Source organism: Temnothorax nylanderi, unplaced genomic scaffold (assembly GCF_030848795.1).
Source record: "Temnothorax nylanderi isolate EJ_2023f unplaced genomic scaffold, tnyl_v1.0 TNYL_tig0025_pilon, whole genome shotgun sequence".
Lineage (NCBI taxonomy): Eukaryota > Metazoa > Arthropoda > Insecta > Hymenoptera > Formicidae > Temnothorax > Temnothorax nylanderi.
This window is the reverse complement of record NW_027249087.1, coordinates 1,474,922-1,535,171: the sequence shown is the minus strand read 5'-3', so window position 1 is coordinate 1,535,171 and position 60,250 is coordinate 1,474,922. Positions and strand designations below refer to the sequence as shown.

Below are 60,250 nucleotides of genomic sequence, written 5' to 3'. Positions count from 1 at the left end.
TCTCCAACTGTATTATTAAAAATGTTTAGCAAAATATTGTAATAAATCTAGCTGAGAATATTGAGGAACTCACATCCATTTCGTCCTCGATTGATGTCTGTAGAGATGATGATAAAATTTTACATATTGATATAAAATTTTTACAAAATGTGACTCGCACAATAAAATTTTGTCATAAATATGATGTAATTTCAATTGGTTGCGTTAATATAATAATAAACTGACTACTTCGCCACGTTTACTAATATTTGTATATATAGTGTGTTTATTAAAATAGTTTCAAAAATCTTTCATGTTCTCTTCATAAACGTATCAAAGAATTTAATTAGTCAAGATCGTCATACAATATATTTAGTAATAAAATATTTCATGTTTGTAAGTCCTTTATATAAATAAAATATAGATAATTATTTTGTACAAATAATTCTCTCTATTTGATTATAAATCATTCTTTTTTTATCAATCAGTGGTATCAATGGTATCCTTGCGTGCGGTTGATTCTTCCATTGAGCTATTATCTTGTAATTGATCTTGTGCAGGTTCAATAATGCCCTTATCTGCTGGTGACACGGCAGAAAATTTGTCTTTCAAAGGCAGAATACCCTGCGGTATTTCTTCAAGGACACTTCTTTTGTACGGCACGAAAGGAGTTCGCATGTCGATCTGAAGCTGAGCAACCTCTGATGATGATTCTTGTTGAGGAGTCACTTCTTGCTGCTGATTATATCTAACAAGTGCGCATAGTTTGTGAAACGCCGAGGATGTCATTCTTGCCGTCAGGATTGTTAAAAGCTGTACAGGACCAGGTGTTCAAAATTAACTGACCATGGGGCACTTAGCCCTGGTCTTGGTTACATATTGCTTAATAAAATATTTATTAATTGTTATAATAAAATCTTTAGACTCTTTTAGAGCCACTTAAAATAGAAATAAAGATATAAAAAAAAAGATATAACTAAAAAAAATTATATAATTGGTGAAATTCTAACTATATACTCACAATGATTAAATTTGCGGCCTGTCGTAATAAAAATACGGCTGTGGGATATACTAGGATAATCATCATTTCCATCAAACGCGAAACGGCAGCAACGGAAAATAGGATACCAGATAACATCAATAGAATTATAAGTTGGAAAAGTCCAATCAGTATCTGTGATAAAAATATCTCCTAAGTCGTCAGATTTAAAACAAGATTAGCTGCTTAAATTCTACGATCACAAAATTTGTAATTTTTTAATAAATATAAAAATCTGAAAATTACGCATATGTGTAAAACTGTTAAATATAAAATTATAAATTGCAGAAAATAATTCTTACACAAAAGATCCACATTGCCGATACCTCTTTGTTTCACAAACAATTCGGATTCGCAGTTATGTCAATCATAAAATTTTCGTAATTCAATCGATTAAGATTGGCGATCAATTCATCGCATTTAACGAACTGCATTTCTTATCTTTACTCCAATCGATGAATGAGTTTAAAACTCTTTGAGAAACTTTTGTAATTCGACATGACGTAAAAAAAGTAATTTATGTAAGTTCCATCAAAACCGTCCAACTTCACATTGTATACTCAAAAAAATCAGACAACAGACAAATCATTAAAAATAATCGAAAATTAAGTAATTAAACCTTAGAAGAAAGATTTAAATCTGTTGTTATGTAAAAGAGTAGTTATATTTGAATAATAAATTACAAATTTTCGATAAAAAATATACATAGAATATTATCTTTGATATACATAAACTATTTATGGTAAAATTTTTTTTATAGTATTCTACATCTTATTAAAAAGTAAGAGAAAACAGAAACTTTTAGATTTTATGATTATTCTTCTTTCCAAACTTTCCGTAATTGAAGCTCCTGAAATAGATCATATAAGTCATATTATAAAAAATATGTTAAAAGATAATTTAATTATGTATTTCTATAAAAAAAGACCAATGTAACTCACATTAGCAATTTCATTATTATAAGTCTCTTGGCAACTATTGATAAAAATTACAGTTTCTTCCTCTATCTTCTTAACATCTGCTTGTAATTTGTTCCTTTTCAAGCATTTTTCATTGGAACAATCTCGATCTTTATCTAATTTAGTTTTCCGTACCTTTCTTTCACTAAAGATTATTAAATTTTAATTTAATATTGTTTTATTAAAGTATTAAATTGAAAATTAAATTGTGTGACAATAAACAATTCTAAAACTATTTTAATTAAAGAAAATTTTAATCTTTATGCAATATTATCTTAATAATTGGAAGTTTTAATCGATCCCCGTAGGGTTACAATTCTCATCCATCACTACCCTTCTCCTCTCACTTAACCCTTTGGACCAACGGCTTAACGTTTCTTCCCGAAAGGAAGAGACTCTTCCTTTCCAAAGCTTCTTCTGGCGCTCTACCACTGCCTGCTAGTAGGCGGCAGTGTGGTCTAGTGGTAGAGCGCCAGACTCGTAATCTGAGAAACCAGGTTCGAGTCCATTTGAGCACGTAAACATGGAATTTATTTTCCGAAAGCTGCGCCCTCCGTGCAAGAAAGACTCTTGTACGGAGCAAACTGGGCTCCGTCTTTCGGAAAGAGACGTTAAGCCGTTGGTCCAAAGGGTTAAGTGAGAGGAGAAGTGTAGTGATGGATGAGAATTGTAACCCTAAGGGGATTGATTAAAACTTCCATTTACCTTAATAATTGGTTGTACAGATTGCACAATGGACGCATGTCTTCTTCATGGTATGTTTGTAAGTTGTTCTTTTCAGTGTCCACTTGATCTTTGTGCATTGCTAATTTAGTTTTTGATTTGTTCCATATATCGTTCAATGAATCAGTTTCTTTTTTAACCTCATCTAACTTCGCTTTTTTGCTCCTATATAAAAAAAATATTAGAAAAATATAATACATATTTTATTAGAAACTAATTAGAAATATATATAATCTAGATATAAATGAATAAATACTGTTGTTCTTTATATGAATCTGCCAATATACAAAAATCGCCAGTCATTTTTTTGACAAAGTTTAATTTTTCTCCGACTTGTTTTATTAACTGTTTCTTGTCCTGAATAGCGTTCTGCACTTCACTACGTTCTTTTACTTTTAACTTGTGTTGTTCCTCAATCTCATTTAAACGGGATCGATACTCCTCTGGCGAATTTACAACTTCTGACTGTATTTCAGTTATCATCTTGGACAGCTAAAAATGATATAGTGCGCGTTAAAAATTTATTGATTATTGTACGGAAGTAAAAGTGTTACAATTGCTTTGAAAAATCAAGATTTAAATAAGAATATTTACTTTCTTTGCTGTTGTCTTAACGGAGCCATAAAGTTCTTTAGCTTTTTGATTTTCCTTTTCTATATCATTTTTCATTGCTTCGAGTCCCAGTTCCTTCTTATTAAATTGTTCCGCTCTTGACTGTACACGTTGTATCTCAGCTTCTAGCTAAAATAATAAAGTTCGATTTTATATATTATTGCATACGTAAGAAAAAAATCAATTAAGAACTAACATATAATTTTATAACTACTTTTTCTATCATGGATAACTGCTTCGCTTTGTGCATAAGCTTATTATTAACAGCTTCTGAAACTTGAGCCTTTCTTTCTTTCAGTTCTTTTAGCAGTTTAGACATAGTCTGTATTTGATCCATTCTGTCATTAAATTTAGACTTTGTATGCAGTGTATACAATACAAAGTTAGACAGATATTGTGCCTGCTTTCTAAATCGCTTTTGTCCTACAAAATTCATTTGTAATATCAACAAAATTGTACTATTATAGCACAGTTGTTGCTCTCATAAAAGGTTTTAAACTGAAATATTTGTACCTGGACTAGTAATGTCGGTGAGACAAAAATCATGTATAAATATCTTATCAAATATCCGTGCCACAACTGCGTGTAAATTTATCAGATTTATTACATCAGAATCTTCGTAATATGTCATAGCGTGAAGTTGTTCTGAAAGTGGCTGCAAAATTTCGTTACAAATAAGAAAAATACATGGAAACAAAAATCGATTACTCCATCTTATTACTCCAAGGTATTATTTATATCTGTATATGGATATATATATATATATATATATACGTATATAGTAATGACTAGTAAATACGTAAGAGATTTAAGGTCTTACCTTATCAATCAAACTCATATTGATACAGAACTGTGATAAGAATGTGGTTAATAAATTCACTATGTAATCCTCCGTTGGATTTTTGAGATCTTCAATAGTCGATGGCAATGAGACATCTTGTAAATTACGGTGAATTTTGTTGATGGACGGCTGCTCCATGATGATCGAACGTTGCCTGCAAGTAAATCGAGTTTGAAGGAGAAAAAAGGATTAATACAACAAAGTATATAACATTGAAAATAAATGTCAACATAACACGTCCGTTTTCTTCATCGATTTCAATAGATTATTTGTGTGCGATTTACTTAAAGAGAAATTACCTTTGGCCTCTCAAACTTCGAAATACTTAAAAAAATGAATGGTAACAGCTTCTTAAGTTATCTGCGCCCTGAAAATACACGAAATCCTCGTCACTCCTCGATCACGACGTCTCGCTAGTCTCGCTTCCGTAACGTCTAACGTCACTAACGTGATACTTGTTTGAATTCCCGACATCGGCGACATCCTGCGGATCTAGTGTCTTAAGAGAAGGCGAATCGCGTGTCGTTATTGGCCGCGTTCAGCAGACACAACTGCTGAGTTCGTCTTATCAACACTCTACGTTGATTGGTTGGTTCTAAAAAGTAAGAGCCAATCACGTTCGACTGCTACCTACTGAGAGGCTTGGTCTGCTGAACGCGCCCATTCATTTCTCACTTTTGCTAGGACCATTTGGAGACCCAACGTTTCACAAACCTGATGTCACTAGACTGCACCAGACGGCAGACTGTGCCGCATGGCCGTCGTGACGTCACCATAGTTTGCGTTAAATAGCCGTGCCACGACTGCCACGTATTTTTGCCATTTGAGTGTCCCGCAAAGCCGCACGATCGACAATTAGTTTAATGTCTTTTACCTGCTCGTCCCGAGTGACCTAAGAAGCTCACAGCAGGCATGGGGTCGTCTCACAGCGTGGAGATACCGGGAGGCGGGACAGAAGGTTACCACGTATTGAGGGTAAGGTGACCTGTCAAGAGAGTAACACCCTGTATCGTCCGCTTTTAGAAAATCGCCCGCGCACAAACATTGCGGAGAATAATAATGAAACGCATGGAAATTATACCTGAGCGGTCACTTGTGTGTTTATAAAAATTCAAGCCGTCCCGCGTGACCCGATTTGTTCGCAATTTTAACATATTGACTACCACAAGTGTCATTTGTAGCTTGTCATCTTTGATTTTATTATCTTACACTGGCAGAAGATATATTAGATTCATTAAGTTATCTCTCGATGACTTTTCATGAAACATTTAAATGTAATTTAAAATTAAAGTGAAACTGTAAGATATAACATTTGTCCCATTTGCGTTAGGGGTCTTTTATTTATTTTCTCTCGCCCAGTCTGATATCATATAAATGTTTCAGAATGAAGCCCATTTGGAGTTAAGTAATGTGATTTTAAATTATATTTTATTTGTGCTTCTGTTGTCAAAAAATCGACATATTTTAGAGTAAAGAATGTAAATTATGACTTGTATATTTTATATTCTATTTTAGTTACCGTGGTTACAGACAACTATCTTATTGTTACATTTAATATAATTTGCTGATTGTCGATGTAAGAACTTGTACTAGAAATTAAAAAAAAAACACTTTTGTGCTCAACATATTAAAAGTTTGATATATACTGATACAAATGCAATACTAATTGATGTTCTGTATCTTTTTTGACAGGTTCAAGAAGGTTCTCCTGGGCAGCAAGCAGGACTCGAAGCATTCTTTGATTTTATAGTGGCAATTGGGAATACTCGTCTGGTATGTTCACTTGCAATTCTTGCTCTGATGAAGGATACATATTTTATACAGTTAAATTAATACATGCATTAATACAGCACAGTCGTGCTGTATTTGTATTTTAAAATGCTACATATTTTAGGACCAAGATAACGATACTTTGAAGGAACTTCTAAAGGTTGGTGTAAATAAGGAACTAACAATCACAGTATACAGTAGTAAAACACAGTCTGTAAGACGAACAAAAATTGTTCCGAGTATGACATGGGGTGGACAGGGTTTATTGGGTGTCAGTATACGTTTCTGTTCGTTTGAAGGCGCTAACGAAAACGTTTGGCATGTACTTGTAAGTATAAAGTTTATATATAAATCTTGGATTATTTTATATAATATGATGTTACACTGAAAAAATGCTGAAATTTTAAATTAACAGGAAGTACATCCATCGTCTCCTGCTGAATTGGCCGGTTTACGGCCGTTTACCGATTATATTATTGGAGCAGACTCCATTCTTCATGAAAGCGAAGATTTATTTACCTTAATAGAGGCACACGAATCACGACCTCTGAAATTGTATGTATATAATACTAAGGATGATACTTGCAGAGAAGTGACTATTACACCCAATAATACTTGGGGCGGAGAAGGAAGGTACATAGCTTTTCACATAGTATCTCACAATGTTGGACCTAATAATCGCTAGATGCCCTTTTGGCATACAGATATTAAATTATTCTGTATTTACTTTTAATAGCTTAGGATGTGGAATCGGATATGGGTACTTACATAGAATACCTGTCAGAAGCGTACCGGAGCAGAAACCTGATTTCGTAATCCTTAATTCATATGTGGTAAAAAAATGCATTATATAACGTTTTAGCGTTGATATTTGAATAATCCCAAGAAAAAATGTATAATTAACAGTATTTTAATAGATATTAGCTTTACACAAACTCTTTGAAAACTGCTATACTTTATTACTATTATTATTACCATGAATATTTCCATTTCAGGACACTCCCAAGACTGCAATGCAAACTCAACCGGTAACAGTAACGACTGCTACCGTTACCGTGGCGGAAATCAACCCGATTGTCAGTACACAATCCGGAGTATCTGTTCCGCCGAGTTATACCACCGCGATGAAAAACTTAAAAAACGAACAGGAAACTATACCAGCTCAAAGTATACCTGGACCAAGCACGCAAACCCAACCAGCAAATCAAGTCAATTTCACTGGTGCCGTTGGTGGCTATACACCGGTCAGTTCAGTCCCTCATATGTTTCCGAATCAACCCACCACCAGTTTCACACCCAGTAAGTACCAACCAGATTTGCGTATTTCCTTAATATGTAAATAGTTTATTATTCGCATTGCTCAATTATAAATTTAAACTATATTTTTAGAAATTACGAAAGAATTTTAGATGATTTTACAAAACAAAAAAATTAAAACATTTTATAACAAACTGCTGAATATTTCTTGTACTTCTGCTGAAAATTTTATTAAACGTTATCCAAAGTTATAATAATTTTGCACATAAGATGCTTTGTTCGAACAAAATACTTTTGGGAGATTCAGGTTTTATTTTATAGGTCACTATTCCAAAGTTTTTATTTTTATGGAATTTTCAGCAGAAGAAAGAAAGTGACTGATTTCATAACTTATATCCTCTTGACATTTAATTATTTAGATCATCGTCGATTCATTTATTTAATTGTTTAGGCACTTATCCAATAACTCCAAACATTCCTGGTATGCCAACCATTATGGCGTTACCACCGAACGTTACCAATTCTTATGAAGTTTCAATCGCACCGCCTGGATCAATTAATGCCCCAGGACAACAGAGAGAGCAGAATCCTGTCCATGGTACGACCACAATCAATGTCCCAGTATTGCAGAGAGAGCAGAATCCTATTCCTAGTGCAAACATGACTGCTGGATTTAATATGCCTCAGTCTCACGTTGTAACGACACCTATCTCACTGCCAGGAATGCCACCTATCACAGTCACCGCCTCTCTTCAAGACACTTCTTTCTATCCATCTATTCTTCAACAGCAAAATCAATTGCCACCTGGCATCAACACTACCACCGTTGCTCCGACGATGACGTTGCCGACGTCCACGCAGTAAGGAATTCACGTTTTTAGAAATTAAATAAATAGAAGAGTATATAATTTTCACTTTAATAAAGTATACTTTTAAGCGTGCCGGTTAAGTAAAATTAAATCTTTTGTCCATTCTAAACTGTTGGGACAGAGAGAATGAGCCAGTAAGACTAAGGATGATATTCGTAATTGTTCCTTGGTGAAAATTTCTTATACAATATATATATATATATGTATATATATATATATATATGTACGTGTATATATACATATATTTAAATGTATATGTACATGTATATAACTTGTTCACCAAAGAAAGATTATAAATGCCTTCCTAAGCCTTATTTCTTTTAATAAATATCAAGATTGTGATGCGCATAATAAATTTTTTAATGTGTACTGATATGTATTAAAGAGAATAATAATGTAATGTAATATTGTACATAAATAAATAATCGCAAGAACCTAATTATATTATATTGCATCATTAAAAAATTGTCATACTTATTAATTTTCCGTATATTACCTATAAATTTTAATTACATACAATTAACAACTAGTACATATGTTGATTAGTGACAATATATATACTTTTGTATCTAAAGCATCTCGTTTTAACTGAGGCTGTAAAGATTGCAAAATTGTGAGTTTGATCTCCAAGTCGAGAAAAGATTTCAATCCACGCAAAAGCAGTGTTTATTACATGTTATCCCCAATTAACATTATAACAAGTACTAAGGTATAGATAGGCAGTAACAACACTCGAAGTTCAAACAACGTTCTCAGCGTTGTCGAAAGACAAGATTCTTTATCGTGCGTTCTCATGTTAAGACCTTTTAAATGATAATCTCTGTATCACCTAGCTCTTCGTCGGTTGGCAATATTATCTTGGACGGATCGATCACATTGCGATCGATGAGAGGAAGTCCGTGTTCCTCTCTGTAACGAAGCTGCAGGTACGCCTCTCGCTGTGCCCAGTCCTTGTTTCTGACATCAGGTAGATAGGCCATGACGGTGATCCCAAGCACCATGACTATGGTTACAGTGATGAACATGGTCTGGTGCAGGGCATGACGATCCTCCACTTCGTCGTCCTGGCTGAAGCCGTAACTTATCCACTTTCTCTTGACAGGCTTCGCCTCCTCCTTGGCGCTGTCGTAATAGCTCGGTGTCGTTGCTATCCTGCGACATATCGTCGTCTCCTTGGGCGACATCAGAGCTAACCCCCGGCGTAGACCCTGCACGCAATTCATGCGGAATAACGCTGCCATCGTCAGTAATGAGTAAAGTACGCTCGTGTTCTCCGGCTGTGCGACAGCTGTCACGAATAATACGTGCGAGTCCCAATGCCGGTGACGTTATGTGAACTGCTGCGAGTGTGCTGAGCTTTCAGAGAGATCAGAGAAATTAGATAATATTTCTTCAAATATATCCGTACTCTCTGTATATGTAAAGTCTACATATGTGTATGTATGTACGTTTAGCTGTATATTGAAAAAGTTAGGCTAGGTTCCCACTAGCCAATGGGCGCGTTCAGCAGACCAAGGGTCCGTTCCGTTTCACGCATATGCGCGCATTTTCTATAGTAAACGTTACGTATGCTGTAGATAAATGCGCGCAAATGCGTGAAACGGAACGGACCCCAAGCCGCTCAGTAGCAGTCGAACGTGATTGGCTCTTACTTTTAGAACCAACCAATCAACGCAGAGTGTTAATAAGACGAACTCAACAGTTGCGCAACAGTTGTGTCTGCTGAACGCGCCCAATTACAGTATACACGATGGATCATCCAATTGGCTGATGGCAGGCGCCCCGTGAGTGCCGATTGGCTATCGAATAGAGATATTTTGTGGAATTTAAGAACGCGCGTAAAAACACGATTGGATAATTTTCATAATTTTTTTTTACAATCTTTTATAAAAACTCATATTCGTCGTATGTAATTTATAATTATGCGCGCAATTCTGTTGTTCATAAGTTTTTCCATAGAAGAATCTATACTCTATTAGCGAGTTCGATTAAACTCCAATTAATTCAGTGATTAATTTGCCCGTAATTAAGTATATTATTTTGTTAATTATTGATAGAATTGTTAGTTTTTTTGTTGTTTATTATATAGGAAAAAAAGATTAGATGAGGTGCAATTATATTATAATAAGTACAAAATTATAATACAGATATTATTTGATAAATTAACTGATTAAGTTAATTATTTGGAATTTTCGTCGAAATTATTCTCCGAAATAAAAATTATTCTTCTACATCGTCGCGCATCAGATCAATCAGATGTAATCCGCTTAAGAAAATTGTTCGTCGAGTCCGGCCATCTAATACGACGCGGCGGATTCATGGCCGATCGAGCGGTTGTACGGTGGCTCCCACATCAACGAGCGAGGGGAATTGAGGGGATTTGTTGAGCAGCGTCGTCGGGGCCGCTGTTTCTCGTCGAGAGTGCGTCATTTATGCGTTACCGAGACGGTCGGCGGAAACGAGGCGTTTAATCGGACCCAAGGACGCAGCGCAGCGCAGCGCAGTCGAGTGAGTAGCCTCCGACTCCGACATCGTCGTCGCTGCCCGCAGGCCGCCCTCGCCGCCGCCGTCGAGATTGGTCCGCGCGCGAATTTGCGCTGATAACCATAAACCGGAGCGTATTAAATCGATCGGCGAATTCGTGGGGGACCTCGGCGTCGGCGGTGATCGGCCGCGAATACCGCGAGTGAGCACCGATTTGCGGGTAGTCGACGGGACGACGGTCCGCGATCCGCGGATCCGACGACCCGATCGTATTTCTCCGCCAATCGGCGTTAGATCTAGATCGCGTCGCGCGGAATTAATATGGAGGCAATGTGTGTAGGTGTGTGTGTGGAGGTTGCGTATGTATGCGTATGCGTATGTGTGTGTATGTTTGACGCTTTGACTGATGAGAAAACGCAAAACGTTCGACCTAGTGTGTGCCATGACGTTCTATATTTAGCCTGTAATAAGAAATAATGAGATCTATATTGAAGAATCACACACATATATATATATATATATATATATATATATATATACGTATATGCGAATAGATATTCTATAATTTAGTAATAACGAAAGCTATATATTGCGATGGAGTATATGTGAGAAGACATTGATATAATGTGTAAATGTATAGCTTGTATGTTGTGCAATCTAATAGATAACTGTGTAAATTAAATATGCACTATTAGTTCTCTTAACCCTTGGTTTAGTTGTATCATTTATATTAAATTAGTTACATTATATATGACAGGTATGAGACGCAAGAGTGAAAGGAACAAAGCGAAGGGATCTCCAGAGAAGAAAGTTGAGAAACCGACGAGGAAGTCGACGCGCAGGCGTGGCAGGAGATCGCCTTCCACTTCGTCCGAGCAAGACACTTTTGTCGAGGATGTGACCAAAAGTGCCGTTCAGCTCAAGGAGATCGAGAAGGAAACAAACGTGCAGACACGTCTGCAGAGCAAGGAAGTAGAGCAAACGCCACAGGGGCGTGAGGAGAAGGTCTCCTCTAGCGAGATAGACATAAAGGTGGACTCACCCGAAGACCAAGAGGACAACGGCGGCTCGGTATGGAAAGTGGCGAGAGCGGATGCGTCGCCCGGCGAGATACAGAAGTTGAAACTATGTAGGCAGCGCAACACGTCAGAACCATCATCAGACACACCACCGTCGAGTAGGAAAGGTGTCAAGTCAAGTAGCAAGTGGCAAGGAAGTGGTGAGGGCGTTGCAGAGGAGGCTGACTCGGCGGATGAGCAACTGGTTTCTTGTACAAGAATGCTCAGTAATGCTGAACAGCCGAACGATCCCTCCTCTTCATACCCAGGTCAGGACTCCAACGAAGAGGTAAGTGATAGCAAGGAGATCCTGCCTGAAACCACTTCAGCCAACTTGTTGTCTGACGATAAACCAAACATAGATCAGCATGGTGAATCAAATGAGGCAAATTGCGCTGCCCAAATCGTTGATATTGAACCTGGCAAGCGGGGTAGCACGACACCCGTGCCGACTCCTAGCGCGAACGGTGAGGAAACCGCCGTCGCTGTCATCGTTAAGGAAGATAAACCTGTGGAAGCCGAAGCTGTGGAAGCCGAACCTGTGGCAGCCGAACCTGTGGAAGCCGAACCCGTGGAAGCTGAACCCGTGGAAGCCGAACCCATGGAAGACAAACCCGTGGAAGACAAACCCATGGAAGACAAACCCGTGGAAGACAAACCCATGGAAGACAAACCCGTGGAAGACAAACCCGTGGAAGACAAACCCGTGGAAGACAAACCCATGGAAGACAAACCCATGAAAGATAAACCTGTGGAAGACATCAGTGAAAAGTCAACAGAGATCTCTGTTAAAGAGACTAACGTGGAAAATGTTCGTAGAGATACAAGTAGCGAAGATGAGGAGGAGGAGGAGGAGGAGGATAAAGCGAAAACGCATCGTCCGGTGGACTCGTCATCTGATTCAAACGACGAATCGCGCACTAAAAGAAGCAGAACAAGTAGTGACCGAACGTCGCCACGTACAATTCGCAGAAAACATAGAAATAAATACAGAGATTCGTCGAATTCAGAGACACCTGATTCTGAAGATGAACCTAAGAGAAAGATCTCTGAAGCTTATGTGGAGGAGGAAGAGGAGGAGGAGGAAAAACCAAGTACAGAATACTCGCAAGAGAATGATAAAGAACAATCGGTGTCGCCGGAAAGAACAAACTCTCATTCAAATAACGTAGAAAAGATAGAGATCGAGCATAGTGAAACTGTTGAAGATAAATCGGAAGAAAATATAATAACTGAAAAATTGGAACAGTCTACACCGGCTAGCACTCAGGTGGTCGCTCATAAACCCGTTAAAGTCAACTTGAAGAGATCATTGTAAGCATAAATATTCTTGTATAATGAGTATCCTTTTTTTGACAGGGGAATTTTATTTGTAAAAGTTGTAAAGTATAATAGATATAAAATATATATTATTGAAGGTTTTTAATGTATCATTATATTTGTGGAATAATTCAGTTACTTTAGATTTTATAGCGTAAATGAATCAAAATATCAGTATTTTATCAAATTGAGTTACAATTTAATTACACTAATTTCTATCTATTTTCAGCTCAACAAGAATATTATCTGAAAAGAACGAGGTGAAAAGAGACGATGCTGATGCAAGCCTCGACAATGAATCCAATAGTCAAAATAAGGTATAATAATTTATAGTATTCTGCTAGAGTTAGAAGGATATTTATATTCTTCCATTTAGCATTATATTCTCGAATATATAATGTGCATTTCAGGAAAATGGCAGTGAACAAGAGCCAAAATGTGTGCCGAGGAGACGTCGATGGGGGACTGCGCTTTCCACGGATACCGCGCCCTCGTTTTCTATCTCGACTGATTCGCTCAAGGTTTTATTTCAATTATACATATATTACTTTCGATTCTTTAACATAAAAATTTACTAACAATAATGTCATAGGCGTTGGTGCCAGGTGCGAAGCCATTATCCATTAATGAAGTTCGTCTCTCTAAGGACGATGACGAGGACAGAGATCGGCATAGAAGTAACGATAAACGGCACAATTCGAGCGACATTACAAATGATAAGGCAACGGATGAAAACTTGAAAAATGGCGCTACCAAAAAGGGCAATGGAAAAATAGATAATCACATTGGTAGGTGTATTTAAAATTAGTTAAATAAAATCTGTAAATTTTTCTATAATTGTTAAATATAACATAATTTCTATTTAATATACAATGTTTCTGTTATTTTTAGCGGCGAGGCGAAAGATATCGATCGTGAAGGAGATGCCGCATATAAAATCACCAAGTCCACCAGCGTCTAAACCTACCAATATTCTTTTGATCAAGAATCTAGTTCGCCCTTTCACACTAAATCAGATCAAGGAACTTCTTTCGCGTACTGGCACCATCGTGGAGAACGGTTTCTGGATGGATCGAATTAAATCTAAATGCATTGTCGAAGTACGAATTATAAATCTAGAGAGAATATTATACGGTCGATCTTAAGCCAAACCTTTCACGATTATATTAATATTGCAGTATTCCAATGAGGATCAGGCCTTTGAGACAAGGCAGGCACTTCACGGGATCTCTTGGCCTATGTCCAATCCAAAGAAGCTTCATGTGGAATATGCTACAAAGGAGGATATGGAGACCGCTCGGGAATCGTCCAAGGAACAACCGGTTGCTCGTAAAACCGAGCCGCTCTCGTCGGATTCGTGGCAGCAGGATTGGAGTCGCGACGAGAAAACTAATATGACTAAGGTAAGGATTTGCAGTTTTGACTAGATCATTGGAGTGCTTTCGAACAATTTAATGGAACACATCTACGTATTAGGTGACCGTGGTGAGAGAATGGGATTTAGGCAAGGAGGACGGCCAGCAACACATCAGGGAGAAGGAGCGTGAGAAGAAGGACCATGATAAGAAGCGGCGAGTGAGGAGTCGCAGCCCAACATTGGACGCACATCTATCGGCACCGGCCCGCAAATTCAAGAAGAAGGAGGACGACCCACCTCCAGCCAAGCTTCTGGACGATCTCTTTAGAAAGACGAAGGCGACACCCTGCATATACTGGTTGCCGCTTACAAATGAACAGGTGAATTCAGTGAGCTATATATGTTAGTATTTCATCGTTTTGAAATATTTAGAAGAATATTTATATAGAAAGAGATTTTGTGTTAAAAATACACTAAGATAAAAAGATATTTTGTTTACAACTTTATCTATCTTTTCATTTTGTTGATTTATCATATATATATATATATATATATATATATATATATATATTATATTGTCTATTTAATTGTTTAGCAGTCAAAAAAAAAATATATATATATACCTATATATATATATTGACTGCTAAACAATTAAATAGACAATAAAAGTTTCATATGGAAACATTGTAGATAGTCGTGAAGGAGGAGATGCGACGGCAACATATGGCGGAACATGCGCGCAGATTAGAAGAGATGAGACGTGCTGACAGAAACAGGGACGGCCGACGTCGACGTAGTCCGAGAAAATAGAGATCAGCGTATATCATCAGCAACATTAAATGTACCTCTCTTTCCCTATCCTGATTTATCCTAAATTTAATTTTGCTTACCTCCAATCAATTTTTTAATTCGGAATTTTATTTCTTGTTGTTGTATGTTTATCAGAGATACATCTTTCTTCTTTTTTTAAACTCGTTCAAGAACATATAAATATTTGAAAATTAATAGTTCCAATATTTGTTCATATTCTGATCCGTTTTTTTTTTCACATTTCCTTTAGTATTATCTCTTTAATCTCTGTATCTCTCTTTCTGTATCTCTACTTTCTGTCAGTTTAATTTCAGATACCATTCAATGCATGATTATCAGATATCCTTCCGATTCCTTCTTTCCTTCCCTCGTGTATCAGAATTAAACCGTACTTCTTACAGGTCAACATTTATCTATCCCACAGAGAGCCAATAACTGTAGATCAGACGCAGTATAGTGGTACTGTGTATTTGCGTCGACTGTTCATGGCAAATAATACCAATTCACTTTCTGTCATGTTCGAAACCACACGTGAGAGACTCGGACGCTCGCAGCATCTATACGGAATGATTTTACAACGTGGGAATCTCTATGAAGAAAATAGACGAGACGCATCATTGAATGTGGAATAGACTTGGCATTCATGAGAACAACGTTCGTTCCTTCGCTCTTTTCTTGTTTTCTTTTTTTTTTTACGAATCGAACTCTGATAAGTACATTCGAATGGAGAAATGAAGTTATACGAGTTATATGCAGTCTGGATGGAAAACACTGTCGCCCGAAACGCAGAAGAGCATTGTTGAAGACATTATTGATGGATGAAAGATGAACTTTGTCTGCGGTAAATCTTCGTGGTCTGCTTTGGTTGCCTCGTGCTCAACAATTGCCAACCATTTGACTTTTTGACGGCGGCTACGTCCTGGAAGCGTCACGTCAGTGTTTAACCGTAATATAGACTAGCGCAGGACGAAGACATGTCTGTAAATATAACCGATATTTCGTGGTGTGACATGTAAAATTATTAATAAATCCCAAAAATGATGAAAACACGCTTTCTGTTAGCGTATACAGAGGTACATTTACCGCTTACTTTTTTTTTACAATATACCTATTAGAGAATTTGTTATTCACTTACGACGAAAAATTGAGAGCATGGATAAGTAAATACATTTATGCTTAAAATAAACAATTGCCTATGTTATTGTCGTTATCTAATTTGCTGTACAATCGTAGAACTGTGTTTAATAAATTAGCAACAAAATATCGAAAAGCGCGAAACAGAACACGATCGTTAAAATTTATTGCAAATATGCATATAAACTTATTTGATAATTTTATTCGTATCAATAACATTATCAACGCTAACTTTATAGGTACTTTAGTTTACAAAATCCGAGTACAGAATGTGTGCACATTGACTGTTAGACATATTACGATTATGCTGTTATTTATTTGGTAGACAGTGAAAAAGAAGAGACGTAAAATTTAATAGTCAAGTTAGTTTTCAATTTGTACATTTTTTATTACTTATATATTTAATTTATAATTTGAAACACGACACGTGCGTTTTCTCAATCAGGATCGAATTGTACTTCTATGTCATTATTCACGCGCACGCACGTTTAATACTTCTTGTTTTATTAAAAATTTCTCGCAATAAAAACGATTGAGTAAACAATGAATAATTTGACCAGAATTGATTTCATGTGACACATTGAAGATTTAATCTGAAACGCTAAATCTGAGACGTATCATGGCTGCACACCGCATAACGTTTTTGCGACGTAAGTCAAGCATTTGAGAGCAAAGGAAAAATAAAACAAGATGCTTATACACAGATTTTAGCAGACATCTAAAACATACATCATTAATATGTATGATTATGATGTATGTTAGACGCTTATTCGAGAAAATACTTAAAGAATGTCAGACAGTCGATAACGATATCGACATTCGCTTTCCAAAAATTGTAAACCTTACGCGTTAATAAAATAAACTATTATTTATGACGATACTTGTAACGATGTATTTCAACAATAATGACGCGAAGAAGTGCGCTATTATTTGCGTATTGTTATCGTTACGGACTTCTCTTCCTTTTTTTTTTTAACGCGGGTTTACATAATATCGACTATCGCTCATTCTCGTTGCGACCAATTTCACTCATCATACCACATTCATTTATCATACAAGCATTGTTCTCATCATCAGTTTTATTTAATCAACCTTCACAACACTATAAATCTTGCGCACGAACCAAAAACAGGCAAAGAAACCAATGGAACCTGAAAGAAAATGATAGTTTTATTTTTTTAAACATCAATGGTAGCAGTATTTTAAAAAAATTTCGAGCGAAACATATAACAAATACTCACCTGTCAGAAGGAAGAATAAGTAAACCATAATAAACGTATATCCGAAGTACAGGAACGTAGAGGTGGCACCTTCAATGTCTAACTTAGTCACGAAGAAATGTACACAATAAATTAACAAGTAGACAGCAGTAAAGCCGGATGTAAGAAAGCTGCGCCACCACCAGTGATAATCCTGTAAAGAAATTGATTAATATCACAATGTTTCACGAAAGAGATATACAAGTATGATTTCTCCTACAAAGCATGTATTTACCTCAGCGCAAAGATGGAAATAACAGAGTAGAATTGTCGTTTCAGAACACGTGATGACAAGTATAAGAAAAACCAAGAAGAGAAATCCGAACATGTAGTACACTTGGCTTGACCTGGTAAAAATGACTCGTAAGAACATTTATTAATAAAAATATTAATATGCAACACTTACCAAAGGGAATTAAGTATGAAGAATAATTGTATAAATATGCATCCGAATGGCAGGACACCACCCATGATGACCCCGGGTATTGGTTGCGTGTAGAAATTCTGCTCTGGTATTTGTCGAGGAATCTGATTCGTTCGTACCGGATGCTCCAAAGCCTGCGGCATTATTTACCGATTATTTACAGACATATTATAATAAACTAATATTAATTTACAATTACCCTTTTCTTGAAGCCAAAGTAAGCGCCGATAAATGTTAACGGTACGGACACTCCGAACCACAGTGCTAGAAGCGCGATTAGAGTGCTGAAAGGTACTGCGGCCGAGCTTCCATTCGCCCAAAATATTAGGTTCATTATGAAGAATAAACTAAATACGATTCTGTAAAGTAATATACAATTTATATAATAAATCTTTATATAATAAATTTACATCAAATACAAATGGCATTCGTTAAAATTAATTTACTTTCAATGCAGCAGAATCGATAGACTAGATCTTAGGAAATAACACAAGTCTTACCCGGGGCTAAGCATAGACGTGAGTAACACGTTGGATTTCCATTTTTCTCCACCAAAACTCTTATATATTCGAGCAGCCGCGAATCCCGCAGTAGTTCCGAGACAAACGTACAATACCATTGCACAAGTCATTAATGCGCCTCTATTTGCAGGCGAAAGGAAACCCAGACAAGCGAACGCTGTAGCATTGATTACAATATTTAGAATTTACCGTTTGAAATAAAAGGAAAAACAATTAATAAATTTATTAACGTTTAAGTTCACAATTAATCTTGAATAAATTAATCTCATATTTAATCTAATAAATCTGATGAGTGCAGTTTACCTAGTGTAACTAACGTCATGAAGAATACTTGAACACCGGATCCTAGTAGAACCGAAAGCAACATTCCTTTACGCGGAGGGCGAAACACGTCGCCGTGTACCAATTTCCATCCAAACTCCTCTTGTGCGTCTTCTCCTGATTCTATCTGGAAGTAGGCCTGCGTTATCGCAACACAGACAAACGGATATCACAATCTTGTAAAAGTGAAGAAAACATTTGGTTACCTTCACCTTTTCATGATATATGTTATTTTGTAAAAGCTTGATTTTTCAAAGCATTTTTAAAAATACAGGGTTAGTACTCCAGTTAGTTTTTCATAAAATTTCCAAGACACATTAACCTTTAGAGGGCGGGAAAATTTTGGTTCAAATCGACTTTTTATTTGACCCAAAATTTATATATAAATTTCAACGGATTACTCATTCTAAGTTCTCAACCTGACAGGTGGTCGATATTTCGACCACCCCCGCCCTCTAAAGGTTAATTAATGGCAATATATTCATCAATATATCTTCTTAGAACTTTATTAAATTTTATCAAAAAGTTTTCAATAAAAATAAAGGACTTCTTGGCTTCGCCGTAGCCGGATGAAAAAGATATAAACAGCAATTTTTAGAGTAACTTTTAATATTGCATTCAGTTGCTAAATATCGCGAAATTATCACGCGATGTTTTCAAGAGTCTGTTCAATTATTTATTTGCTTGTAAGAAAATAGATATAGAAAGATGTGCATACTAAAAAAAAAAAAATTACGTGCAGTTGTTAATATATAACACGACTGAGTATATAAGTACCTGGTTATATCGCGCGATATCTTTGTGCAGAGTTCGAAGCATTATCATAGCTACCATGCCAGAGAGGAACAAAACTATTATCAGCGAATTAAGAATACTGAACCACTGAATATTCGAATGTGGCATCGATTCCAAGATGTAATCCCATCTCGACGACCATTTAATCGTATTATTTATCTGGAATAATAAGTAAAATAATAAATTTTAACATGATAACAAACAATAAACGATTAAATTTTATCAACTAAAATATCCGTGTTATTGTATATTTGCGAAGACTTACCACATATTTAATAGAATACGTATATGTCACTTGGAACGTCTGATCTCTTGCGACCTCACTGGATGGTATCTCTAATGGTATTTGACTTTCACAATCAACTGTACTAGTATGCTTAATACTGTGAGGCACTACTTTCACAGCTATTAAAAACACAATTTGTACAATTAATGCAATTTATTTACGAAATAATAATTTAATGTTAATTATGATTTATTTGTAAATTTAAACACTGACAAAGGCCAATTTGGATCCACAAATACTCACATATGATACGACCACCGTTATCCTTAAAGGACGATCCCCATTCCTCCGTAGCACCACTGTGATAAGTTATAGTAAGATTCACGTGATTGAACAGATAGTAAGTTTTCGGTTTATTGTACGGACCCTAGCAGCACACATAAAGAAATTTCCATCAGATAAATTAAAATGTATAATTTTATAATTTTAAAATATAATTCAATAATTCATTCTCACATGTATAGTACAAGTATCTTGCTGAGATCTGGATTCTTTTGAATAACAACCCATAGGGAAGCCAGTGCTACAATATTGTCGCTCATCCTCTAGCTGATAACACCACGTTACCGGCATATTATCTGATAAAAGCAGCATACATTAACAGAATCATTAGCAAGTCAATTACAAAATTATTTTAAGAATAATGACATGTCGTATAGTTGCAAAACTTTAACTTTTAAAATAATGTATTTTTAAACTTTTAAAATAATAAAATAAAATAATGAATTCGTATAATTTTCTTCATAAATTAGTTCACCAATTATAATAGAAACAACAAAATAAATACGAACTAACTGTTATTGTTAGAACACAAATATATTTTTGCACTTTAAAACATAAAAGCTTGATATAACTTCAGAATTTATTTCTAAATTATATTAAACTCTTGTGTATAACTTACAACTCTTATAAACTCTTTAACGTATCAAAATATATTTGCACTGACAGTACATTTGTCTTATATTTGCTTATCACAAATTATTATTTATTCAAATCTTTAGATTACTGAGTGATTCATCTCTTTCTTCAATCTTTAGATATAAAATTATATAAATTGGAGTTACAGTATCCTATTGAGATATACCAATAAAATAATATATCAGACAATTATTGTAACAGAAAATATTTAACAAGAAATTACAATACATTCACTAATATTTTCAATCAATTGGTTGATGCATTTGATACTCTACCAACTATCCAATGATGTTGATAATTGACTGCTATTCCTTTTCTCAATAACTGTAACTTCTTCTCCGAATTTTCATCACCTCCCGTGTACACTTTTCTGCAAACGGTGGCACACTTGACATCTTTCAAGAATTCCAACTAAAAATGAAATAAAATGTATTTTAACTTTTTTTTTAAATTTAGGATTCAAGTTTGAGATTCTCTTAAAAAAGAATGTTAGTCTTGGGTCTTTGCATCTACCTTGTACGGAGACGGTCGTATGCGTTCCCCAAATACGACCTGTCCCAAGTTTTCAACTGGGGACTGTCCATCCTCTGCCGTGCAGAAGTCGAAACTAGATTGTAAAAATAGAATATTAAAAAATTATTACAAAAGTTATACATATAAGTGTTGTACATTACTTTAATGTAATATACAATACACTAATAAATGTAATAGAGAAATTGAACACATAATATTACTTACTGACTATATTCGTAAGGTATGACATATTTCTCTGTGTTTAAACGGTTCACGTACAGTTTAATTTCAGACTAAAACAGAATCACACGGTTTTATTATCGATACAACCAACACTGCAATACTAAGAATTAAAACGTTATCATATCAAGCTATGTAATCTTGCTTGATAATACACATTGCAGTGTACATACATATATACATAATAGTTACACACTTATATATAATTATTAGCAAAATTTATATAAAAATAACATTGTACAGTGCATGTATCAAGAAAGGTCCATACAGCTGAAGAAACGACAAACTTGCCAAGTGATATTGTGTCACATGTACATATATACATATATATACATATATATATATATATATATATATATATGTAGTGGCAAATTTGTACACGGAGTCAACCGGATAAGGTACTATCCGAGATAAGACAGAGATTATGTACAATTTAATTCGCAAGAAAGATACAAAGGACGTGGGACGTACAAGCGAGTACAACAATTTACGACGTATATGTATCGACACGTCCCGCCGTTCATAACGAACCGATCGACCGCGATCCCTAGCGCTATTGTACCTTGCAGGTTGGCGTGATCTCGCCGGCCTTGCAATAATTCACGGGTGCCAGGCCGGGCAGGTAGAAGGCCACGACGCCGTGGAACGCGCACAGCGTGTAGAAGATCGCCGTCGTCGTTCTCATCGCCGTCGCCGTCGCAGTCAACCAGGGGGTCGTCCTAGAAGCGTCTGTCTCTGTCGTACCGCTCGCGTCTCCCGTCTCCTGTCTCCTCCGTGATACGTACTCTCGTACACTCTACATGAAAGCGCTCGATCGCATCATACGCCGCGCACGCCTCCACGGAGTGGCACGGGGTCTCTCTCGCTCTCTTGCTGCGTGGGATTGCGCGAAACGTCGTCGTCGCGAGTCGCGGACTGTCGCGAGCCAAACGCGTATTATCACATCCACATCTCGAGCTCGAGCGCTGCCATGACACGTCATGAAGTGCGCGACGACCACGAGTCTCCCGGGGGTGACTAATCGCCCGTCTCGCTCGTCCCGCCCCGCGTGCCAACACTGCCAACACTGCGCCACCCAGCCGAGCGAGGCCAAACAAACCGCTTGGCGCTTACTCCGTTTTTAAATTTCGCGCCCGATTCGCGAAAGGACACGCGAAGACTTTTCAGATTTGGCGATCCGCATTTCTCTAGAAATCGGCTGGACAAAAAACCGAACTCGCCAATCAGAGAGTATTTTGGTCAGCAGAAAGATGACCCTCGAATCTTCTCTCAACTGTGCAATATCGAACAAGGGAAGCACATCCATTGTTCTCTCATGCTCTCATTACGTTATTATCATCCGCTCGCGAATGTAACGAATGATGACATAACGCGTCGATAACGTAAAAATAATAATAGATAAACTGTACATGGTTCCGTTGGGGACATAAACAGATGCACCCAAAAGGGATCGCAACTTAATCACCAATCAGGTGTTGACCATGCAGCCATTACTACAGCTCATTGGTCACGGTTACGGTCTCCAAAGGGACAAACCAGTCACAATAGAATACCTTTGAATCCGACTAATCACATTCGATTGCTCGATGAGTGGCTGTAGCATTGGATGCACCATAAAATGTATTCTCTCTCTCTCTTACCTTAGGTAAGAGGTTCAATTCAAACCTCTATCTTATCATGAGACTCGATAATACGTGAATTGAACGTGGACACCCAGCTGGGGCTGGGGACGGCTTGGAACAGCTGTAGTTTCTCGAGATAAGATATACGTCTGTGCATGCGTTTGTAGATACTCCGAAAGAGAGAAAGGACAGTGGGAGATGGACAGTGCAATTATGTAAATAATTTGCTCGCGCTGAACCTCGATCCTTCGATCATGCCCGGGTATACCTCAACGATGCACCATGCCGCGGTAGTACGGTGACATTGACAGCGTCGTTGCGGCTCGATGCGAATGTCGTTGTAATCTGTGATGATGCGCGCAAATGTAAATAAAAGCTGCGACGTCGGTAGATAGACGTTGCTCACGTCGCGCGTACTCGTGATTAATACGGCGCGGAACGGCAACGGACCCGCTCGCGTCGTCGAGCCCGGCGATGCTCATGATCGGCGTTCCCTTAACGGCTGTATCCCCTCGCGTTTAATTGTACCATGATGGGAATATTGTACGAGAAGAGGCCGCTCAAGAGGCCGAGGCTGGGTCCCCCGGACGTCTACCCCCAGGAGCTCAAGCAAAAGGAGGACGAGCTCTCGCTTACGAATGTGAAGCATGGCTTTATGGCCACCACGACCCAGCTGACGGACGAGTCTGGAACGGGCAGAAACTACAATGTCACCGCTGCCAAGGTCGGCGCGTACTTCAACGCGATCCTCGCCAAGAAGGAGGAGCTCGCGACGATGCCCGACACCGGTAGGAAGAGACAGCAGATCAATCCCAAGGATAACTTCTGGCCGGTAACAGCTAGGACGAAGAACGGCATTGAGGCTTGGTTCAAGGATCTCTCGGGCAGCAAACCGCTGGTCGCTCTTGCGAAGAAGGCTCCAAATTTTAATAAAAAAGAAGAGATCTTTATGATGCTCTGCGAGTATCAGGTACCAATGCTGAGGGCAGCTTGGTTCATCAAACTCAGTTCGGCGTACACAGTTGCAGTCTCAGAAGCCAAGATAAAGAAGCGTCAGTTGCCTGATCCAACCACAGGTAATAACCACAATTCTATTTTGTGTTTGAAAGTTTTATCTTAATGAAATTGAGAAAATAATAGAGAATAACGTCAAGATTATTTTATTTAATCTATTAAAGTGTATTGTATTTTTACTAAACTATTTCACATTACATTATTTTTTATCATAATTAAAATTTATATCTTTTACTTTGAAGGATATTAAAAATATTAAATAATAAAAATATGATTGTTTTTTTTCTGGCAGAATGGACAGGTACCCTCATAAAATTTTTGAAAGATCAGTTGTCTAAACTGCAAGAGTACTATCACATGGGCAATCATGTTGCTAATACTAGTAACAATAATAGCACAACAAACAGTTCCTGCACCAGTAATGGGACTACTGCAACAAATAGCAGCAGCAGCAGCAGCACCAGTAACAGCACCAACAACAACAGCAACAATAACAGTGTTACTAATAACAACAATGCGAGCAATAATGCGAGCAACAGCTCTGTCAATAATCAACCACCCACACCTACTTCAAGCAGTCAGTCTACGACAAGCAGTACAATGAATGAGGAGCATAAATTAGCGCTTAAACAATGGCATTACTGTATACAATTGGCTAAATATATGTTTGAAGAAGGCTTGCTGGATAGACAAGAATTGCTACAGTGGATTCTAGAATTGTTGGATAAGATTAGGTCTTCTCCTTCAGAAGATGGCATATTGAAGCTCCTATTGCCATTAGCTCTGCAATATTTAGAGGAGTTTATACAATCTGAATTACTGGCCAGACGACTAGCATATTTATGCTGTCGTAAATTGGCACATATGTGCAATAATGTTGAGAGCAACAACAATCCGCAGAGTCCGTCCATTACTAAGAACGAAGTTAATGGTAGCAAGGATACTACTGTTGTCACCCAAGGACAATTAAATCTCTTGGCAGCTGCTTTCAATGATTATTTGACCTGTGCACACCACAGAGATGTAATTTACAGTTTATCCACTATAATACAGGTAAACGATAGTTTTATTCTATGTTTTATAGTGCTAATTTACATTGCTTGTGTGGTAAGAATTGATCAAATTGATAGTATCATGTGATAAAGAAATTTATTGAATTTTAGGTCATAACATTAGAGTGTCCCACGTCATTGGTCTGGAACAGCGTTGGCGAAGGAAAGGCTCCGTCAGTTTTGAACGGATCACCCTTAGACTATTTACCGTGTCCTCCTGCAGCTTTGCCGTGTCCACCCGCGAGCTCTGGCAATCCTACAATGAAACAGCTAAGGATCGCGCAGGAAAATATAAGAGCTCGATCTCAGGCAGCAGAAGGCAGATGGTCGTGCGACAAGTGGCAACAAAGCAGCGCTGGAACGACGACCACTAAAGTGTTAGCCGCATTGGACGCTCTTGACCGGCACAGTTTTGATAAAATGGACGGCTCTAATTCGCTCGACACCCTGTACGGAAAAATCTTCACACCACCACCGAAAGATAATTCCAACGAACGTGACACAAAAACGGAATATAATCCACAACAGGATTCTGCAGTAGTTGAAATTCTGTGTGAATGGGCTGTGAGTGCCGAACGTTGGGGGGAACATAGGGCGATGGCGGTTGCTAAACTTCTCGAAAAGAGACAGAGTGAAGCTACTGGCGAGACTAACGATAACGATGATAAAGACAGCACGTGTAGTAATGGGAGTCCGCCTGTGCTTCCGATCTTTCAACCGCTGCTTATGAAATTCTTAGACGTGGACGCACCGGTACTCGATAATACTTCGACTCAATCTAAGGCTCAATTTACAAATTTAGTTCACCTGTTCTCAGAATTGATAAGGCATGATGTTTTCTCACATGATGCGTACATGTGCACTCTTATTTCGAGAGGTGATCTTATACAAGGTAGATATATATTTACCTATTTAAAAATTATTACTTAATTATTTTAGTCGCTTATAAAGATATTATTGTAATTAAATTATTATGTGGATTTACATTTTAAAGTTAAAGAATGTGTATCTCGTGTTCTAAGCATATTTAATATAATAATTTGGCACAAGAGACGCTACAACACGTTAATATATTGGAAGTAAATCGTAAAGATACTTAATGCAGACATTAAATGATTAATTCTATGTAGATCAAAATATTTTAGAAATTTTGATAAATTTGCCTAATTATGAAATTGTTTTATTTTAATTAGGTCCGGTAGCTAGCAAACCCGGAACACCTAGCAATAGAGAGCCGATCGATGAAGATAGTCTCTTTCCGGGTATAGATTTAAAGCCGACTAAATTGGAAGTACCGGATCATGGACGTACTATGGATTACGATGATAGTAAAATCGATGACGATTTAGACAAGATATTGCAACACATTAAAGAAGATCAACAAAATAGCATGGATGCACCAGACAGCCCCAAAGAGGATGCATTGACTGGTCACGGAGGTCATGAAAGTCTTGATTCAAAAATGCCATCAAGTCATAGCAGACACTTATTGTACACCACTCATTTTCCGCTACCACAAGTAATTTTTTTAAATATATTTTTCTGTCAAATGATCTTTCACCAAATTTATAAGATACTAAGCTTCTCTAAACAAATGCTTAATATATTGTAAATTTGGTGGAATTATTAGATACAGATCATACACGTTTATCGTAATATTAATATTGCTAAATTCTTCTGCATACAATTTATAGACGTTATTTAATCTATTGATATATATCTATAGGACGAGACATGTAGCCAGCACGACTGTAATCAGCGACATGTATTACTTTATGGTGTTGGACGTGTCAGAGACGAGGCCAGACATGTTGTTAAAAAAATGACAAAAGAAGTATGTAAATTGTTTGGGAAAAAATTCAGTATTGACGTTGCCGAAGGGGGCAAAGTAAAGAAGCATTCTCGAAGTGAATTCAATTTTGAAGCTGTTACTATGAAATTTCAAAATCTAAGTTATTTCGATCAACACGTTGTAACATGGCAGTGTGCCACGCAAGTGATAGAAATGTTGAATACATTTGCATTAGCTGGTTCATCTTATTTACCAGTTCACGAGCATGTAGCCTTTCTTTTCGATCTGATGGAACTAGCATTAAATATATATGGCCTAATTGACGTTTGTATACAAATCCTGAAAGAATTACCAGAAGTGGAGGCACAATTGACAGCTAGAAATAGTCAATTAGTTCGAAGTTATACTACAAATCTAAGTTTATACGTAGTTGGCGTGTTAAGAAGATATCACTGCTGTTTATTATGTAAGTCTTAATCGTTATCTTACACATATGTTTAGAGATTTTATACATTATATTATATACATAAAAATTTGATTGTTACAGTATCACCCGAGCAGACGACAGCGGTATTTGATTTACTTTGCAAAGTAGTGAAACATGTATCAAATCCGAGCGACTGCAGTTCCGCCGAACGATGCGTATTAGCACATTTATATGACTTATATTCGACCTGTTCTCTTTTGAAAACAAAATCACACGGAGTGGAGGCGTTTAGTAATGCATATCCGAAAATTCGAGCTGCACTCTATAGCACATTGCAGCCAACGCCTTCGAGTCACGTTTACAATTCGCAATTTATGGTGGATGTTTTCAACAGCCCACGAAGGGGTGGAAAAATTGAACCGCAATGGGCGAGACAGTTGAACGAGACACCGGCCAATCGTTATAGCTTCGTTTGCAACGCGATTGTTGCGGTTTGCAGCGAGACGGATAACGATAAACTGAATGATATTGCTATAACGTGCGCGGAATTAACTGCTTGTTGCAATGCTCTCAATGCCGAATGGTTGGGAGTACTTATGGCACTTTGTTGCTCCTCCAATAGCTCTGCTTTCTACATCGATGTGTTAAATCAAGTTGATGTACAAGATTTAAGTATCCACAATTCTCTAGCTATATTCACATCGATTTTAATTGGTAAGTGGGATATATTTTGCACTTATTAAAAGATATATTATTTATCTCTCTCTAATAATCTATTAACAGCTTATTATATTTACAGCAAGGCATTGTTTCTCTTTGGAAGATTTCGTTGTGCATATAGCACTACCATCCTTGGTGAAAACTTGTAACGACGGTCGCGGGGATATTGATATCGAAGTGGAAGCAGGTGCACGTTTAACTTGCCACTTATTACTGAGACTCTTTAAAACTGTCGAGTGTCCGCAGCCGGCTTTGTATTCGGTCAGTACGAGTCCTCATCCGCTTCCAAGTGGAAATTCGAGGGGTTACAGCATAAAATTAAGTTGCGATAGACATTTATTGGCAGCTGCACATAATAATATAAGAGTAGGACCAGTACTCGCGGTGCTAAAGGCTATATTAGTCGTGGGGGATGCTACAGCTGCTAAGCAACCACCGAAAAAAGTCGATATACCCTTGAGCCATTCCAGTAAAGGAGGTGGCCCGGCCAGTGTTGGAGTCGGAGTTGGGGTGAGCAGTAGCGGGCCTGGTGAACTATCAATCAGCCATATTTTGGGAACTAGCGATATCTTGGGAGGCGGCGATGATCTTGGCATCGATCTGGCTATGTCTTCGTCCAGTAGTAGCGCCGGCATGACAACGGAAAATGTTAAGGGATTTTCTGATTTTGCTCATCACGTTTTGCGTCAGATCTGCAGCCAAGAATGGGTGTTGGAGAGATGCTTACAAAACCCGGAAGAGCTTTGTCATCAAGACATGCTGCTGGACAATATGCTTACGCCACGACAAGCCCAAAAATTATTACATATGATCTGCTATCCCGAAACACCAACCGAAGCCTTTATCGATCAGAAGACACATATTACGAATATTTTGGAAAATTTGGAACAGTGGAGTCTAAGAATGTCCTGGTTAGATTTACAGCTTATGTACAAGCAATTTGCGCCAGGCTCCAGTGAACTTTCTCAATGGTTGGATACAGTTGCGAAAGCTGCAATTGACGTTTTTCAGTTGAACAATACCTTGAGTAATAAACCTGACAAAAGATCAGGTTCTATATGGTTAGTTGCTCCGTTAGTTTCCAAGTTGCCGAGTGCAGTGCAAGGCAGAGTATTAAAAGTGGCAGGGCAAGTGTTAGAATCGGGTAATTGGTCGAAAACAGCAGGCCGCGAGAGAGGTAGATCCAAGTCACCTTCACTGTTCAATCACCAACCATTTCTGTCACTTGTACTAACATGCCTGAAGGGTCAGGATGATCAAAGAGAAGGTTTACTGACATCCCTACATTCGCAGCTTTCGCAATTTTTAAATACTAGTAAGGAGGAGAAACATATCGGTTCTGAAGATCCTAAAACTAGAGAAGTATTACAAGACGCGTTGCAGTTAAGATTCAGTCTCGTTGGAGGTGTGTTTGATACGATACAAAGAAATACGACTGCTACGACGGACTGGGCGATTCTACTAGTTCAACTGGTCAGCTACGGTGTTATAGACTTGAATAATAATGCAGAATTATTTACAACCGTTATAGATATGCTAGCAACGCTAATTCACTCCACGTTAGTATCAGATTCGCAGTCCGAGAAAGACGAAAATAAAAAACACTATCAAAATCTAATGAAAAAATTGAAAAAAGAATTGGGTGATAGAAATTCTTCGAGTATTCGCTTTGTAAGACAACTTCTACCGTTACCGAAGCTGACTATGGAAGTTATTACGTGCGAACCCGTTGGATGTTTGACTGATACTAAAGGCAACAAGATCGCTGGATTCGACAGCATCGACAAGAAGCAGGTATATTTGGATCGATTTCTACTTTGAGTATTTAATTTTTTTTAATTTTTTTATTGTGAAAAACATAATGTTAGTATATGCAAAATGTATAACGTATTGTATTTAAAATTAGGGACTGCAAGTATGCGATTCTCAAAGAGTGTCAGCATGGGAAATCTTAGAAGGTCATAAAAATCCTGCGCCACTTTCCTGGGCTTGGTTTAGAGCTGTCCGATTGGAACGCAAACCGCTTACATATCAGAATGCGCATAAACTCTTGCGATATCACACACACAGTCAAATTCGTCCAGCCAGCCATTATCTGGATCCACCTCCATTACCACCGGAAGATCTGGAGCCGGATAAAAAGGAATCGGAACCTGGCAAAGCGGACACTCCGATGAGTATCGATTCACCAGGTCGAGTCGGTGGCAGTGTCGGTAGCACCGGAGTTGGTAATACGAATACTAATGGTAAAGGGAAAGCCATGAAAAATAAACGACATAACAGACGAGCAAAAGGTGCTGCTACGCCTACAACACCTATATCGCAACAGATACAAGTGAGTTTAACTGTGCAATATAATACGAGGAAACAAAAGTCATCATTAATACATCATTATTACATTTCTTTCTTTTTATAATTAACAGCAACCACCATCTCAATTGCAACAAATGGCATTCAGTAATCAACAAGCTCCTGTTGCACAACAGCCCGGAATGTTTACTGGACAACCCCCACAACCCCAACAGCAATGGTACAGTAATCAGCAAACTCACACACCCGCGCAGCAGTACGGATATGGTCAACAGTTGCCGCCTACACCGGTCGGTGGACCACGTTACGAGAGACCGGGAATGAATAATCAATCCAAACAAGCTCTGTCGAATATGTTACGTTTACGATTACCGTCCAATCAATTTATGGGAACGCAACAACAGCCACCGAATGCCACACCGGTTGCCGGACCAAACGCGTTCCAAGGAATGCAGAGGCAACAGTTCATCAGGCAACAATTGAGAGCGCAACACGGAGCGCCTGGCATAAATCCACAACAAGGCATGTTTGCGGCACAGCAACAGCAGCAGCAGCAACAACAACAGCAGCAGAGTATATATGCTGGAATTCAACAAGGTATACAAAAAATGATGTCTCAGGATATTATTAAAAGAATTGTATTAGCAGAAAGAGGCAGTGTCGTAATTATTATTTAATTTTCTTCCGTATATTTTTCAGTATTTTTCAATCTATTATTTTTAAGTCTCAATAAATTACTAGACTAAATTTTTTTAAATGTTAAAATCATAATAAACAGAATTAATAAGCGCGACGTATTGTAAAACATTAAGCAAGTACGATTTAACATGGAAAAAGTACAATATTAATGGTCATAATGTGTAAATGCTAATGTCTTTTACTGGATGCAATTAATATCTGTATAGTTTTGTTTGAGCGTATGTTAATCAATTTTCTTCTGCAGGTATGAATCAAAATTATGCAGGATATGGTGGACAGCAAATGATACAGCAGCAACAGCAACAACAGCAACAGCAACAGACGCCACAGCAAACGCAACAGCAGCAGCAGCAGCAGCAGTTGCTTCAACAACAGCAGCAGCAGCAACAAGGGATTTTGAATCAACAACAAAATATGATGTTTCCTAATCAGCAGCAAATGATGGGTCCGCAAAGAGGACAGGAGTATATGCCACAACAAAGAATGCAGCCTACCGCTACGAGGCCGCCATATTTACAGGTATGTTTAAGTATATATTCTTAATATATAATATTATAATGAGAGATAATGAATTAATAATATAATGAGATAATTAACTCGAGACCAAAACCCTATTTATCTTCTTTTACAAATATACATGTTTACTTATACCATATTTCTTTTCTAATCTTTATTTTTACTTTTCAATACACAAATATAACTTAGATAATGAATATTTTTGCTAAAAAAATATTTAAAATATTTTTTAAGCTGAAGTAGATTACATTCGGCTTTATATATTTATTCTATACTTCCTAATGATAATTTTAATATAAATTTAGCATCAACGCGACATTACGTTAGAACATGATAAAATAAGATTTAATAAATGTGTTAAAAAATACATCTTATTCATTTAGGCGCCAAATGTAACAATGAACGCAATGGGACCAATGGGTGGAGGTGTGCAAAACCAACCTGCTCCTCCGTACCGACAATCTGCTGGAAAACCAGGTGCAGTAGGAGTGGCGGGGGTAGGCACGGCCAATGTCAGCTTGCAACAAAATCAGCAGTTCCAACAGGTATACCTTTAAAAGATCATTGTAAGATATATTGCAGAAGTGCGATAAAGAATTCGTGAATTATTATTATTAATTGTCTTTACTTTTTTATAGCAACAAGCGATAAATCAGCAGCGTATGAGACAACAAATGTTGGCTATGCAGCAGCAGCAACAACAACAAGCACAGCAGCAGCAGCAGCAGGCCGCTCAACAGCAGCAACAGCAGCAGCAAGGTGCTGCTGGTGGTCAGCAACCAACGCCCCAACTCGTGACGCATTTACAGAGGCACTTGAGTCAACCACCGCAACATTCCTACTCGCATCAACCACCACCTTATTAGAGGTTCAGGTTTTCTAACGGAAAAATTGAATTTGTTTAATATTTGTTGGTTAGATACGTAGAAATGAAAGCAGATTCATTGAATTCCAAACTGCTGAATAAGTAAACAAGGTTTGCGATAGAACAAAAGACATGATCTAAAGGAAGATTTTTTTATTGGACTTGCAGTAATTTTTTATCAGTCAATATTTTATGTATTTGGCTACATACTACCGTATTTCTTAATACAATGGATATAAAAAAATCATGTTCAGAATTTACACAAATTTTAAAAAATCATTTTCAAAATTTAATTAAATTGAATGTCAGGACTTTTACTAATTAGATGTTTTAATAACTAATTATTGCGACTACACTTTAGGTTAATTGGACATAAAAGAAGAGAATGCTTTGTGTATTATATACAATAGATTTTTTACGTCTGATGTCAAGAGTCATGTTTTAATGATCTTATTGACTCAATATGCTAAGCCAGGATATAAAAATTCTAAATTGTAGCACATTTTTTTCTTTTTTTATGTTAATTCTCTGTAAAGTATTAATAATATTGTTACGTCCCTGTGTTTTGTTCCTTTATAAATAATATTTGTAATATGCTCGAGCAATATAGACCAATCGAAGTAAGAAGACGATCATTTTCGAATGTTGAAATGTTGTTATCTTGAGAAGACGTGTCGATTGCCATTACTTACATAGCGGATATTGTAACGGAACACGAAGCACAGGAATGTAACACTTATTATATGTAGTCTCTAAAGTATTAATGACAATGATAGAGAGATGGTATAAGATCAGGCACACTATAATTTATATTATAAAGTAAATTTATTGTTACTGTTATCTGACTATTTAAACGGTATTTGTATATCATATTTTTTACATAGAATTATATATTAACACATTGATCGTGTATGATAGAAATAAAGATAAGTATTTAATGAGTGTACTCAGTAAGAAATGACAGTAGCTACTATAGAATTCACACAGACTCGAACAAACTGCGTAATTCAAATAGTTGGCAAAATAAAGATAATAAATCAATAAGTTTCGAATTTAATTTCTAGCATGTGTCTCGATATTTTCCTCATTCCCGATATTGTACAAAAAGAAAAAAAAATAAACGAATTATCTCATTTAGTTTATTACATTAACGACTATTTCTAATATACATTAAAATATTTTTGATTATATTTTTTACATTATAAATAATACTGCTGTAATAATTCTCTATTATACGGCTGTTTCTAACATTTATTAAACATTTCTAAAGTTATTTATGTATTGAATAACGATTCTGTTCATTTTATTCGCACTTTCTGCGTTTATTTTCCGCAAGATCTAATTGCGTATTCAGCGCGTCTAAAAAGATTGTAATCGAGTCTCTATATTGTTTATTTTGCTCCCTTCTTGCACCGTCGTGCGTGGGGTAAAATTAATCTTATGCGCGTGATCAATTTAGATTGATCACCATTTATCCCATTTCTCACTCCGTATAAATCCTGTTAATTCAGAAATATACACGAAAATTCCTCAAGTAAGCTTCGTACAATCGTAGTGTGACTCAATGTTCCAGATAATCCAGATATTTCGATCGGGCATCTTCTGTGCTCGTAATCGCGTGACAATACGATACATTCCATGAAAATCGTGCGATACTTCCCTATTTTCTGTCTGTTCAATTATTCTAATCAGAATTATTCTAGTTGCAATGTTGTATCTTTTGCGTTTTGTCGACTATACAGAGGCTGCGCTTCGATATTCATTGTGCTGAAAATCTGAAATGCACGTAAGGTATACGATTTTTAGCAAGTGGCAGTCAGAGCCGGTGTACGCTGATATGGTCGCGATAATATCAACTTTAGATATATTCTAAAAGTCTTGGATATTTTTTCTAGAAAACTGCAACTCCATGGGTAAATAAAGCTTTTCTAAGGGAAACGATTATTATATTGAGTGATTGAGATCATGCTCGCAGATGCTCGATAATCGCTTTGCATTATTCCTATATAGATAAAAGCGTCATTTATCCACGGATTTGCGGTTTTTTAATAATATCTCGCTGATGGTAATATTGTGAAAGTAGCGAGTCGCGTTATTGATTGGATGACGGTTTCGGCGGTTATTTTCATGTCTTCACGATAGCTGGCTGCAGCGTTAGCTTTTCCATCACGCACACAACGTACGTAATAATCGATTGAATCTTTCACACTTGGATATAATCACGTCTTATAAGTTATTCAGCTTGAGTTCAAATTCGACTAAAAATCATCGGTTTTTATTCGATCGCCACCTCTTGGAAGGTCATCGAAAACTTACTTTAGACGACCTATCATTCGAGTATCTAATTTTTAGAGTAAAGGTCTACTTGTTAGGATTATATATATATTTTTTAAATATATGCATGTGTTTTTAATATATGTGATATACATGCGTTTAGTATATACGTGTTAATATATTTGTTGTGCCATACATTCTCTTACTAAAAGAAAATGGATTTACTTCATAACTAAAATAAAAAGCAGCATAAACTATATGCTCATTTTATCGCATTGATCAATTATAAATATAAAAATAATTATATTATTAATTATTTAAAAAATGCGTCCATCTTTTACCTTCAGAAATTTTTTCAAACGGTCGAACTTGAAACTTTCGTGGCACGCAAAACCTCATCAATGAGTATCACGATTTTGTCCCCGTTAAATTAATCTTTAGAACTTTGATATTTCGGTGAGATTTGGAACAAGATCTCTCCTCTCAAATTTAGAGAAGAAAGAATTTAGGAAAGATTTGTTCTAAGCCTCACGGAAATATCGAGCCTCTAAAAACCAATCTGGTAAAGCCAGCAACATCGAAATTTTGTGTCGCGAGAGTTTGAAGTTTGATCGTTTGTTTGAAAAAATTTGTGAAATAAAATTATAGGTACAAGATATTTTTATTAATTATAATTATTTTTATATTGTAATTGGTCAATGCAATAAAACAAGTATACGTTTTACGCTGCCTGTTACTTTCGTTATGATATAAATCCATTTTTCTTAATAACATCATTAGAATTTATGCCGACTATATTAACACGTATTACTATATTGTCTAATTATTTAAATGCTTTATTATGTTACACGGCACGTAAAGTGCTAAATGGAACTCTACTCTGAACTCTAACACGAATTTATACTGATCGTTTAAAGCTTCATATATTAATTACGTTTCTCACGAGGTTTTAGTTCGCGTACCGCTAATTAATGTCTGCAATTGAACGCAGTTAATTATAGTTAAATTACGGGATTAATCCTTAATTCGAATCTTAATACCGTCCCGGTCGCGCGATCGAATTTACTACGCGTGAAAGAAAGATTCTACATGAAAAAATCGTGCATACATATAGATTCGCGGAAATCGCTGTATTTCTTTTCCACCTGCCGTTGCGTTCGTCGCTAGGGAGCTTTTCTCGGAATTCAAACGATCATCTCATTGGTTTGGCCAATCGCGTGTTTTCGTTATCGCGCGCGTTGTAAATTCGGCCACATACGCCGTGCGCGCGAAGGTAAGGAGTGGGGGTGGGGGGGGGGGGACAGTTCTCATTTCCCATCAATCCCATCAGGACACGGCCGCGATCGCTCATGGCCGCGACGCGGCGTGAATCAGTTTCGATCGTAATCAATTGAATGAAGGCGGAGAGGAGGAGAGAGAGAGAGAGAGAGAGCCTCGGCCGATGCCGCCGATGGTCGGTGTCCGCGGAGTATCGGTAAGTTCGACAATATCTCGCAATCAGAATAACCGGACGTGGCCGCTTATTGCAAAAAAAATGCGGGGTCAATCGTCGTCCAGCATAAGCGAGTACGCGACGCTTGCGGAGCTGCGTCTCCTCGTCTCCGAATCTCGCGCATATTCAAGACGGTGGAATATCGTCCCGCGATCGAGGCCGGCTCGCGGTCGCGGCGTTCGATAGTTTTACATTCACGAATCACGAGTGCACATAGAGGCATCCGAGCACCGTGCTTCACCTCTCTTTCTCTTGTAAGTACGCGACGCTTCATATTCGTTTGACGCGAGTAGGTAATCGCGCTCGCGAGTGCAATCGCCATGCCGTGCGTCCGCAGCGCTCGCGGCCCTATTTTTTGAAGTCACTATTTTCGGAGTACACAGCGTGGAAAATAATACACGATACACGAATCGTCGGCTCGGATTACGGAAAACAGATATATCGAATGTTCATTTAATACATGTGCTTCGCGGAATTTATACGGCCATACACCGAAATATGTATATCGCGTTCGATGATATTGACTTTCTTTTCCATTCTTTCGGACGATCGATCTCGCTTTTCGCAATCGTCAACTTGACTCGCGTCTCGCGCCAACGTCGTTGTCGTCGTGACTCGTGTCGCGCGGCTTCAGAATGAACTCGTTTCAGAATGAAGCACGGATAAATGATACGAGCGGACTCTAAATCAAGCTAACGTCACGACGTGTTTAATTAGCGATCGGTGTCTATTAACGTCATATGCTCAATCGTGTATTTAATTGATATTTGTGTCTTGATATTTGGCGATCATGGGGGATAGACACAATGTTAATAAATCGATGATTTATGATTACAGGTAAGCAATAAAGTCGTCTGACAAGCAACAAGTGTAGCGTCCACGCGACGGTTGGCCCTGGCGAGTGAAGTTGGCCGCGTGATTTACGAAATTCTCTCCGCCATGTTAGGGCCAGGGCACTCGCTCGTCGCGTCTACCTGCGGGGGCATCACGGGCCGACGACGGACGTCGAGCGGATCGTATAGTTTCGTTCGTAGCATTTGCGACGTAATTCTTCCATCGTCGTGTGACAAAGTACGCGCCGCGTCGCGAGATTAATATCGGGAGTGCCGTGCAAAGTGTCGCGCGATCGTAAAAGTGAAGATATTTTCGCGTCGGAGTCGTGAGTGAGCGCGCCGACGGAGATGCGACATCGGTGGTGGACCACGGAGTGGAGGAGGGGGCCTGGGAGGCATCGGGTGACAGCGGAGCAAACGTGAGGTGAGTAATTGTAATTTATTTATTATTTTGCTGTCATCCTTTGCATCATAGTGCGATTCTGTAACTCGTTATGCTGTCGTTATGCCCTCATAGTTGTGCCAGGGCCGCGATTCTACTGTAACTCGTTATGCAGTATCGTTGTCGTTACTTGGGCACTGCTTTAATGTAAAAATATTTATGTTTCAGATCAATGCAGGGTTGCAACTCCGCTGTTGCGCATCGGCCGGTGAGTGATTTTTTATTTCAACGATAGTTCCCTCTCCCGATAGTTCTAATCGAATTCCTGCACATATAACATACGCAAATGAGCTGAGCCTGTAATTATCACACATTTGCGTAAAGCGACCTCGTATTGATATATGCACGCGCGTAATTTCTATTTATTAAAATAAAATTATTGCGCAATTAGGGCGTGTATTCAAAATATTTAGAAACATAATGCGTATAGCGGGCAGAACATCGTTATCCATTTGATTTAATATTTTGCTTTGATCCGACGTTCCGAAGTAAATCCGCGATACCTAATAAAGCCGCATTTTTGGCGAGCGCGCATCGCGTCCCATCCCGTCCCGTCCCGTTCTGGCGGCCAAGCCCGAAAGCTCCTGATAGTGGCTTAGCCAGGATCCGCCAGTCAGTCGACGGATTAAGGTATCTCTCGGCGGCCGCGCGTAATCTCTCCCCGCCACCGGACATTTTCGCCACCCAAAATCGTTTATCGTCTCCACGCTCCCGTTCCCGTTACGTTAACCGTTTGAACGCACTATCGTACAACGGCGCACGCCTCCGCGAGTTCCGCGTCGTCATATTTCTCCGTTATCCCGTCTATCCCCGCAAAACAGGCTCTTTCGTGCACGAAATTACTCATACGCCGAAATGCACCGATTTTCGTTTTTTTCTTGTTTTCCTTTTATTATCCGTATCGAGAGATTTATCCTATCCGCGTTGATTGCTTTCGCCATTAAAGACATATGTGTATGCATGTATGTGTATATCTATACATATGTCATTGATTTATGGGTTTGTAAGATCACTGCAAGTCAGAGTGTGTTATTTTAGTTGAAGTTCTTCTTACGCATTTTTTTCCGTTTTAAATCACGTCATTTAACACGATTAAACGTATTAATTTTTAATTTAATACGATTTAACGTATTAAATGACGTAATTTATAAACACATAAAGAAACATGTAAAAAGAGCTTCGGTCAAATGTGTCATTTTTAAACGTTTATGCGTATAAAAATAATACACTTGTATTTGCAGTGATATTTCGTTCAAAAGGTATAATATATTATAACTAATATGATGCTTGAGGAAAAGACACATATAGAAAAAAATGTATGATTTTATTTTATTTTATATAAAAATATTTGAAGTTAATATCGTTCGTGATTAATGAAACTTTAATCAGATTTCGTGAAAGAGGATAAAAGCTTCATATAACACACGCGTTAATTTTAAAACAGCATTTTTATACCGTCATTTTATACATTTTTAAACCGTCGCGTCGTTTCAATTTTATCTCAGTTTTTCAGATATATACAATACCTACTCAATAACCTCATTACATTATTTCTACAGTTTTGAAAGAGTTGAAACATTACGTGAAATAATGCGAATACATTCGATTACTTTTATCTTTATCTTCGATTTGTTTAGATTGAATATTGAATAAATAAACGAACTTCGATCGCTATGGTATTTTCGTTTCTGCTTGGAACCGTATCGCGATATTCTTCGAAGACTTTTGACTTTTTCTACTCGGTATGTAGAAGCAGCGGTTTGACATTAACGCGGTAGGACCTTTACTTAAAGGGACCTTCGGAATATCGCGTTGCCGCGACATTTCCGGCATGAGAATGCAACTTTTCCCGACGGCGCGATTATGTATCGACGATACCCGACGACGCCCGGCACGGGCGTCGCGGTTGTTTTATGTCGCGTCGCGCGTTCTCGGCTTACCCACGAAGACGTTCCTCTTCTTCGTCCACGTCGACCACGTCGGCAAGACTGAAGGATGCGAGAGAACGCGCATGCGGGGAGGGATGTATCGGGGGATGAGTCCGGCTGCTTCTTGCCGAGTTGACGATAAACTTTCGTACAAGTTAAATACGAGCGGGATGAAGATGCATTACCCGAGCGCGTCCCTCGCGTCGGCGGTGGACGCCACTAAATTGAAGGAAGATTCGGTTCCGGAAAACTGAAAGGAAGCGAACGGACGAAACGAGTTTCGCGATTTCTTTGTGCGGCAACGATTCAAAGGGATTTCCTCTCGCCTCGTTCGAGAGGTTCGGGAGTAGAGAGCCACGAATCTTTTCTCTCTCGAATCTCGGGCTGATCATGACGCTTTCACCTTTATTCTATTTATGGTTGAATCATCAGTTCTCTTCACCGTATATCTCTCATAACAATGGGACTGTAAAAGACATAAAATCTTTTATTCGATCAGAAGCGGAGAAATTTGTAAAGATATTTTCGCAAACAAAATAAATAAATTTCTTTTTGACGGTTAAGATAGACGGTTGAAATAGTAATAATTGATAAAGGCATGTCTTCTTTATATAAAAAATTAAATTATGCTAACTTAATTTTTTTACAATCTGATATTATAGGTGTATACGTATTATCATTTTTCTACTTAAAGTTATAATACTTGTCGACGTTAAGATGTAATTCCTGATATGGCATAGAATTAGAAGTAAATAGCATAAATAAATTTTATGAAACTTATTTTTAAATCTCGAATGAAACTTAGGGCAAATTATTTCGTGCTTTTCAAGCTCCATTCAAACGAGAACATTTAACAACGAAAGCTATGAAAGCTACAAATGTAGCTTTCATTTCTATTATAAATGCAAATTTATTATTTAAATATACGTAGGGGAGGTAATCTTTTAACCCTTGATTCAACCTTAAAAATAGAACAATAGCTTTTAACGAGTTAAACGAAAAGCTGTATTTCATCTTCGGATGTAATTCACGAAAACGCTGACGTAACTTACACCAGAATTATAACAAGGTCGGGCAACGAGATTGCCTTTGTTTCCGGAAAAGGATGAACGTCACGTCCTATTATTCCTATCCTTATGATTAGTTGAACGGATATCGTACCCGGGGATTTACTATATGTATCTTTATCCGATTTGTTTTATTTATTTTGTAATAGCGCATATTTGTATATTATTAAAACAATTTACAACTATTCAATTATTGTAATTATATGAGCGTTTTTTAATGCTCAGATTAGGCCATATTTTTTTGCAGAAATATTTTTGATAAGTATATCGTGCGTTTGGCGTTATTCGATTTCTTTCTTTCGTCCTTATCTATTTTGTCTGTCTGAATATCCAAGTGCAAGTATATTAACAAGTCAATCAGTCGAGTGTTAACGAGGTTAACAGAATACCGCATCTCTTACGCCAGTCGATCCGCGCGAGTTTACGTCGAGCAGGAGCGTAAGCTCGCCGCGGTTCGGCGAGCAAATTAAAAATCAGGATACATCGGCGGACGTGACGATGGGGTCTCTCTCGAGGCCTTCGATTCCCCCTGTGGCCACATCCTACGTGTGGTGGTTGTTCACGGTGGTGGTTGCGACGCGGCGCGGCGTGTATCAGCCGGCGCGCGAGATGCAGGTCTGGAAGGCCTGAAGGGCCTGAGTTGGCAATAGTGAAGTGCACCCACTCGTTGCGACACTCGTGAGCGGCCTCATTGTCTCTCGAGAGAGTCTCCTCCAGCCTCATCCTGCCCCCCCCCTCCCCCGCGCCCCACAACGTTCTTCTCCTAGTCCCTTCTCATCCTCGCGGCTTGTTCTGCCTGCGCCTTCACACAACTCGCCTTCCCTCTTACACACCCTCGCTGTCCCCTTTTCTTTGACATCGTCCGTCCGATCCGACGAGCAACCCTCTCGGGACACGTCGGTACGGTAGGTCCCGTTTTTGCGCAACACGAGTCTGAGGCTCTGAGGGTCGAGGGGAGGCCGGGACACGAAGATGCAGTCTTGTCCTGTCTTGGCTTGTCTCGCCTTGTCTTGTCTTAACAAGCTTATGCAGCACTCTCCAACTGCATCGGTCGCCACCTCTAGTCGATATCCTCGTCTCTGGAAAGATGCTGCGGAATACCGAAATATCTACCATCTAGTCTAAGCTTATCTATCGAATAGATTTTCTTACAAAGATGATATAGATGTGGCTTATTATTATTTTTAATGAAAGGATATCACGCTCTAATTCAAGTTTTCGGTGGAGTAGTTTGATAAGCTTGTCACTTGTTGATTGATCAATCGATGCAATAATCATAAACCGATCAATCAATTTGTGAGAGATGCAAGGAAATAAGAAATCATAGTTGACAAGAGATTGTTCGTGTGTTAAATGATATTTAAAATTATCAGTTTAGTAGGACACATTACATGGAATTTCACGGAGAATGTCGCATAACTACTTTACGTATTCTCTTCCATATTTATAACAGTTAATACAAAATATCTTAAATTTCTTTTGAAATTGTTTTTCATTTTATGATCATATGAATGAAGGAAGTCGAGGTCAGTAGATTAAAAATACATGGATGTTAAATTCGTAGATTCCGCTTGATTCTGGGGTATTCGCGTACGCTTTATCGGTTCATTATACGCAAGATCGATGGCATCTACGAGGCCGTAACATTTTTCGGATAAGACCCGGTCTAACCCTCCGTCGCTTTCTTGGTCGTTGTTTGTACGTGCGTGTGCGCGCCCCGCAGACCCGTCTTATCTTAGCGTTTCCGGTCCAGCGAGCCGGAAATGCGTAATAGAGGGAGTAGACGAGTAGACGTGAGGGACCAGCAGGGCGAAACGAGAGAAAGAACGCGAGCACGTGCGGAAAATGGAGAGGGGAAACACGCGCGAATATCGCGTCTGATATAACGAGCACCCTCACTCTCTTTCTCTGTCTCTTTCTCTTTCTTTTTCTCTTTTTCTTTCTCTTTCTCTTTCTCTCTTTTGACTTCCGCAAACTAATCCCGTCCAAAATTCCAAAGTCCCTTTCGAAAATTATAAACCGAGCTCTGTTTCAACGACATTATTATACAGCTTTTCGCAATCTCATATAATTCTGTCACGTGCATTTGAATAAGAATGGGAAATCCTTATTAATTTGAAAAGTAAAACGCGTCATCATTTATTTATTTAAAAAATAAAATTCGAAACGCAAAGAAATATTTGTTAAAATGCAAATGACTTTTCTGCACTAAGCAATCGGTGTTTGTTTTAAGTTAAAGAAACACATAAAATGAAAACCGCGAGAATTGAATTTCCCAATTGAATTTGTTTTAATCGTCAGATAATAGCGTTTGACTTTCGTTTTACGTCTAATTTTCAAGATTAATCCACTTTTGGAAGCGTTAAAAGAATCGAGCGTGGCGAAGCACCGCTTTTGTTTAACTCTCTCCTCGGCGATAATGTCGAATTGGAGCGATTATGCCGCAATGTGAATGGCAAAAAGGCAGTTCGAAAGAAACTTTTCTTGTGGCGAGCGTGGAGCGGAAACGGACGACTGCCACTGTCGTTTGTTTAACTTTTGCGACGATTCCCGACGTTTTTGCATCGGTTAGAGGGGCACCCTTCTTTCACTCTTCCTTCTCGCGCCCCCACTCTGTCTCCTTTTATCCACCCTTCGCGACCGCGGCGATTCCTTGGTGTTCCTCTTTCTAACTTCGGTCTTTTCCCTACTGTCGCAAACAAACAAGCTGCAGGCTCGAACTTCAGTCTCGAACTCGCTTGGCGAGACTTGACGGAACCTTCGGCAACTTTCAAATGCAATTTTCGAATTCGTTTCACTGCAGTTTTCGGGATCAGATATTTTAGGGTTGACCGACGCGTAACGTCACCCTCGCTGGACATAAAATATCTCTAAATATAAATCGCACCGTGAGCAGTTAACCCTTATCATATACTTTTGACAACGTGAGAATCACTCGATAGTTAGCAACTTTTAATTAATTAATCAAACGATTATTTATAGATATAATTAATTTTTTGACACTTCTAGTGGCAATGTCTATGTCTATAACATTAAAGAACATCTTTAACAGCTTTTTATACTCAAAACTTTGTTCTCATTCTATATTATTGATCTACTTTGACAATCTACATTCATGCTGGACGTATTTCAATTATCCTTTCAATTTCGTTCTTACATCCTATTCTGATACTACCCGTATCTTACATCTGTAAGTCATTGGATCTACTTCATGATCTACTTCTATTATCAGCCGTTCAATATCAATTTTATTCGTTATACATTTGCCATTCTTATTTCCGAAGCCCGCGTATTCCATATCATCGGCGCACTACGGTCAGTGCTTCGACCATCTTTTCAATCTACCGACAATCTACCGACAATCTACTTCAACAATCTTTTCAATTTCAATGCCGCTCGTTCGTATTAAATTTCATAAATGCAACGGGACGTATAGCGCGTTAAGGGGAGGGGGCGGAAGGGGGGGGGAGGAGACGCCGAGTAAGAAAGAGGAACCGCGACCTGATCGAATCTCGATCGAGAGAGAGCACTATCGTTCCAAACTCCGTGAGATCGCGTGCGTTATTTATGGAGGCGGCCGATAGCGATAAGGACAGCAAATCGAGCGAACTCACAATCGGACCAAGCTGTATTCAATTCCGGCTCATAATTGTTAAAGTGGAAAAGTTTCAATGCGCCATATCCACCCATGCCACCCTCGCGGCATTCCCAATCCTTCCGCCTCCCCGCCTCCCTTCCTTCCCTCGTCGTTTCTCACTCGATCCCCAGGAGAGCGAGTGTTCCCTTTTTTTCTTCCGCGTCTCGTTTCCGCATTCGTTTCTACGAGTTTCGGACTATCGCACGGTATCGGACTTTCCTTGAGTTTACGAGAGAGAAAGAGAAAGCGAACGAAAGAGAGAGAGAGAGAGAGAGAGAGAGAGAGAGAGAGAGGGGGAGGGGGATTTCCGTCTACACTGTCTACACCATAAAGGTAAATTTTCCCGTTCCGTTTCACCGATTGGCGAACAACCGAATGACGGGGTCGTGGGACACGTCTTTTACGTTGTCCCACTCACAATCAGAACAGAAACGTAATCCCATTCCCTTTGTTACAAAAGGATGTAACGCCGTTTTCGTTTCCGCTGTTTTCGCTTCTGCCGTTTTACAATTTCATCGACGCATACGACATGAGAATCTAGAAATGACTTAATCATGATAATTTAATAAGAAAACTTCAGTGTGCTATAGATATCTTATGCAATTCAAACGTACGTTCCATTTGAGTTTTTCTCTCAGTTCCTGTATGTGTGTTAGTCAATTTCATATTATGTAACACGTGCCGTTTATACACTACTGTCGAGAAAGTCGATCACTAAATATGAAACTGTTCCGAACCGATGCCGCTTTACTAAATCCCGCCAGTTCTAATAATACCTCTAACAAGATTCACTATTGGAATTTCCGAAATAGTCCTCTTCTCCCGGTTTCAGCAGTATTATTAAATCTGCTCGTTGCCGGCCAAAACGAGTCGATAAGACTTTATAATATTTCGAAATCGAGCGTCAGATGGCCGGGTGCAACCATGCGCACGTATTTTATCTCACAACCGTGTATCTGTATTTCATACTATAAAAAGCTATATAATTAATTAAAGCAATTGCTATATAAACGTTACGTTCTCCAAAGACGAGATACTGTTAATTAAAAATACAATTAGAAATATTACAATGTCTATAAAGCCATTAGTTACAAATAGATTTCTATAAAAATATCAGATTGTTAAAGTAAGAAATTAATTCAGTTAATAATTGTAATAACGCTATATCTGCGAAAGCTAGAAAGTTAACAATTTAACTTTTAAACATGGTCACGAGCGGTAATTCGTCACACAGCTGTGGAATCGTAGAAATATATTGAATATTTTTAACTTCCGGACGTTTAACGACGCGTTCCAACGAAAATATTTCGATTTTTCTCACGAGCGTTATTCGCACGCGTCGCGCCGAAGCGGCGACAGCGGCGCGCAAAAAAATATCAATATCAATTTCAATTGCGGCGAAACTCGATCATCTCCGCTGAAGGAATACTTGCGCATTTCGACTGCCGCCCGCAACGAGCCTCCACATCCATTTCGCGGCTATGGAAAAAGCTGTGGGTACACCGGGTTATTGACCCCTCCGCCTTCTATCGGAGGCTCTATCGGCGTCCTCCATCGCGCTACCGGGCGATTCAAATCGACGCGGCCGGATTTACGAGTCGCGGGCTATGCTCGACGGGCGTTAAAAGCGAGCGCTTTCACGCCCGGGGACATTTAACGTTAAATCCGCGCACGACCACGAAAACAATTCTGGCGTGGCGCGTAAATATTTTTTCGCATTGCGCGATCAAAATGCGAGTATTGTTCCTGCAAAATGCAATCGCTTCCCTCTCTCCTCGCGGAGAGAGGAAAAAGGATCTGTGATGGAGGAGATGGCATTTAATCTTCGATGCCTGAAAATCTAAAATCCGGTCAATGGAACACATATGAGACTTATTTCGTTGCTGTGTAATGTAATTAGATTGTTATATGTTCGCTATAAATTCTAAAGAACATTGCGATTTATTAACCGAAATATAAGTTTACTCTTATCTTTAATTTACTGCCGCGTTATAACAACGCGTTATAACAACGGAATATTATAATTGTGTTAGAAAGTTGAGATCGTAATTGAAAACTTTGATTCTACGGCCCGTCGAATCAGCCTATCTCGCCGCAGGGGAAAGACCGATTCTTATTATTTCTGTATTTGCACGCTTTCGCGTTTGGAGACAAAAAATACGCGAATTGCGACGCGAAGGGCAAAACTTGGCGCGTTACCAGTGGCTCTCTTTCCTCTCCTCCCTCTCCGACCCCCTTATTTTTCCGCATAAATGCAGTCGGGACGATTCCCTTCCAATTATCCTTAAGGATTAATCCGCTTTTCGACGTTAGCCGGTTGTTGGCGATTAAACGCGCCAATGGGACACGATGGAGGATGGCGCCGCGCGATGGGTGCGAGTGTGACGGCCGACGGCGGTTGCACAAACAACAAGATGGCCGCCGGCGGGGCTCCTCCGGCGCCCCCCCCTCTCTCTCTCTCTCTCTCTCTCTTTCTGCCGGGGGATGCGCCGCGACGCCAGCCTGGCCCGCGGACGAAAGGGTTGTTTTGCGAAAGGAGAGAACGCCGCGCGTACCTTGTCAATTCTTTCCGAATGTCTGGCCGTTTGAAATATTGGCCGAGCCGCATTGCAAAGCCAACCCGACTCCTCCTACCCTCTCGGCCCCCGTCCCCGTCATCCTGTCCTCCTCCTTCCACCGCACCTCTGGCGATCCTGCGGATTCCGCAATTGTTAAAAACAACACGAATATCTAACCTGAATATCTTCGAGCCGAGCTGTGCAGTGTGCACCTCGAAATGGGACACATTGGACGCCAACGTCACTCGCGTCGCGTTGCGTCGAATTTTCGTCTTCATCGCTCAGTGACTTCCGGATTTTTCGTTATATGGATGAATCTTTTTGCCGGGACATGAAGAGACGTGTGCGAAGCGGAGAATGATCAATATTTATTGTTATACCCGAGGATTACTCACCAATATTGAAGATAAAGTATTATATCTGTATATGTTCTCTTACAATTAGATTAGATAATCCTACAATTTTCTTTACTGCATTACTGTATCTTGTATTTAAAAGTCTAATTGTATAAGTTTTGATAAATTTCCATTTCTATGAAACGCTAACGTAATTGGGAACTCAATGCTCGACCATGCGATTAGTGAAAAGATTTATCCAATTAGCGGAGCCATCCCCAATGACGAAGATAAGACATGTCGCGCCCACGTCGTCGATAAGCATCGCAAATAATTAATATATCCCGCGTGAACATGAGAAGGACCATCATAGAGGCTATCCGCGCGACATGATTTCTCGATCCTCAATCTGTTTGCCGCTAAAAGTAATTTCTCCGAGATTTTTATTCCGCGATGCAATTAAACAGAAAAAGAGGATATTTATTAATACCCGCGTATTTTAAGTCAGTGTTTCTGAGTGTTTTCACTCAAGAATTTAGCTGAAATTAATCTTGAAATGACGATTTAATAAGTAAATTTTAAGAGATCTCAATTTGATATTCGTTACATTATATTTGTAGTCGTGATTTAAATGAGAAGTTCAGATGACGTTTGTTTTAAGACACGGTTTGAATTTTGTTTCTGAATTTTGCGGTTTAATATTTGATTCTTGAGAGAAGCTTGAGATATGGCATTGTTGTTTTCTACAAGTCGTACATCGTATTTGGAATATGATTATTCTCAAAATATTGTTTATCCTGTAACGTAAATGATATTACAATAGACAACAGATTCGATAATAATCCAAAAGTGAACGGGAAGAATAATGACACTAGATAAATTATAGAAAAATTTGCTTGTATCTCAGCTTCGTCGCTCGCGTTCGCTTGTCCTCCCTTCCTCGTCGAATTCTTTTTTAGCTTGTGGAGTAATCAGCAAATCGGCGAGCGGCGCTAGCGAGCGATCGTAGGAGGTGGCAGGATGAGAAGAGGGCTCGGTAAGACGTCGAATAATTCGATTACTCGTCGGAGAAGTGTCACTTTGCCAGGCCATGCATCCAAGTGCAAGCGGAATTTCGTTAAGATGCTTCTCGTAACCGTCTCCACCGTCGCTTATCCGCCGCTTTTCCCGTGACATCTTTTTTCCGAAATACTCCGTACGAAACGTTTTTGCGATAATATCGCGATGGGAAGGAACGTGGGAGAAATGTCGGAAAATGTGGCACGTAACCGTGACGAATGTAATCGAATGAAGATATCGAGATACTTCGGGGAAAAACATCACGTATATCCCAATTTCAATTATTTGACGTTCTTTAGGATATCAGCAGATGCTACGTACTATGATAAGATAAAGTGTTTTTTTATTATCTAGATATCAACCAGAAGAGTGAAAGCCACGGAGATGTGAAAAGATCACGTTGTGTTGTACATTTATATAAAAGTTATGTGTGTTACTTTCGTACTGCGTACGAAAAGAGAAGTAATTTTTGAATTTCCAAAAGCAAATAACGTGCGATTTTGCTACGGATTAATTTTAGGCGTGACTTGATAAACTCGAACAACTAGTCGAAAGCTTCTTACTTCCGGATAAGCCCCGAGACTAGATCGAACAATTGGGTTAAGTAAGTCAGATAGCCACGGGCCTCCGTCCGGACGTATAGTTAAGTATAGTTAAGTATAGTTAGCATCGACCATATATTTCTGAGAATTACTCGATTTCAGAAGCCGGCCGAAGACTCGTTAATATCAAGTAACCGTCCTAATAAGACATTCTTTTGTGGAACATGATTTCCTGCCCTTATATCAAACTTTGCTGCTTTACTGATCTTAATATTAATGATGGTAAATAATATATATTAATTTAACGTAACATCGAAACTAATAAAATTCAGACATAAAGTTTCTCAATTTAGATTCATTCTTGTATTTCCTGTTTTATTATTAATTCTATTAATATCAGTTAACCCCGTTAGAGAGAGAAATTGCAGTTTATCAGAGATTAAGAAACGTATTTAGAAAATCACGAATTGTGATTTTTTGTGAATGTAACAACACCACTGGATTGAATTCAACTGGATTGAAAAACGCTAAACAAGCAATATTAATATTAAGTTTATTATTTGACATTATTTCAACTCTTGCATACGCGAAAAATTAAATATATACAATGCCTCTACATTTGTCATCCTTAAAGTATCGACGTTTGCTTATTACTTCTCCCAGCAGGAGAATACAGGCTGGAGGACAACAAACCTATTAAATAGCATATCAAATATGTCCCGCCGAGTCGCATTCCGTCGCACGAAATATAAAAATCGGAGCGCCAAGGCAGAAATAGGATTTCAAGCCATACACGTCCTAGATGCATCTAGGAAAAATATTGCGCCCGGCTTATCAGGTTTCGCGGAGGCAGGCACCAAGGTTCGCCCGCGACGTTTTCGTGCTCTGCGGTTTCTCGTCTGCGATTTCCGAAGCGTCCGCGGAAACTGCGGAGCGCGAGAGCTACGAGCTCTACTCCAATCACAGATACCATCTAGGTCGGGCTGGCATCAACGGCCAATCGCATTTACGGGATTGCTCGTGGTTTTTGGCATAAAGGCCTTTGCGCTTATTTCGCTTGTACCGTGAGTAACTAAAACGAAGGCATCGCGAACCGAGCCCGCCTTTTAACGGTCTCGCTTTTATTCGATACACGAAATATTAGGACGTTGCGAAAAACTGGGAAAAGTATCTTTCATAATTTAACAGAGGGTCTAAACTGCATCCCCTTCGAAATAGGATTGTGAAATGCTTATACGATATTGTGCTTAACAAGCAGTTATTGAAAACATTATGGTATGTAAAACATCAAATACGATATTTTTGTTCGAGATATTGCTCCACGTATGCCAAAAGCAGCAGATTTTGATTATTGGAATAGCTTTTAAGATTTGAGATTGGTTCATTGTTCACTATTTTTTTAATATTAAATTGTTAGAAAGATGTGGCAGGAAAAAGAGCGGCTTATAGCCAATTTCTTTACCGTCGGATAACTCTATCCTTCGGTTAACCGCACTCTTCATCTCTTTCTAAAGGGGCAGTTAGAAAGAAATGAAGAGTGAGATTAACCGAAGGATAGAGTTATCCAACGGTGAAGAAATTGGCCCTTAGTAATTAAATACTAAATCATTAATTACTAGAAAAAGTTTGTGCGTTGAAGAAAATAAATGCATAATATTGTATTTTATTGTGCGTTAAATCCAATATCGCTAAATAGCTCTTCAAATATTTCAATCAACTCATTAATATTAAATTAAATCTATTCATCAAAAACAAGTTACTATTAATAAAGTCTGTTAAATTAATTAATTAAATTAATTAATTAAAAAATAATGTTTCAGTCTTTGTTTAACATTTGCAATATTAATCGCCAAAACCAATTATTTCTCGATCAATTTTTAATTACAGCTATTGCTCTGTAGATACTCGAGTAGATAGGTACTCTAATAACTATAAATTTATTGTTTCGGATAAAAGATTTACTGCTTAGTAAAAAAAATCCCGTTAATAATTCATATTTTTATAGCTTAATTTATTACAAATTAATAAAATATCCTCGTCGTCTCGGGGAAAATGCAACGCGTGCGACGACGCTTAATTTTGCATAATATCGCTTGATCTCATTTTACATGAAAATGACGGCCGCTAATTCTTGACGAAATTTTTTTTTTTTTATAGATTTGGAGTCGAGCGCGGTTTCTGGTATATGTTAAAGAAATATTCTTCAATTTTACGACGCGCGGATAAAGTCATGCTCCATTTATAGTATCTATAGGCCTGTTCGTTTTCGCTGCACTTCTGAACTAGTGCAATAAGTTAGAATGAAACAAATATATTTTCTTTCATTCTAACTTATTGCACTAGTTCAGAAGTGCAGCGAAAACGAACAGGTCTAATATTACATGATATAATATCGGGCTAATGAGATCTTTCAGGTCTGTTGCTATTATATTCACGCTTGTAGTAAATTAAATTTGCGATACCCTCAACACGTCTTTGTTTGAAATTTGAACATTATTTAATTGGGACACCTTGCTCTTCTAGAAGAAGGGAGAACTTTTACCGTTGACAAGCAAGAATCAGAAATTGAAGACGGTAGAGTCAAATTTCTGCGCGAAGAAAATGATTTGACCGTCTCGCAGCGTGATCCTGGGAATTAAAGGTGCAAGGAGACAGCACAGAATCTCCTTAAGCCCCTGCTTCGTATAAATTAGTCCTGAAGCCTTCACACTCGTCGGATTACGGGGATTATCCGGATCATAGGGAATCCGCGGTCCAATTAATCTAAATGGGACTTTGGAATAAACTCGGTATGAAGAAGCAATCGCGACGGCTATTCAGATCGCGAACAAAGCTGAAAATTTATTTACCCGATTGCTTGTTACATTAAATTGTTTGAACGAAACTAAAAGAGCGTTATTTGTACTCGAAATTTTTCATCGATCGAAAAAATTTTGAAAAAGTTTGAACTTTGAGAGAAAAAATTTTTAGGGGTATTACATACGAATAGTCTGAATTCAAATAAAGTAGCAAATTAAAATTAAGCCATTTTTCTTAATATCTAAACTGTTACACTGTTGAACCGTCGCGTATTATGATATCATTTGTTGTATATAAATTGAACGTGTGAATTGTGTTTAAAATTCAACTACGCAAATTTTTTGAATCTATAATTTTGTTCGAAACTTAAAATATTAATATATACATAATATGATGTGATAATTAGAAACGAGAACGGAAACGAAAAGAATTAATCACAGAAAAAATCAATCACAGAAAAGTAAAATCTAACCGTAATAGCGGATAATACAAATTACAGTTAGAAGAGATTTAGCGGTTTAATACAATGTATTATATGAAAATGTAATAATACGAGAGAGCCAGGGCGATCTCGATAGAGAGATGTCCGCAGCTTCACACCGGCGAATTCGAGCATCATCGAAGTCGGCGAAACGCCTGACGTTGCAGTCGCTTCGCGAGTTCGCCGTAGCGTGAAGTACAGCAGGATACGCTTACGTCTTTCGTCCCCGTTCCTTTAGGCCCCTTTCGTCTCTTCCTTTTTACCCCGTCACCGTTGACGACTCTGGAAAACGCCACCCCGTCCCGCGCCCACCGCACCGCTGGCAACGGGTATGAATATCGTCAGCTCTTTTTCACCCTCGTCGAACATATTTCAACGACAGTAGGCGTCGAGAGAGAGTCGACTGATGCCTCGGCACAATTCCGAATACGCCGCGGGGTGGCTCAATCGCTCGTTCACTTCGATTGGGATTCCACCACTTCCGGGGAGAGAACGCGAGGCTGCCAAAGGACCACCAAAGGGGGAGAGCGACGTAAGGGTTTGGATGCTGGTGAGGTTGATTTTATTTCGTGTAACGGTGCATTCTTTCTAAAGCTTATACACAGATTTAGAAATAGATCTAAATTTAAATTGCTTTCCACTAATATCAACAATCATGAAGGGAAAAAAGAAGATTTTTCATTACTGCACATTTTTTAAGCTAATTTAAATATGTAAATTTAGTTTAGTTATAAACGATATAGGAGATTTAATATTTTAAAATTATGTTTTTTACCTCTGTGAGACGTTTTCAAGGAGAAGATATCTAAAGTAATAAACATAAGATTTAAATCCTCCATTAGTCACGCAGCACAAAAGAAGGATTATGAAAGTAAAATAGTCGGTTTGTCTTTAGTCAGAGAAAAATTGTATAACATTGGCTTGATGTCTTTTAGCTTAGTACTTCTTTTGCTTTACTTTATCTAATTTAACCATTTAATTTGAGTTACGGGAGCTACATAGCTCCCGTTAATTATCTGTTGTACCCGGCAGAGATTCTATTGCTAGTTTACAGGGCTAATTAGCTTGTGTTACTAGCTGAGTTTCATTTAACTCAACTGTCAATTTAGGTAGCGTTTACTTAACTAAATTGCTTAACTAAAATCAATGGAGATGTAATACAAATAAATACAGTAGAATAGATTGCGAAGCATAATGATAGAAATTACGTAATAATACATAAGCAATTATAAACTGTTTCAAAATCTGTGATACATATTTTTCTAAATAAAAAATATATTACTGAGAATATGTTAGTGCATTGAAAATAGTGCTTCTCAATTTAAATAAACTTAAATATTATTTTCTATAAAAATGACGTTATTAAGAAACGAAAGAAAGAATGTAATACAAAGACTTTTTAGCGAGATATCGACAAATCATTGACTCGCGTTACCGATACCTCATGAAACTATCGTTGTCGTCACTTTACATTCGAAAAAAAATGGAATATTATCTTTACGGAATTCGTATGGCGGAACCGAATCTCTTCGAGTCATTCTCCAGAGAAATGGGTCGAAATTCGTTGAAGTACCAAAAAATATATCGCCTGGATGTTGCCGGGAAGATCGCGTAGAAGAGCTCCGGAACGTCCGTGAGATCGTCGTCGCCCCTCGAGAACGATTTATAAGCCAGCCGTTCCGACGAGCTCGCCCGGCGCTCTCGTCTCCTTTCGGAGCAGCCCGGCTCCCTTTTTGTGGCTTTGAGGCTCCCGATTCTTTACGCCGCGCCTCATTTTAAGGATGAATTTGCGCGAAACTTCTTCCACGAGCTGCGCGTCTCGCAGCCCCTTCATCGTCCCAACGCCGAGAGAAATTGCGGCGAGAAGCGAAGAGAAGCGGCTTCGTCTTATCGAGATTGAATTTTATTCCTTCACGGTGCATGTTATTAATGTAGAGAAGAAATTGTTTTATAAAGATTTTTCATTGTGTTACATCTCAACATTTCTTTTTCTATACGTACGAGTGATGCACTGGGATTCAGCAGAATTCGTACCATTTTTTGTCGTTATCTTGCTTGTGATTAGTTATTTTTAACATTTTTAAAAATTAAGGTAAGAATAATTTCTTTGAAGAAAGCAATAGAAATCAAAATGTATAATTTTTATATTTAGAAGCCACTTGTTTTGTTTAAAATCTGTTGAAATAATTAAGCAACTTTTATTAATTTTTTACTATGGATAAATATAAATGATGTATGAATGTTTATCAAATTATTTATTCTGAATACCATAAATATATTTATCCGAAATAATAAAAAAATAAGCTCGTTACATGCAATGGAATGTGAGGAAATTAATGGGTTAACAATACAAGCGAAAGGAGGTGTAATATTAACTTGCAGTTTATTCTTAATTGTAATTGTATACAATTTCCTTACTATTTGATAATAAACTGCAAATTAATATTACGTCTTCTTTGTTCGTATTGTTGGCCAATATTAATCTCCTTTCATTATATTTATCCGTCTTTTAATATAATCATATCATATATAAATTGTATTCGTAAAATTCAGTATTTGAAGCTTTAATCATGAAAAGTCTAACTATACTACTATTTATAATTAGAGTATAAAATATAAAATGTGTACGATAATTTTTTTTATAATATGAAACTTTCCTAGAAATTCCATTTATTACAAGGAAGTTCCTTAATTAATAGCTTTCTTGGAAATGAATTTTGGAGACCTTAGGAAATGAAAATTATAATTTATAAGGTACATGAGATATTACATTCTCGCCAATCTCGCCTCATTAGAAATTTCGAACAACGGATTCTCTTAATATTTACACTCAATTGGTTAGAGCTTACCTTCTTCGCAGAAGAATTCTTTAGACAAAAGATTGAATTATTTTTATTCTATAATTTTGGATTGGAGATTATACAATAGATGCTATCTGCTGATAGAAATGCGAAAGCGTATAGCGTATAAGACGTTTAGTTCTTTCTTCTGCTCAGAGATGGTAGCACATGTGTTTGCGGAGCTTTTATTTGTTATATGTATAAAAATTCTTATATAGAAGAGTCGCAATCGTTGAATTTTATTCATTGCGTTGTTTGAATTTAATTCCTTCTTAACAAAAATCGAATCTTAAACAAAGTAATAGAATAGAGATTAGCACATAATCAAAAATATTATATGAAATATAGTTTTCATCTTTCAACTAAATATAGCTATAATTTAATATAAATCTTTTTTGCACAAGATTTTGTTATTTAATATATTTTTATTCAAAATTTATATTTGAAATTGATACATTTGCATTTAAAATGCAATATTTAATGACAGAAGAAAGCTTCCAATATAACCCAGTTACTAATGAATTGCTTTTAGTAAATAACCGTCATGTTTTTTAATTTTACAATAATTACGAACCAACAATGTTTTTTTTAACATTGGAAAAATTTAGCTTTTTATGACTTTGAAATTAAGAAAAGATGTAATGATCGTTTATTCGTTTATTCGTTAGCGTGTTTATTCATTGGTACACTATATCCTAATATTTATTTCAAAATTCGTGTTTTTTTAAAATCAAGATTATCGTGCTCTTATCAATATTTATTTCAACTTTATCAGCGAAGAATGTGCCACTTGATTGTGACGAAGATTGTGACGGAGACAGAACCTCAGGAATTTCAGTTTCGCAGGGTCTTTCGCAGTCTAAGGGTCACGAAGTGGCTGTGTTCTACGCGATAACCGTTTCTAATCTACTTTTCGCGTCTTCGTGGTGCTCGGAGACACCTCTTTGCGTCGGTTAATGGAATTAAAGTTCGGTCTCAGAATACGATTTTGCACACAGACCATGCTACACGATAAGACTAATTGATACGCTCTCGTAAATGAAGCGTTGCTCGCAAAGTTGACTCACTTAACCGGCGATCTTTTGAGTCTTCTGAAAGGGCGAGGGAAAATTTCCCTCGAACGGTTCTAAGGGTATCTCTTGCGTCAACAATATCACATCTTCCGTTATCTAGACCTGGTATATGTTATCCTTTTCAAACTGTGTAGCTGTGTAATATAAATAAAGAATATAAAATTCAAAGAGATAGGGGAGATATTAAGCGAATGCCTTGATTAACTAGTTCTGCGTGGTTAGTTCACTATTCTGTTTGATGTTATAGCTTCAGTTATAATATGGAAAATATAGCATATATCAAAAGATAAATGACCGATGATAGTTTATCGTGCCTTTTTAGTGCAAAGATATAATCTCGATGAATTTAATCACAGAATGAAAAATCTATATTTCTTCTATTATTTCGTGATATTTAAATTGATAGAGTAGAAAGAATGAGTTTATATATATATAATAATGAGGTGGATAAGCATTGTTAACCAATATTGTTACAAGCGGCTTAACATCAGTCATCACTGAAACTTGCAGAATAGGGAAGGTAACATTATGTCTCCTTCTGCGCTTCTATCTTAAGAAGAAACGCGGTCTTTGTGCTCGAAACGACGTTCGCTGTCACTCTCAGCTATTCACTCGCTACCGCGTGAGAGTTGTGAAGTTTGCGCGAAAGTTTCGCCAAAAGTCAGCAGGCCGAGTGACGCCCGTAAGAAACTGCTGTGGAGTTTGAGAGTGAATGGCATCGATTATTATATATAAGCCACGATCTGCGAAAATTCTCCACACGGAATTTTACTCTGTTCACACAGTTAAAATTCGCATAAAGCAAAAAGTTTGTCATGAACGACTCTTTTGTAAATGTACTCGTATAGTAGAGAAAAATCTTCATACATATATTTTTATTCTATTAATCAAATTAATCCTTTTAATAAAGGTATATTTATTGGTGTAAAGGTATATTTTTACAAAATTTACCAGCGAAATTTTATCGAAACTCCGATAAAACAAAATCTTTTATAATTAGTATCAGTTTAATGTCAAAGATATCGATAATAAGATTACTCCAAATTAACAATTCAAATTTGATTGGTACACATATCTTGTAAGCTCATGACAGAATTATAAGATTATTTCATTCTATTCTATTAAATGCAGTCTGTCGAAAAATTAATCGCAAAATAGAATTTTTGTTAAGAGTCGATATAACCATTTTTTATAAATATATAATTGCGTTTTGTGTAATGAAATAGTTATAGTTTAAGATTCTACGATAAAATTATATTGTGAAACAGATAGCAAGGGCGTGACTATCCTTTAAGGTCTCAATGTTACTCTTGTAGGGAGAATAGCGGACGTGTGTAAGGTCGGAATGCGTTTTCTCCCTGTCGATAAATTGTCGGGATTCCTGTTATTCCCCTTTCGTCGAGAAGTTTTCATTCGGCGCGAGAAATGCAGGCAAAATATTTGTAAACAAACTTTGCGGTTACGACTCTTTTATTTCACTGTTATGTTTATTCGAGTGTATTTTTCTGTCGTGATGTTAAGGGTTTGGAAAAATAAATTATACGAAGACATCGTATTAAACGAATGTTAACTGCAACATTCCAGCAATAATAAATATAGAATGTTATCGTTATCGCTATTTTTTTGTGATTTTGCGGATTAGATAGTAAAGTAAAATGCTGAATTAGGCTCGTGATCGTCTTTTATATATCTCGTCTTACTTTTTGATCTTGCACTTTTGACTGTGTATTTGTATATATGTGTTCTCTGGTTCCTATGATTATTCGCGAAATGAATTCCACGTCTGTTTTAACGCGTCGCTTTCATCGACATGACCCTCCACGTCGCCGGCCACGTCGTTTAAACATCTGCGGGTATTTGTTCAGGACGAACGGCGGCGCGAGCTCGCTAATTGACCGGTTTCGACTTATTAGAGTGTCTGCGACGCATTTTAAAACTGGATTAACTGTGCTCTGCACCTTTGGCCGCGTAGCTTGATGTGGTCCTCCTTCTCAAACTCTCAGTTAGACAACTTCTCCGTAATGAAATCAGCAAATTTACCTTCGTTTGCACGAAAATCGCGGAAGAAACTAGACACGTTTATAATTAGAAGACGGGTTAGGGGAGTCCAGATTAAATGACTTCCTTCTAACTGATCAAATACGCGAATCGCCGATTGTTTGACTCGAATCTTCTTATATGTATAATTCGCTACTTGCCCATTTGTAGACGTAGAGATTTGACAAGAATCTTGTTTAATGAAAGATAATTTTCGAAAATTATGTTCTTCAACACTCGAGAGCGCAAATATTAATTATAGATAAATTATAGATGTGTCATGTCGTTTCAAAGAAAAAAAATATCGCGCACAATGTTAAATCGCACGCGATATCAAATTCGTACATCTATTATTTTATTATACTTAAAGCAACAAACGTGAATTTCTTGCGAAACATCAGTTAGATCGCGAGATAACTCGTCAATGAGCGTGATTAACTATTCGCGAAAACCTCGTCTCTCGCGTCTCCCCGTGCCCTCCGTAGTATTTCGCGTTCCGAAACACCTCCGTCGTCGTTGTCGTGCAGTCCTTTGTCGACATAGAAGCGCCTGGGGCCGGTTGAGCCGCGTGTGTACATACAACAGAGGAAACGAGCGAGCGCGAGCCTGGGGTGCCCCTCAATCAGACGTCGAATCGGGGCGCGTGTCGCGCGAACGAAATCCATCGATCAACTCAATTAACTAATTGCCCCGCGGCTTTCCCGCGTTTCTCTTCTCATCGTATTGTAGCAGCTCCCTTATTCGCAACCACGCTGCGAGGAAGCCAAGCAAATTTCGTCGAATTTCGCCGCGCGCTTTCCTACGTCGCTTTTTCCGCTCCGATCACGCCTTGCCGACTTTAAAAAAATTCTATGAACTGCCGGTTGTAGTTTATTGGTCAACAACGATTCGCACCGACGGACTTTTCCTGTTGCGTTATTCCGAGGCGGATATGGAAAGCGATTGAAGCTCGTTTTGTTTTCCTATACGTTCGTTACATGTTTCATTACTCGTTCCTTTTTGGCGCGTGTTATGGTGTTGACGTAAAATGCGTGACGGAAGTTCTATTGCGAAGCAAATTGTAAAGTGTTGCATGATAAAAAAAAATCTAAAGCCCGTTTTATAGACAGTTTATAATTTGCAGCAGAATTCAGGGCAGAATATTATGAACAGAATATTTCGAGCAGAATATATTGAATGTAATATAATACCGTGTAATATAAAAAAATCTTTTTGCGCGATCAGAATTATGTCTAAAAGGAATGATGAGAGATAAAGCATTCTCTCTTTGTGTGTCTTTATTATTACTTCTTTTAATTTATTTTAATTTTATTATTCATTCATTTATCTAATTATCTGTTTAGAGACTGATATTAATTAATGTTTAATTTTCAATGGGCGGACATTAAAAATAATCTTTTATATAGATAGGGTACTTTGAATTTGATTTTATAAATTTTGCCGATAGCGTTGACGTAACTGTCCGTATAGCAAGGGACTACGCGCGCAAAGCAAAGTATGACGAGGCGTGGGAAGTCGATAAAAATTTGATCGACGTCCTTACGGTCTGCTTGCGGCACTATCATCTTCATGGCATCTTTTATTTCGTACTCACGAACACGTGAATATCTCAAAATCGCTTTTTTTTGGCTCGGAGCGACATAAAGCTTGTCAGCATGGGAGAAATATATGTTTTATCTCAAGTGGATAACGCGTTCAAGATGATGATAGAGATATCCCTAAAATTTAATTTTTCAAGCTTCTGTAATTTTCAATGTAAAATAATTTTACAATTTATACACGTCTTAAATTTTCGCGACAAGAAAATCAACTTTAAATTAACTGATGCGTAAGTTCATATTTATCTTAAAATTTAAAAGGAAGAAATGCAGCTGTATATGCAAATAGTAAATTACATGTCGTCAAATTACTTCTCGTTATCGAATTTATCGTTCTAAATTTGATTTATTTGATTTGCAAACGTTTGAAGGATTTGTAATCGCAATGCATCTTGATATTTCAAGACACGTGCATGTTTACTATGTGCCGTGTGACATGTATGCCACGACATTACGATTCTCTCTCTCTCTCTCTCTCTCTCTCTCTCTCTCTCTGTCTCTATCTCTCTGTCACTCTCATCCTCGTATTATGCAAATCCTTTGCGGCGAGCGCGATCACGGACCTTTGGCCGAAGGATGCACTACAGCCGGGCGATGTCATGGCTTAGGACGATTCTGTATGAGCTACCGCGAGGTCACTTCGGGGACGGCGTAAATCCCCGAATAGTGATTGGCAAGTTCCCGACGATCCCGTGGGATATATCATCAGGAACAGACGGTCACGACTTCTCTCAGCCCGAGAAATCCTT

At 38.0% G+C, this 60,250-nt stretch overlaps 6 protein-coding genes across 11 annotated transcripts; 3 read left to right on the top strand and 3 right to left on the bottom strand.

Moving 5' to 3' along the window:
• Positions 1 to 652: 652 nt before the first annotated feature.
• On the bottom strand, positions 653 to 4,595 carry LOC139769891 (uncharacterized). Of its 2 annotated transcripts, XR_011717644.1 has the most exons (11): positions 4,453 to 4,595; positions 4,133 to 4,307; positions 3,826 to 3,967; positions 3,527 to 3,735; positions 3,295 to 3,441; positions 2,957 to 3,192; positions 2,683 to 2,865; positions 1,960 to 2,122; positions 1,818 to 1,868; positions 1,001 to 1,153; positions 653 to 820 (listed from the first exon to the last, which is right to left on the bottom strand). XR_011717644.1 is itself a non-coding variant. In XM_071701390.1 (9 exons), exons 2-9 carry the CDS (start codon positions 4,289 to 4,291, stop codon positions 1,833 to 1,835), a joined length of 1,275 nt encoding a protein of 424 aa, XP_071557491.1. In that variant the 5' UTR covers positions 4,292 to 4,307; positions 4,453 to 4,595; the 3' UTR covers positions 1,661 to 1,832. The 2 variants fall into 2 exon arrangements, 1 of the variants encoding a protein (XP_071557491.1); XM_071701390.1 differs by lacking the exons at positions 653 to 820; positions 1,001 to 1,153 and having other exon boundaries at positions 1,661 to 1,868.
• Positions 4,596 to 4,901: 306 nt separating this feature from the next.
• Positions 4,902 to 8,493, top strand: Grasp65 (Golgi reassembly-stacking protein 2). Of its 2 annotated transcripts, XM_071701385.1 has the most exons (8): positions 4,902 to 5,128; positions 5,846 to 5,926; positions 6,048 to 6,251; positions 6,339 to 6,556; positions 6,660 to 6,756; positions 6,919 to 7,222; positions 7,632 to 7,778; positions 7,902 to 8,493. In XM_071701385.1, exons 1-8 carry the CDS (start codon positions 5,066 to 5,068, stop codon positions 8,042 to 8,044), a joined length of 1,257 nt encoding a protein of 418 aa, XP_071557486.1. In that variant the 5' UTR covers positions 4,902 to 5,065; the 3' UTR covers positions 8,045 to 8,493. The 2 variants fall into 2 exon arrangements, with proteins under 2 accessions (XP_071557486.1, XP_071557485.1); XM_071701384.1 differs by having other exon boundaries at positions 7,632 to 8,493.
• Positions 8,494 to 8,697: 204 nt separating this feature from the next.
• Np15.6 (NADH dehydrogenase [ubiquinone] 1 beta subcomplex subunit NP15.6) lies at positions 8,698 to 9,482 on the bottom strand. Its single transcript, XM_071701386.1, has one exon. The coding sequence runs from the start codon at positions 9,288 to 9,290 to the stop codon at positions 8,856 to 8,858; it is 435 nt and encodes a 144-aa protein (XP_071557487.1). The 5' UTR covers positions 9,291 to 9,482; the 3' UTR covers positions 8,698 to 8,855.
• An 883-nt stretch (positions 9,483 to 10,365) lies between these two features.
• Acn (apoptotic chromatin condensation inducer acinus) lies at positions 10,366 to 16,125 on the top strand. 3 transcript variants are annotated; one of them, XM_071701380.1, is made up of 10 exons: positions 10,840 to 10,873; positions 11,291 to 12,905; positions 13,141 to 13,228; positions 13,322 to 13,432; positions 13,504 to 13,699; positions 13,803 to 14,011; positions 14,090 to 14,314; positions 14,388 to 14,648; positions 14,959 to 15,109; positions 15,503 to 16,125. In XM_071701380.1, the coding sequence occupies exons 1-9, from the start codon at positions 10,855 to 10,857 to the stop codon at positions 15,076 to 15,078; spliced, it is 2,844 nt and encodes a 947-aa protein (XP_071557481.1). In that variant the 5' UTR covers positions 10,840 to 10,854; the 3' UTR covers positions 15,079 to 15,109; positions 15,503 to 16,125. The 3 variants fall into 3 exon arrangements, with proteins under 3 accessions (XP_071557482.1, XP_071557481.1, XP_071557479.1); XM_071701381.1 differs by lacking the exon at positions 10,840 to 10,873 and adding an exon at positions 10,366 to 10,557 and having other exon boundaries at positions 14,959 to 16,125; XM_071701378.1 differs by having other exon boundaries at positions 14,959 to 16,125.
• A 450-nt stretch (positions 16,126 to 16,575) lies between these two features.
• On the bottom strand, positions 16,576 to 22,522 carry Tm9sf2 (transmembrane 9 superfamily protein member 2). Of its 2 annotated transcripts, none has more exons than XM_071701383.1 (15): positions 22,052 to 22,522; positions 21,475 to 21,542; positions 21,250 to 21,343; positions 21,012 to 21,147; positions 20,275 to 20,396; positions 20,062 to 20,185; positions 19,798 to 19,937; positions 19,515 to 19,691; positions 18,720 to 18,864; positions 18,396 to 18,573; positions 18,095 to 18,254; positions 17,878 to 18,029; positions 17,707 to 17,818; positions 17,454 to 17,625; positions 16,576 to 17,363 (listed from the first exon to the last, which is right to left on the bottom strand). In XM_071701383.1, the coding sequence occupies exons 1-15, from the start codon at positions 22,172 to 22,174 to the stop codon at positions 17,296 to 17,298; spliced, it is 1,971 nt and encodes a 656-aa protein (XP_071557484.1). In that variant the 5' UTR covers positions 22,175 to 22,522; the 3' UTR covers positions 16,576 to 17,295. The 2 variants fall into 2 exon arrangements, with proteins under 2 accessions (XP_071557484.1, XP_071557483.1); XM_071701382.1 differs by having other exon boundaries at positions 18,720 to 18,876; positions 22,052 to 22,521.
• A 639-nt stretch (positions 22,523 to 23,161) lies between these two features.
• Kto (mediator complex subunit kohtalo) lies at positions 23,162 to 33,550 on the top strand. The gene is made up of 12 exons (XM_071701377.1): positions 23,162 to 24,187; positions 24,418 to 25,178; positions 25,289 to 26,069; positions 26,371 to 26,696; positions 26,904 to 27,435; positions 27,517 to 28,110; positions 28,196 to 29,910; positions 30,023 to 30,451; positions 30,540 to 31,023; positions 31,370 to 31,644; positions 32,025 to 32,186; positions 32,280 to 33,550. The coding sequence occupies exons 1-12, from the start codon at positions 23,641 to 23,643 to the stop codon at positions 32,505 to 32,507; spliced, it is 6,834 nt and encodes a 2,277-aa protein (XP_071557478.1). The 5' UTR covers positions 23,162 to 23,640; the 3' UTR covers positions 32,508 to 33,550.
• The last annotated feature ends 26,700 nt before the right edge of the window (positions 33,551 to 60,250 follow it).

Coding starts and splice junctions, on each gene's coding strand:
- Kto (XM_071701377.1), top strand. CDS start 23,641: ATGATGGGAATATTGTACGAGAAGAGGCCGCTCAAGAGGCCGAGGCTG. Junction 26,697..26,903: donor CTCATTTTCCGCTACCACAA/GTAATTTTTTTA, acceptor ATATATCTATAG/GACGAGACATGTAGCCAGCA. Junction 30,452..30,539: donor CTATATCGCAACAGATACAA/GTGAGTTTAACT, acceptor TATAATTAACAG/CAACCACCATCTCAATTGCA.
- Np15.6 (XM_071701386.1), bottom strand. CDS start 9,290: ATGGCAGCGTTATTCCGCATGAATTGCGTGCAGGGTCTACGCCGGGGG.
- Tm9sf2 (XM_071701382.1), bottom strand. CDS start 22,174: ATGAGAACGACGACGGCGATCTTCTACACGCTGTGCGCGTTCCACGGC. Junction 20,186..20,274: donor AAGATACTTGTACTATACAT/GTGAGAATGAAT, acceptor GTGTGCTGCTAG/GGTCCGTACAATAAACCGAA. Junction 17,819..17,877: donor TTCATACTTAATTCCCTTTG/GTAAGTGTTGCA, acceptor CATTTTTACCAG/GTCAAGCCAAGTGTACTACA.
- Grasp65 (XM_071701384.1), top strand. CDS start 5,066: ATGGGGTCGTCTCACAGCGTGGAGATACCGGGAGGCGGGACAGAAGGT. Junction 6,252..6,338: donor AAAACGTTTGGCATGTACTT/GTAAGTATAAAG, acceptor TTAAATTAACAG/GAAGTACATCCATCGTCTCC. Junction 7,223..7,631: donor CACCACCAGTTTCACACCCA/GTAAGTACCAAC, acceptor TTAATTGTTTAG/GCACTTATCCAATAACTCCA.
- Acn (XM_071701380.1), top strand. Junction 13,229..13,321: donor AATCCAATAGTCAAAATAAG/GTATAATAATTT, acceptor TGTGCATTTCAG/GAAAATGGCAGTGAACAAGA. Junction 14,649..14,958: donor TGCCGCTTACAAATGAACAG/GTGAATTCAGTG, acceptor GAAACATTGTAG/ATAGTCGTGAAGGAGGAGAT.
- LOC139769891 (XM_071701390.1), bottom strand. CDS start 4,291: ATGGAGCAGCCGTCCATCAACAAAATTCACCGTAATTTACAAGATGTC. Junction 3,442..3,526: donor AGTTATCCATGATAGAAAAA/GTAGTTATAAAA, acceptor TTATTATTTTAG/CTAGAAGCTGAGATACAACG. Junction 1,869..1,959: donor ATAATAATGAAATTGCTAAT/GTGAGTTACATT, acceptor GATCTATTTCAG/GAGCTTCAATTACGGAAAGT.